General features: G+C 42.6%; 2 protein-coding genes across 3 annotated transcripts; one reads left to right on the plus strand and one right to left on the minus strand.

Annotated features, from left to right (window-relative positions):
• Positions 1-5,193: 5,193 nt before the first annotated feature.
• On the minus strand, positions 5,194-15,073 carry si:dkey-171c9.3. 2 transcript variants are annotated; one of them, XR_006001685.2, is made up of 3 exons: positions 15,011-15,073; positions 7,213-9,117; positions 5,194-6,805 (listed from the first exon to the last, which is right to left on the minus strand). XR_006001685.2 is itself a non-coding variant. In XM_041882607.2 (2 exons), the coding sequence occupies exons 1-2, from the start codon at positions 15,011-15,013 to the stop codon at positions 7,720-7,722; spliced, it is 1,401 nt and encodes a 466-aa protein (XP_041738541.1). In that variant the 5' UTR covers positions 15,014-15,073; the 3' UTR covers positions 5,194-7,719. The 2 variants fall into 2 exon arrangements, 1 of the variants encoding a protein (XP_041738541.1); XM_041882607.2 differs by having other exon boundaries at positions 5,194-9,117.
• A 1,601-nt stretch (positions 15,074-16,674) lies between these two features.
• Positions 16,675-35,475, plus strand: ccnb3 (cyclin B3). Its single transcript, XM_041884527.2, is given in 9 exon segments — positions 16,675-16,815; positions 17,188-17,338; positions 20,144-20,176; positions 20,179-20,229; positions 27,385-27,488; positions 29,850-29,958; positions 29,960-29,992; positions 33,283-33,474; positions 35,308-35,475. Coding segments are annotated over 8 exon segments (774 nt in total). The 5' UTR covers positions 16,675-16,815; positions 17,188-17,254.
• The last annotated feature ends 36,614 nt before the right edge of the window (positions 35,476-72,089 follow it).

A 72,089-nucleotide genomic window follows, 5' to 3' on the forward strand; every position in this document is an offset into this window, starting at 1 on the left:
AGTGATTCCTATGTTGTTGATGTAAAGAATATTTGTTGGTCCATGGTTTGTAATGAAGGGCAAACAGACGCTGCACTTGACATATTTATGAAATTGGTTATCCCAGTTACTAATAAGCATGCACCCATTAAAAAATGACTGTAAAAACTGTTAAATCCCTGTGGATTGAAGAGGAATTGAAAAATGGTATGGTTGAGAGGGATGAGGAAAAAGACTGGCAAATAAGTCTGGCTGCAAAACTGATTGGCAAATGTACTGCAAATTGAGAAATCAAGTGACTAAACTGAATAAAAAGAAGAAGAAACTACACTATGAAACAAAGATAAATTACATAAAGAATGATAGTAAAAAGCTTTGGAGCAACTTAATTGAAGTTTTGGAGAAAGAAAAAGGCAAACTCAGCTCCATCATTCATTGAATCACATGGCTCATTCATCACAAAACCCACCTATATTGCCAACTACTTTTCTTTCATGATTTTCTCATTGGCAAGATTAGCAAATTTAGGCATGACATGATGCTGCAACAAATGCTGACACTACACATCCAAGTATATCTGACCAAAATATGAAAGACAAGTACAGTTAGTTTCAGAATGGGTGGCAAGGAATAAGGTAGTCCTAAATATTAAAAAAACTAAAAGCATTGTATTTGGGACAAATAATTCACTAAACCCTAAACCTCAACTAAATCTTGTAATGAATAATGTGGAAATTGGGCGAGTTGAGGTGATTAAACTGCTTGGAGTAACCCTGGATTGTAAACTGTCATGGCCAAAACATATTGACACAACAGTAGCTAAGATGGGGAGAAGTCTGTCCATAATAAAGCGTTACTCTGCATTCTTAACAACACTATCAAGAAGGCAGGTCCTACAGGCCCTAGTTTTCTCTCAGCTGGACTACTGTTCAGTTGTGTGGTCAGGTGCCACAAAGAGGGACTTAGGAAAATTGCAATTGGCTCAGAACAGGGCGGCACAGGTGGCCCTTGGATGTACATAGAGAGCTAACATTAATGTAAATCTCTCCTGGCTCAAAGTGGAGAAGAGATTGACATTCACATCAAGTAACTCATGCAAGCAGTAAAATTAGATTTAATAGATAGATAAAAATACAACTTATGGAACAGCGGTACTGTGAAGCAACACAAACCATATATTATTTTCACTAACTTGTTACATATTACATCTGAAAGGGGGGAAAATAACAGCGTGATTATTAGAAACATACACTGATTTCACAAAAGAAATAGTAATTTTAGTGTGAAATCCAAACTATACTGTATAATACAAGACTTTTAAGCAAAGCCCTATTGGCGCTGGTCAAAAGTAGTGCACTAATAGGGAATAGGGTGCATTTTGGGACGTAACCAAGGAGTTTGGATTTCACACTAAAATCACTTGTTTTTCTAGTCTTATTGTGGTCTCAATATGCCTCCCTTTCTCCACCAAACACACACACACACCCTAACACAAGCTCAACAGAGAGAAACAAAAACACACACTGACCTCATCCTCACTCCCACTCTCTCCCAGGGCCGGGTTAAGAAATCTTAGGCCTGGGGGCTTCGTTTTTTTTAAATAGAAGTGGGTGCATTTTCCTGGCATGGTTTAGGTCCACTTGTAGAATCTATGCCAAGGCTCATTGAAGCTGTTCTGGTAGCTCGTGGTGGCACAACACCCTTTTAAGACACTTTATGTTGTTTCCTTAATTTTGGCAGATACTTGTATGTGCTTGTAATAAAACGTAATCCACAGTTATTTTTTATAAACTATTGATCTTCTGTGGCTAAGTTATGCTCTCTGGTGTATTTTGAATATTGAGAGCGGACTCCTGTGGTTGGATAAAACATTCTAATAATACATGTATTATAATACAGTACATTTGGGCCCAGTACGTGCTTGGGCCCAGCCACTGACTCACATAATTGACCAGTCACATATTTATTATGCATTTTGTATTTATTGTTATTAATCAGTTACCCAATCAAGGCAGGGTCCCCCAGTTACACACTTGGGCCACCTACCTCCTCTACTCCCCCCATTTGATGATTAGCAAAGCGGCAGCAGCAGACTCCTGAGACTTCCTGTGGTTGGCGATTTAAGTGAAAAAACATTAAAATATATACTACATATATAATATATACTGTACAGTATATATTTCCTTAATATTTTTTAGTTTAACTTTTTTCTTAATTTTTTTTTTGCTGTATTTTTGTTGCCTCTTGTGCCCACCACAGGCCTGGGCCCAGGGGCTTCATCCCCGGTAAGCCCCTGCATTATTCTGGCCCTGTTCACTCCGTGTCTGCTGTGGATAGTTTATGTGTGTGTGTGTGCATGTGTGCCCGTGTCTGCGCGCGAGTGTGTGCATTCGTGCACGTATGGGTGTTCGTGCACATATGAGCCTGTGTGTGTGTGTGTGTGTGTGTGTGTGTGTGTGTGTGTGTGTGTGTGTGTGTGTGTGTGTGTGTGTGTGTGTGTGTGTGTGTGTGTGTGTGTGTGTGTGTGTGTGTGTGTGTGTGTGTGTGTGTGTGTGTGTGTGTGTGTGTGTGTGTGTGTGTGTGTGTGGATAGACCGTCTGAGTCTGAGTGTGAATGAAAGATGGTCTGAGTCATCTTGACCCAGTTCGTTGTCCCAATAGTTTCCTCCTAGCTGGTCCAGCTGTGGTTAGTCCAAGAAGTTACAGAATAGATTAACCTCCTAACCACAAATCCCATTCTAAACCATTAATCACATGACAATATCGTCAGAAGTAAGCAAATATTGTCAATTTTCTCTTTCAGTTAAAGTTATGGTTCAGGCTGAAGTACATGACAACATTGTCCGACCACTAACTCTAACCTTGTGGCAGGGAATATCGTCAGTGAGCAATTATACATAAATAATGTATTCTTCATTTTGGGTTTAGGTTATAGCCCATGTAAATCAACCTCATCGGTTCTGACAATACTAGCATGTCATTTTGACCACTAACTCAAACCTTGTGGCAATATCATCAGAAGTTAGCAAATTTAAAGTCCATTTATTCTTAATTCGTTCTATAGCTCATGTAAACAAAGCTCATCATAATTGTGGTTTAAGGTTGTGCCATACATCAAGCTCATCAGTTTTGACATTACCAACTGTTGTCCAACTCCAACACTTTCTTCAGGAGCTGAATATTACTATAATGGCGCCCTCTTGGGGTCAGTTTGTTCTTGTTACCACCAGGCCCTCCACCACAGTCCAACCAGCCTGGACAACTACACATATTCCCTATACAGAGTACTACATTTGACCAGAGATCTGGTCAAAAGTAATGCACTATTCAGGGATTGGGTGTCATTTGGGATGTAACCCTGGAGAGCTACATACACTGCTTCCTGGAGGCTTCTATCACACAACACCTCACCACAGCTCGGGCCAGGTCTTCAGCTTAGGACTGACTGATTACAGAGGTTGGAGAGTGAGCTGGAGGGTGGAATGTGTTGGTGGTCAGATCCAGATCCATCTCATTGGGTTTGGGCGAACAGAGTTGGATGCTGGATGAATGGTTGGGAGTGGTTGGATATGGATAGGGATAGACAATTAGATGAGCCTCTTGGTCCGTTGGGTTTGGTTCCCCTCTCCCTATCTGTTCCTGTCGGAGAACCAGGGAGTCATGGAGAGAGGCTGCCTTCTGCTCTTCCCATCCAAGGGAGAGTGCATCCGAGACCAGCCTTCCAACGTACCTCCTCAGCCTCACCTCACTCATGGAGGATGTAATGATTTGATCAGCCATTTGATCAGACATCAGAGAGGTCGTCAATATTTGTCATGTTATTTGTCATCCAGGTGGTGATCTCATCAGAAAGTGCATCTACATATACCATCAACTTGGCTCTCCTTCCGTGGGGTCCTTGCTCTTCATGACTGACTTCGCCATTGCCGTCAGTCAAAATACCTGTTGGTATATCAAACTCTTCCTCTTCTTTCCAAACTTCCTCTCTCTCAGAACACTCTAGAGAGAGAGAGAGCGTAACAGACGCCCCATGAATTCCTCCCCCTCACGGGTGTCCTCGACCTCCCCCACGGTCTCCAACGCCAGCCCCCCCTCTCTGTGCTTTTCCTTGGGGGTAGGGGGAGGGGGCGAGGGGAGGAACTCTTTAGCCAGACCCCCCTTTAGTTTTCGGGTAAAGCTAGCCCTGCTCTGGACCATCTCTGGGAGAAGAGGGGTGGTTGGGGGGGCGTCCGGGTAGTCCAATGATCCCACTGTGGGGAGCCCCGACTGGGGTAAGAAGGAGCAGTATGAGTTGGTGTACTTGGAGGGTTGTGAAGTGGAGGTGGAGGATCCAGAGCTGTGGGACTTGATGGTCACATTGGGATTGGATTGAGGTGTCTCACTATTGCCACTCATCTCTGTGTGTGTATGAACCTCCCCATGTATTGTATTGTGTAGACCCTGCTCCCTTCTATCTGAGGATGGGGTTGGAATAGGACCAAGATCTTGTGTTAGACCAAAAGAGCTCACTTCCAATTGCTTCCTTCAAGGCAGCTGTGAAGGCCCATTAGTCTTTTTCAGTCTTTTAGCAAAGCCAGTGTATCTATGTATGCAGATGACTTATCACAATACACGTCAGCTACTACAGTGACTGAAATGACTGCAACACTTAACTAAGAGCTACAGTTAGTTTCAGAATGGGTGGCAAGGAATAAGGTAGTCCTAAATATAAAAAAAAAAACTAAAAGCATTGTATTTGGGACAAATAATTCACTAAACCCTAAACCTCAACTAAATCTTGTAATGAATAATGTGGAAATTGGGCGAGTTGAGGTGATTAAACTGCTTGGAGTAACCCTGGATTGTAAACTGTCATGGCCAAAACATATTGACACAACAGTAGCTAAGATGGGGAGAAGTCTGTCCATAATAAAGCGTTACTCTGCATTCTTAACAACACTATCAAGAAGGCAGGTCCTACAGGCCCTAGTTTTCTCTCAGCTGGACTACTGTTCAGTTGTGTGGTCAGGTGCCACAAAGAGGGACTTAGGAAAATTGCAATTGGCTCAGAACAGGGCGGCACAGGTGGCCCTTGGATGTACAGAGAGAGCTAACATTAATGTAAATCTCTCCTGGCTCAAAGTGGAGAAGAGATTGACATCCACGTCAAGTAACTCATGCAAGCAGTAAAATTAGATTTAATAGATAGATAAAAATACAACTTATGGAACAGCGGTACTGTGAAGCAACACAAACCATATATTATTTTCACTAACTTGTTACATATTACATCTGAAAGGGGGGAAAATAACAGCGTGATTATTAGAAACATACACTGATTTCACAAAAGAAATAGTAATTTTAGTGTGAAATCCAAACTATACTGTATAATACAAGACTTTTAAGCAAAGCCCTATGGGCGCTGGTCAAAAGTAGTGCACTAATAGGGAATAGGGTGCATTTTGGGACGTAACCAAGGAGTTTGGATTTCACACTAAAATCACTTGTTTTTCTAGTCTTATTGTGGTCTCAATATGCCTCCCTTTCTCCACCAAACACACACACACACCCTAACACAAGCTCAACAGAGAGAAACAAAAACACATACTGACCTCATCCTCACTCCCACTCTCTCCCAGGGCCGGGTTAAGAAATCTTAGGCCTGGGGGCTTCGTTTTTTTTAAATAGAAGTGGGTGCATTTTCCTGGCATGGTTTAGGTCCACTTGTAGAATCTATGCCAAGGCTCATTGAAGCTGTTCTGGTAGCTCGTGGTGGCACAACACCCGTTTAAGACACTTTATGTTGTTTCCTTAATTTTGGCAGATACTTGTATGTGCTTGTAATAAAACGTAATCCACAGTTATTTTTTATAAACTATTGATCTTCTGTGGCTAAGTTATGCTCTCTGGTGTATTTTGAACATTGAGAGCGGACTCCTGTGGTTGGATAAAACATTCTAATAATAAATGTATTATAATACAGTACATTTGGGCCCAGTACATGCTTGGGCCCAGCCACTGACTCACATAATTGACCAGTCACATATTTATTATGCATTTTGTATTTATTGTTATTAATCAGTTACCCAATCAAGGCAGGGCCCCCCAGTTACCCACTTGGGCCACCTACCTCCTCTACTCCCCCCATTTGATGATTAGCAAAGCGGCAGCAGCAGGCTCCTGAGATTTCCTGTGGTTGGCGATTGAAGTGAAAAAAACATAAAATATATACTACATATATAATATATACTTTACAGTATATATTTCCTTAATATTTTTGACTTTAACTTTTTTCTTAATTTTTTTTTAGCTGTATTTTTGTTGCCTCTTGGGCCCCCCACAGGCCTGGGCCCAGGGGCTTCAGCCCCGGTAAGCCCCTGCATTATTCTGGCCCTGCTCACTCCCTGTGTCTGCTGTGGAAAGTTTATGTGTGTGTGTGCCCGTGTCTGCGCGCGAGTGTGTGCATTCGTGCACGTATGGGTGTTCGTGCACGTATGAGCCTGTGTGTGTGTGTGTGTGTGTGTGTGTGTGTGTGTGTGTGTGTGTGTGTGTGTGTGTGTGTGTGTGTGTGTGTGTGTGTGTGTGTGTGTGTGTGTGTGTGGATGAAAGATGGTCTGAGTCATCTTGACCCAGTTGGTTGTCCCAATAGTTTCCTCCTAGCTGGTCCAGCTGTGGTTAGTCCAAGAAGTTACAGAATAGATAACCTCCTAACCACAAATCCCATTCTAAACCATTAATCACGTGACAATATCGTCAGAAGTAAGCAAATATTGTCAATTTTCTCTTTCAGTTAAAGTTATGGTTCAGGCTGAAGTACATGACAACATTGTCCGACCACTAACTCTAACCTTGTGGCAGGGAATATCGTCAGTGAGCAATTATACATAAATAATTTATTCTTCATTTTGGGTTTAGGTTATAGCCCATGTAAATCAACCTCATCGGTTCTGACAATACTAGCATGTCATTTTGACCACTAACTCCAACCTTGTGGCAATATCATCAGAAGTTAGCAAATTTAAAGTCAATTTATTCTTAATTCGTTCTATAGCTCACGTAAACAAAGCTCATCATAATTGTGGGTTAAGGTTGTGCCATATATCAAGCTCATCAGTTTTGACATTACCAATTGTTGTCCAACTCAAACACTTTCTTCAGGAGCTGAATATTACTATAATGGCGCCCTCTTGGGGTCAGTTTGTTTCTTGTTACCACCAGGCCCTCCACCACAGTCCAACCAGCCTGGACAACTAACCTTGTGGCAGGGAATATCGTCAGTGAGCAATTATACATAAATAATTTATTCTTCATTTTGGGTTTAGGTTATAGCCCATGTAAATCAACCTCATCGGTTCTGACAATACTAGTATGTCATTTTGACCACTAACTCCAACCTTGTGGCAATATCATCAGAAGTTAGCAAATTTAAAGTCCATTTATTCTTAATTCGGTCTATAGCTCACGTAAACAAAGCTCATCATAATTGTGGGTTAAGGTTGTGCCATATATCAAGCTCATCAGTTTTGACATTACCAATTTTTGTCCAACTCCAACACTTTCTTCAGGAGCTGAATATTACTATAATGGCGCCCTCTTGGGGTCAGTTTGTTTCTTGTTACCACCAGGCCCTCCACCACAGTCCAACCAGCCTGGACAACTACACATATTCCCTATACAGAGTACTACATTTGACCAGAGATCTGGTCAAAAGTAATACACTATACAGGGATTAGGGTGTCATTTGGGATGTAACCCTTGAGAGCTACATACACTGCTTCCTGGAGGCTTCTATCACACAACACCTCACCACAGCTCGGGCCAAGTCTTCAGCATAGGACTGACTGATTACAGAGGTTGGAGAGTGGGCTGGAGGGTGGGCTGTGTTGGTGGTCAGATCCAGATCCATCTCATTGGGTTTGGGCGAACAAAGTTGGATGCTGGATGACTGGTTGGGAGTGGTTGGATATGGATAAGGATAGACAATTAGATGAGCCTCTTGGTCCGTTGGGTTTGGTTCCCCTCTCCCTATCTGTTCCTGTCGGAGAACTAGGGAGTCATGGAGAGAGGCTGCCTTCTGCTCTTCCCAGCCAAGGGAGAGTGCATCCGAGACCAGCCTTCCAACGTACCTCCTCAGCCTCACCTCACTCATGGAGGATGTAATGATTTGATCAGCCATTTGATCAGACATCAGAGAGAGGTCGTCAATATTTGTCATGTTATTTGTCATCCAGGTGGTGATCTCATCAGAGAGTGCATCTACATATACCATCAACTTGGCTCTCCTTCCGTGGGGTCCTCGCTCTTCATGACTGACTTCGCCATTGCCGTCAGTCAAAATACCTGTTGGTATATCAAACTCTTCCTCTTCTTTCCAAACTTCCTCTCTCTCAGAACACTCTAGAGAAAGAGAGCGTAACAGACGCCCCATGAATTCCTCCCCCTCCCGGGTGTCCTCGACCTCCCCCACGGTCTCCAACGCCAGCCCCCCCTCTCTGTGCTTTTCCTTGGGGGTAGGGGGAGGGGGCGAGGGGAGGAACTCTTTAGCCAGACGCCCCTTTAGTTTTCGGGTAAAGCTAGCCCTGCTCTGGACCATCTCTGGGAGAAGAGGGGTGGTTGGTGGGGCGTCCGGGTAGTCCAGTGATCCCACTGTGGGAAGCCCCGACTGGGGTAAGAAGGAGCAGTAGGAGAGGGCGTACTTGGAAGGTTGTGAAGTGGAGGTGGAGGATCCAGAGCTGTGGGACTTGATGGTCACATTGGGATTGGATTGAGGTGTCTCACTATTGCCACTCATCTCTGTTTGCATATGAACCTCTCCATGTATTGTATTGTGTAGACCCTGCTCCCTTCTATCTGAGGATGGGCTGGGGTTGGAATAGGACCAAGATCTTGTGTTAGACCAAAAGAGCTCACTTCCAATTGCTTCCTTCAAGGCAGCTGTGATGGCCAGAGAGGCTAACTTCTCAGCCAATCTCTCCTGGACTGGAGGACATCCGGATGAGGACTCATATGTAGCTGAGTGTACTATGTCTTCAGCCAAGGTGTGGGCGAAACAGTGAATGGGGCTTTCATTGTCTGGGCTGGGATCTAGAACCTTCAGTTCCACACTTTCTGGACTAGGTTCTGGAACATTCTGGACCCCATTCGACACCTCCATTGGAACCTATTAACAAAGAACCAAATCCAAAAGACACATTTAGTTTGAGTTTATTTTACACATTTGGCAGCTAAGAAACTGAATGATGGTACACAGTTACATTAATTGATTTTATAATTCAGGGGTGTAAAGTACTTAAGTAAAATTACTTTAAAGTACTACTTAAGTCGTTTTTTGGGGTATCTGTAGTTTAGTTTACTATTTATATTTTTTGCCAACTTTTACTTTTTCTTCACAATATTCCTAAAGAAAATAGTGTACTTTTTACTCCATACATTTTTTCTGACACCCAAAAGTACTCGTAACATTTTGACAGGAAAATGGTCCAATTCACACACTTATCAAGAAAACATCCCTGGTCATCCCTACTGCCTCTGATCTGGCAGACTCACTAAACACAAATGCTTCATTTGTAAATGAAGAGTGTTGGAGTATGCCCCTGGCTATCTGTAGATTTAAAAAAAGAACATTGTGTCGTTTGGTTTGCTTAATATAAGCAATTTGAAATGATTTATACTTAAGTATATTTTTCCAGCTACATTTACTTTTGATATTTAAGTATATTTAAAACCAAATACTTTTAGACTTTTACTCAAGTAGTATTTTACCGGGTGACTTTCACTTTTACTTGAGTCATTTTCAATTAACGTATCTTTACTTTTACTCAAGTATGACAATTGGGTTCTTTTTCAACCACTGTTCAAGTTAAAGTTGAAGTTGTCTGTGTGTGTGTGTTTCTGTGTTTCTAACATCACAGACTACAGTAGGGTTGGGAAAATACAGTGGTAGGAAACTATAGCCAGTGTGTGTGTGTAGGTGCGTGTGCACGTCCATGCATCCATGTGTGTGTTGTGAGTGAAAAACCCACAGCGAGCCAGCCAATCACCACAGCTGTCAGGTTCCAGGAAGTCAGTGGGTCACATGACAGACTGACAGGAAGTGCAGTTTTATTTAGATCAGAGATAAAAGAGAAATCGTTTGGCTTTGTTCTTCAGTCTTATACTGTGGTTGAATGTCTGACTTTATAACAGCCTCTATGATACCTTGTAAAGCCAATACCTACTCTCTCTTTCTTTGCATGCTCTACAATATTAGGCTACTACAAGAAAGGGAGAAAAAAGATTTTCAAAGTTAGACTAGAAGACCTTTATTATCCCAAACTTGGGAAATTCGATTGTCATTTTAAGCTTCACAACATCACAAAGTATGTTTAGATAACTATGAGTCCTAGGAAAGATTTCACAACACTTACCTTAACTTACAACTTCAAAAAAACAATTACAACGCTCTTGGCTTTCTCACTGCCAGAGCATGTCTAATACAATTTAAATGAGAGAACACATAATTGAATTGACACAAAGTCAGGGCGTTAATTCCTGTTTGTGTTATTACAGAAAACTGACCTGAAACCCAGGACGTGTTTTGATAGATGATGGAAGTGTGTGTGTGTGAACGCATGCATGTGTGTAATAGACCTGTGTGTGTGTGTTGGATAATTTGACAGATGTAATACAGCTCAAGAAAGGATAGTTCACAGCGGCAACAGTGTGTCAGGGTGTTCCAAGGGATAACTGTATCCACGTGTGAAATGTATGTGGTTTGAGTGTGTGTGTGTTCTGTTTGTGTGTGTGTGTGTGTGTGTCTCTGTGTTTGTGTGTGTCTGTGTGTGTGTGATTGTAGTTTATTAACCAAGGCTAAAACACACGCCTCTGCCTACCAAACATAGATGATGCTATAAGAAAACAGGGGTATATTTTTACTAAACAATTACAGTCTCCAGATACAGCATGATGTTTTAGTAATAATAATCAGTTCTGTTCAGAAGGGTGAATGTGAGTCCCAAATGGCACCCTCTTCCGTATATAGTGCACTACTTTTGACCAGAGACTTATGCAGACAGAGCAGATGCAGAGCGAAATAATGTGGAACCAATCAGACAGACAGGGATATCTCTTTGGCTATTCAGACATGAGGAGGAAGACACAGGCAGTTCCCCAAATGGCACCCTATTTCCAATGTAGTGTATTACTTCTGACCAGAGCCCTATGGGCCCTGTTAAAAAGTAATGCACTATGTACAGAGTAGGGTGCCATTTGGGAGGCACACAGAGATAAAGACAACATTGAGAAATAGTGGGTCGTATTTCACTCAGACTCTTGATATCTATAAAATGTATTGGTGTGTGTGTGTGTGTGTGTAAGTAAGACATGTCATGCTTTAACAAGAGGCCTGTAAGCATAAGGACCAGACAGCCAAAATCCAATGATGTCATATTTACGTGTGTGAGTGTGTTCCGAGCTCAGCTGTGTAGCTAACTAATTTGTCCCCAAACATTTATTGGCCTATTATATTGAGCTTTGAGAGATTGAAACAGCATGAAAATATTTTCTCATGTAATTTGTTGACAAATTGGATACACATTCTGTCAATCTCATAATTTTGTTGTTCAGCTTGAAGTTAGGCTACATGTAAAATATGTTTTACGAGGAAGAGAAGAGTTGGGAAATAGATAGAGATTGTAGAGGAGACCATCTCACTGAACGAGAGCCTATTTTGGGGCCATAGATGCAGTAAAGGAATCAATGGAACGCAGACCGTTCCATTGACCAGATTGGCGCACATTCAACAAATCTGATCTAACAAAGTGGATATTCCTCAAATACGTCATGATTTATGTATTGTAACAGGCCCACAATGTGGTTACTTAAGACCGATTTTGATATATTTGGCTGTTTTCGCTGCACAACATTTATAAGTTATCCCTTTTCAGGTTTAGAAGAAGTGACTGCTAAATGCTAATTCCCGTTCGTATATGTTGGTTAGCATAGTAATAATAATAATATAATATGCCATTTAGCAGACGCTTTTATCCAAAGCGACTTACAGTTATGCGTGCATACATTTTTGTGTATGGGTGGTCCCGGGGATCGAACCCACTACCTTGGCGTTACAAGCGCCGTGCTCTACCAGCTGAGCTACAGAGGACCACGCATAGCTAGCATACAGAAATCAGTGTTGGAAGTCAAAGTTGTATTTAACTGTAATGCAGTTGATTGGTGAAGATGTTTTATTTTTATTTTTAATTTTTTTTTCGGGGGGATGGATCAGCTTAATATTGCAGATAGATTGTATCTTCTATCAATGTAATTGTCTGCATCACTTCCAATCCCCCATGTTTTTTTATTTTTTATATATATATATATTCCCCTTTATTACTTTTCAACCCCACCATCCTTTCCCTACTTGGAGTAAATTAGTGAACAACAACGCCCAGGCCTCTACTTCCGGTCTATACTTACTATCTACACCTTATGGACAGAGTTAATTTTACAATAATTCTATATCTATATATATATATATATATACATACATATATATATATATATATATATATATATATATATATATATATATATATATATATATTTATTTATTTTTTTTGCTCCTGAACTTCTTCTACTCTCAACCTCTCCGATCATTTTCATGATGTCCATCCGGTTTGCTTCTAAATGCCATATCTTTCTAACTGTGCTCTTTCCCAAAAGCTCCCAACATACAACCTATATACTTATTATGGACACAGTATGCTTACATTATTAGCTATCTTTGTTATTATTTGTTGTTATTTGTTATTAGTCCCATCCTTCAACTATTCAATACCTCCCATCTATCTCTTAACACCATCCATATAGGATTTCTATTTGCCATATATATTTCAACCATACTGTGATGTTTTACAAAAGTTCTGAACCTTTCTATTCTCATTGCTTCTACAGATTGTGAATTAAAAATAAACATTTTTGCTAAAAGTATTATTATATTATTGATTGATTGACTATGACTTTTCAGATCACCCAGTAATGCTATCTGCAAGGTTAGTTCCAGGTAAATATTGCAATCCTTTAGCCATTCCTGGACCTGTGTCCAAAAACAAGCTACAAATGGACAGAACCAAAACAAATGATCTAATGATTCTATCTCTTCACAGCAAAATCTGCAGAGCTGGGAAGATTGTATCCCCCATATAAATAACATTCTATTGGTAGCAAGAATTTTATATAATAATTTAAATTGAAAGATTCTAATTTTTGAATCCGGTGTCGTTTTGCGTGTCAGTTCATAAACACTATGCCATGGGATCGGTACGTCAAAGATCTCTTCCCAACTATTTTGCAATCTATATGGGACTGCTGTCAATCCTTTGGTCCTTAAGTGAAACTGATATACTTTTTTATTTATCACAGTTTTCCTTAACCAATTATGTTCTTTAATGCAAGGCCGACAGACAAGTTCCTTACTTTCTCCCCCTTCAACTTTCCTCTTGATTGGTGAAGATTACATGAACATGTGTTGGGGTGGAGATCCATACAAGCATTTTTACCTCAACATAGTGTGAAATACACAGATAAACAAAAGCCTAAATGTTGGCAAATTTTGCTGAGGGGCAATGAGGAGACTGTTCTGACTGCAAATGGGGGGATGTAACTCAATATTAGGAAGGTGTCCTTGTATTTTTGTACACTCAGTGTATTTTGAAGAGAGAAAGGGGTAGAGCAGTTACAGTCAGGTCCATAATTATTGGCACCCTTGATAAAGATGAGCAAAAAAGACTGTATAAAATAAATATCTTGCATGCTCCAAGAAATTCAAAAATTATATTATTTTATACTAATGCAATTGCTCCGAGATTTTGTTTAAAAAGTAAAGTTAACAACATCTCAAAAAAGTACTTGGTAAAGCTCAACAAGGACCACAGGATCAGTGGAAGCAAAATAGCCCAATAACATCAAAGATGCACCACCACATTTTACCGTAGGTATAAGTTCATTTTGTGCATTTGCTTCAATGTTTTTTTTCGTGGCCAAATAATTATATTTTCATGTCATCTGACCATAGCACCGTTTGATAAACAGCATTGGCACTTGGATTGGAACCGGTGCTATCGTCAAATGACATTAAAATATAGCTATTGTGCCACATACACCAGTGGTGGGTTTGGCATTGAAAAACAGAAGCATATGCAGAAAAAGTACCTTATACCTATGGTAAAATATGGTGGTTGATCTTTGATGTTATGGGGCTATTTTACTTCCACTGGTCCTGAGGCCCTTGTTAAGGTCAACAGCATCATGAACAGAACATTTTAGCCAAAAACCTGGTTACCTCTGCCAGGAGGCTGACACTTGGCCACAAGTAGATCTTCCAGCAAGACAATAACCGCAAGCACTAATCAAAATCCACAAATAAATTGTTATTTGACCACAAAATCAACATTTTGCAATGGCCAGGACTTGAACCCCATTTAAAACATGTGGTTTAATAATAATAATAATATGCCATTTAGCAGACGCTTTTATCCAAAGCGACTGTGTGCATACATTTTTACGTATGGGTGGTCCCGGGGATCGAACCCACTACCCTTGTGTTACAAGCGCCATGCTCTACCAATTAAGCTACAGAGGTTTGAATTGAAAAGGGCAGTCCATAAGAGCAGACAAGGGATATTAGGGATCTGGAAAGATTCTGTATGGAATAATGGTCTAAGATTCCTCCCAACGTGTTCCCAATCTCTTAAAACATTTTTAGAAAAAGGCTCAGTGTCGTTATCCTCGCAATGTCAAGGCTGATTTTGAAGATAGGGGTGCCAATAATTTGTATTACTTTTATTTTTATTTTGTATTACTTGTTAAGCAAAATCTCTTTCTCTGAGCAATTGTAGTAGTATAAAATAATATAATTTCCTTTTTCTGAGCATACATTATTAGCTCAGTGCCAATGATTGTATATGATTTCTATAAATAAAGGATAGACAAATTAAGAGATTGGAGAAGAGACTAGTTCTAGAGAAGAAACAGTAGAGCTAGTAAAGAAAACCTTTTTAGGCCTGTGGGCTACTCACCATTTTCTTTCTGTAAAAGAAGCGTCAGGCAAGAGAAGACAAGACAGGTTTGCTATAGCTGAGATGCAAATGACCATGATGAGGAAATAGATGTACTGTTATGAGCATATACTCACTTCCTGTGTGTGTAATATGAGAGGGAGATATGAGAGAGAGTGAGAGAGAGATATTAAAATGTCAAAGGGTTATAGAGAGTGGTGTAATTTGTTACCCTTTCTTTCTAATGCAATATAATTCTAGCACATGAAAATAGGACTAGGCCTGCCAATTTGTTAAAATAATCCTAGGGACTTTTTGTAACACAACCATATGAATTTGACTTTCAAATAGCAGTGTTTCAACAGTAAAAAAAAAGAAAAAAGATTGGGGTGAACTTTTTGCCCTTTGTAAAAAAGCTCAAACTAGCTTGCTAACCTCATGTAGAATGTACCTCCTGCAAATCGCACTCACATAAATGAAAACTGTTCAATGGTGAAACGGTTTCATAGGTTTCATAGGTTAAAACAAAGACAGTACAGTATGAAGATATGCAGAAACTGCTTTTCCAATAGAGCGGTGAGGAGGAGGAGCTTGTCCGAAGTAATTTCGAGTTTAACTCATGACATTCCTGGATTACTCATTACACTAATAAAGTCCGATTTAATCAACAAATATGACAGTCAGTTTAAAAAAGGTTAAGGGTACAAGACTGTGTAGGTAAATATCTGGCTGTGTTGGCAAAATCACCAGGTAATGCTTGTTGTTGGCGATGTCATGGTGACATTGGCTAGCTAAACTCCTGCACAGAAACACGTCATTGGGTCTAACTGTCGTCTCGCGCCGAACTGCGCATGTGTAGGCCGTCAAATCAAAGGAAGTCTTTCGATATAAAGTAGTTTTTGAAGAACATGGAAACGTGTCAGTTTGTCACTTTGACGAGGTTATGGTAATAACATGTTCAACTACTTAAGACATTGGCTCGAATCTAGGTTGTGCCTTTAGATTTTTATAAAATCTTGACTTCTCAAACCCCGGCCTAGTCTGCTTGATCTGTTTCGCAAGCCTTCCCGGAAGTCTCGCGATTTTGTCCCTCTGGGTTTAGAAACTCTGTGGTTAAAATCAGAGGGGAACTCTCGACAAAATAAGATCAATGCGTTTATTTTGGACCTAAGCTTGTGCTACCTTCCCACCTTTGGGACAACGACTCCGATTGTTAGGGCGGAGACATGAGCATCTTGTCATTATATACATATTTATGTTAATTAAAATAATATTTTTAGAAATATGCTATGTAGAACAAACATGCCTCTCCGACATTTAGAATACGGAATCACTTTGGCTCTATTCATGGTTTTCTATCTGCAACGTTCAAGAACGTTTTGCAACTGAACATGGCCCTGATCTTGTGAAAGAAAGCAAAACCAAAGACAGTACAGTCCTATGGCAAAACGTGTTGTGCAGAACTGTCACAAACGCTGCCTGCAGGAAACTGCAACAGGGTACGGTTTACTACTAGCTACCGAATTTCGTGTGAGAACTAAAAAACATCAACAAACACCAGCAAGCTCCCATTGGTTGCTAAGAAGTTTGAAAATTCTAAATGCTAACAAGAGCATGGTAGCCAAGCGCTGATAGGCTAACTAGCGACGAATTTAAACCAATCAGAGTCGTCCGCAAGTGTTTGGCTGCAGTCTGCTTGCACTTTTGTTTAGCTCGCCTTCTGAACAATTAAATGTTGTTGCTTTTTCATGAATTAACAGATTGCATGTTGTATTTTTCGCTCAGAAACGTTGCAACTTTGACATCACGGAAAGTCGATACGATAAGTAAGATCTAATTGCATTGATGTAGCTAGGCTAGAAGTTAGTTTGTTTGCTAGATATCGTGCTAGCCAGTCGAATTCACGTGTAGTTGACTTTTTTGTTGTTGACATTTTTAGTCATTTAGCAGACGCTCTTATCCAGAGCGACTTACAGTTAGTGAGTGCATACATTTTCATAGTTGGTGCATAACCTTTTGCAGTAACGTTTAGTTAGCAAGCAAGCTAACCAACGTTATTCAGCTTATAACAGTTAATACACTAATATAATTGCCAGTTTACAAGAGTTTATGAATGCTTTGAAGATAAAAATAAATAAAAAAACACGCCTTCACGTTATTTTTCTAAGCGCACGTCTATTTAATGTTATCTCTTGCAGGATACAACCACTTAACTAACTAACATTCCTGTCTACAACCATTTGGTGAAAACTCCAAGTTGCAGTCATGCGTTTTCCAAGGGGGAAGACACCTAGTGTCACTGTTGGCAGTAAAATACCCAAGCTACTTGGCAAAGGGACGGCAAATCAGGTAATTTGACTAACACCTGCTTTAAACGTTGTCCTTGGATTAGGGATGGTGTTTTACTAGGGCTGGAGCAAACGCGTGCAAACACCTAGTATCTGTCTAGGTGGCTCTCCAGGAGTAGGGGTGGTCACCTCGGTTTTGGCCATTTAACTACTTTTCATCGTGCTGGGCTAGCTATGTAGTTAGCTTTGTAACCAGTCCAGTCCTTAGTTACAGATTAACACCAGACAATGTGATTTCACTAAACATTTTTGGTATCATTATACTGGGAGTTACAGGTTAAGCACTGTTTGGTGTAGCAAATATGTTTTATGAGACTCCTGTTTCCACAAATCGAGGGCAAAGACTGTATTGTTAAGGTTGGTCAAATTCTGTGTAACACCAAACAGTACCAATCCTGTAACTCCCAGCATAATGGATACCAAAAATGTTTGGTTAATTCTCATTATCTGGTGTTACAATCTGTAGCCATCCAGTCCCAAGATTTCTCATCATGGCACAGTTACATTAATTTATTGTGTTTACCTAGGTAGCTACATTTTAGGTCTGTCCCTGACTAAAATAAATCTTGGCCGACCAACAGTCATCTGTTCTTTCAACCAATCGATTGGTGGAAATGTTAACACATGTATTTTCCCATATATAGAAACATCCTATGTGTTTTAATCAAATCAACTATATGCACTGCTCTTGTCTGATGCTTTAAGCGCACTGTTTGATGAAATAATGAAAACATACAAATGAGTAGAGGGAGTCCGACCGCAATTTATTTGATTGTGCCGGGCCGGAGACTTGCGGCGCTGTGTTTAAAAAAAAAAAAAGACCGCTAGTAACTGTTTGACTAGCACCTGTTCTCTCTCCTCCCTGCTGCAGCGACCACAGAACATCAACAGTGTTTATCGCGCTGTCAGTGTTGATGAAGCTGCAACATAATTACAGCCATTTCTGACAGAAAAGTTATGTTACCGAAATCCCTCATTCGTTTAGGAAAAACATTCCCTGTTCCCTTAACCCTTGCTCTCTTTACGTGACACATGTATGCATTGCATGCACGTGACCAATAGGTCCTGACCAATAGCATATCATAATCACATCAATAAATAGGTCATAAACTCTGAACACCGTAACAGCAAAATGGATACTGAAGACGTGACAAATGAACTCAAAATGGGGGAATGTTTACTGGTTGCTCATGAGGTAAAGGGGAAGTCAGATGTGTGAAATACATTTGACTAGTTGTGGAAAATACTGGAGATCAAGAAAAAGAAGGTAAGGAGCAAGCGCTGCGTGCATATTATGTGTGCCAAACAGGTGCTGTTAGATTACAATTGAATTCTTCTGACTGTTTCGAACAATGTAAAAAACACTAAATAAATTATACGTGTACCAGAGAGTCTGTTGTAAAAAATCTTTTATGCCTTTATTACAGCAAAGACTAAAAATAGCCGCATTCATTCGTGAATGCAATTTCCGAAATGGAAAGATGTATTTATTGTTTACGTGAATTATTCAAGGGTCGCTTTATTTTATTTTAAAACTAAAATGCTTGGTTGCATTTCAAATCATGAATGACTCATGCTGTGTGATGACATGAACAAATGATTGATTGATACACTAGCCTATATAAGTAATGAAATATAGGCCTAAGTAAGTTACGGGATTAAGACTAAAAAGGATGCGCTCTTTGTCCTACAGCTCGATGGTGGTTATACAAGGCAGCTATACTAAGCCTACTAATGATAAAGACATCACTTATTATAATGATTATCATAATAATAGTAATAATAACAATAAGGAGATCAAGGAAAAACGAGGGTTATTATGATATTAATTTTCGGACAATTTGGAACAGTGGAAACAAAAATAAATAAATGATATGTGTAAAGCCTTTACTACAGCATAGCAAAGATAATCAATATCACAAATGTGTCTGTTTTTAATCTGACATGTTGTGGTTGCGTGAGGCTTGGTGCTCACGGAATCAGCAGGCTATTAAACACTCACAGGCAACAGAAGCAGGATTGATCTTATTTCTGTAGATATAGATAGATTATTTAAAAAGCCAGGCACATTTAAGTTAGGCTATTGATTTTAGACCTAATTAAGTTGGGGTTTCCGCTCTTCACTTTTCTTAGACAATTAAGGCGCAAGGGCTGTTTTCTTGTCTCCTCACTCTGCTGCTGCCTCCGCCACATTGTTCTCAACACCAATATGGTGGTTAACGTTGCGATTATGCACAAAGCAACTTGGTCGAGGAAAAGGCGCCAATTCAACAGTGCACTGATGTGTTTCAGAACCGCGGACAGCCACCACTATCCAACGCAGAAGAAAGTGCATTTGTGATAAAACAATATCATTTTTATTTGTTTTGCACCATTGTTCTTACGTAATATAACCATATACAATTTCAGTAGCCCATCCCCACGGCCTCCACAATGGATTAGTCCACTCAGACAGGCACAGATCAGACAGGGGTCTTGTACACCATGATAGAAAAACTAAAAACATTTGCTACGACTCGACTAAAGAAATCTCGGGTCGACTAACAGCCTATCAACCAAACATTACCGACCAGTCGACTAAATGGGGTCAGCTTCTCTACATTTGTAGTCTGTGTTGCCGGGACATATTGCATGGACTCACTGTCATGAAATTGTGGGGTGTCTGATATTGGCATGTCAATTTACCCCTTCTCATCTCTCAATGAAACCACTAGTTCTGCACTAACTAACCTCAATGGTGTGTTGCTATCAGTCTCATTGCATAGTTTCATATCAAATAATGTATATTTTCTCATCTCTGTTTTAGGAGGAAGGTCCCCAGGTCAAGAGGTCATCCTCTTCTCTGGCCAGGGAGCCCCTAAGAAGAGGACTGCCTTTGTAGACATCACCAATGTAAGTCTGTCTATCCTCTCTTTCAATCTGTCTATCTGGGGTGTATTCACTAGGAAGCAAACAGAATGAAATGGGGGGGACCCACCTGAATTTGTCCAGAAACTAGTTTTCGGACCATAGAACAGGGTCTGAATGGCTTTCCTGGGGTGTGGCAGAGACTCTCTACAGATAGTTTAAAAGGTACTCACACTCAAACCATGAGAAGGAATAACCCAAGGAGTTAGAGATGCAAAAATAATGTACTTAATTGTGCAAAATAATACAAAGGGTGACCGGTGCAAAAATAAAAGAAAGAGCAAACGTTTCGGCCTCATGCCTTCATCAGTGCTATACAAATAAAAAAAGTAACGCACTTACAGTATGTAGACACACCTGCTGTGCGTGGCAAGCGTAGCAGGTGCGGACAACTAACTAATTAGATATTAGCGAATGGGGATTCAACAAGGTATATTAGCGGAGAATATGTAGTAGAGACATATACAAAAATTGACAATTCAAATGTCACATGATTGTAAGACACATCGGTATAGGCTACATAGCGATGTAAGACCGAATAGGTCCTGCTTTAAATTATGTTCAGCTTATAAAGGCTTCATAAGTCCTTCATAAGCACTACATAAATGTTAAACAATCTATAACCATATGTCATGCTTTATAAATGTGGCCTAATTGTTTGGTACATAATCACCAGTGTCAAATGTGACAACACACTCGAATATGATATAAACATGTGCTTTATAAAGGGTGACATGTTGTGCTGAAGGATGGCATACGCTCTAAAGGGATCTCATGTTAGTCACATTACACCTAATCTCGTTGCCAGACACTTGCACCCAAATGTGTGGAAGGTCTGGTGGACCAACACATCAAGCTTATCAAACTTGGCCTTCTTTAGTTAGGTTTAGGTTTAGGTTTAAAAGCACATTTTAAGAAGATCAATTGTGGAAATGTGCAGGGTTTAGCAATAATTATGACTTTTTGACTGTTAACATTTACATTTTAGTCATTTAGCAGACACTCTTCTCCAGAGCGACTTACAGGAGCAATTAGGGTTAAGTGCCTTGCTCAAGGGCACATCGACAGATTTTTTTCACCTAGTCGGCTCGGGGATTAGAACCAGCGACCTTTCGGTTACTGGCTCTACGCTCTTAACCACTAAGCTAGTTAAGTAATGATGATGACAAATACTTTACTCAGTAAGGTCACTCCTATAGAATTCTATGGTCACTCCCACTAAGGCCAATTTTGAATGGCTGATATCCCAGGCTTATATGTGCTGTGTGTGTAATAACCTGGAGACGATATAACACCAAGAAACACTTACCTTGATGAAAGCCCCCCCCCCACACCTAAAGAAATTGAAAGTGTCTTTCTTCAGCTAGGTCTTTGACACATTCACCCAATCCCCCGCTGAAAGATCAGCCACAATTTTAGCACCATTGTAACAGGTTGTAATCAAGCCCTTGTCTCCAGCATTAGAACAGAAGAGGAATACCTGGTGCAGTAGTCTCTGGTTGGACTACTACAAATCATCTTGGTTCTGACACACACAAACGCAAGCTTTGCAGGTCCATCAACCCATTTTAAATATCTCACACCCTACAGTAACCTGTGGATCATGAGAGAACCTTCATAAATCATCTGAATGTTTTAACCTATTGACACTTTATGTAGTGTCCTGTATTACTTAGTTTGATGTGAGACACCTTCAGTCATTCTTAACACATCCATAAAGACACTATCGCATGACGCTGTACTTCATTTAAAGTCAGACCCCTTTAGTCATGCATAACACATACAGTACCAGTCCCAACGTTTGGACACACCTACTCATTCCAGGATTTTTCTTTATTTTTTACTATTTTCTACATTGTAGAATAATAGTGAAGACATCAAAACTATGAAATAACACATGGAATGATGTAGTAACCAAAAAAGTGTTAAACAAATCAAAATATATTTGAGATTCTTCAAAGTAGCCACCCTTTGCCTTGATGACAGCTTTGCACACTCTTGGCATTCTCTCTACCAGCTTCATGAGGTAGACACCTGGAATGAATTTCAATTAACATGTGTGCCTTGTTAAAAGTTAATTTGTGGAATTTCTTTCCTTATTGCGTTTGAGCCAATCAGTTGTGTTGTGACAAGGTAGGGGTGGTATACAGAAGATGCCCTATTTGGTAAAAGACAAAGTCCATATTATGGCAAGAACAGCTCAAATAAGCAAAGAGAAATGACAGTCCATCATTACTTTAAGACATGAAGGTCAGTCAATCCAGAAAATGTCAAGAACTTTGAAAGCGCTATGATGATACTGGCTCTCAGGAGGACTGACACAGGAATGGAAGACCCAGAGTTACCTCTGCTGCAGAGGATAAGTTCATTAGAATTAACTGCACCTCAGATTGCAGCCCAAATAAATGCTTCAGAGTTCAAGTAGCAGACACATCTCAATTACTGTTCAGAGGAGACTGAATCAGGTCTTCATGGTCGAATTGCTGCAAAGAAACCACTACTAAAGGACACCAATAAGAAGAAGAGACTTGCTTGGGCCAAGAAAAACGAGCAATAGACATTAGACCGGTGGAAATCTGTCCTTTGGTCTGATGAGTCTAAATTTGAGATTTTTGGTTCTAACTGCCGTGTTTTTGTGAGACGCAGAGTAGGTGAAATGATCTCTGCATGTGTGGTTCCCACCATTAAGCATGGAGGAGGTGTGATGGTGTGGGGGTGCTTTGCTGGTGACACTGTCTGTGATTTATTTAGAATTCAAGGCACACTTAACCAGCATGGTTACCACAGCATTCTGCAGCGATACGCCATCCCATCTGGTTTGGGCTTAGTGGGACTATCATTTGTTTTTCAACAGGACGATGACTCAAAACACACCTCCAGGCTGTGTAAGGGCTATTTGACCAAGATGGAGAGTGATTGAGTGCTGCATCAGAACACCTGGCCTCCACAATCACCCGACCTCAACCCAATTGAGATGAATCACCTTTGGTCATTCATAACACATACATAAAGGCTTAATGATTTAAACACAAATGTTTTAACACTTAGGGAAGTATCACTAACAAATAAACATTACAGACATGTTTAAATCATACATTTCCTTTTATTTTAACATTTTTACATGACGTTTCAAAAAAGTCTAGCAATGCAATTACGTTGAACATTACACAGGACTGTGAATAGTGTAGCTTGTCCCTGAGCTGGCAGACGAATGGTTCTTGCCTCTTCCTGCTGGAGTTACTGCATGTTGGTTCCAACCTTATAAGTGACAACAAAGAAAGTTAGCAGGTCTGTTAGGAGATGCCTTTATTACACCGTCTGGATAAGGGCATTTCTGTGCTGCACCAGAAACTCAAAATGGTAGGATGGGGAACTCCATTCAATTCATATTATTATATTCCTCTTTCATTTACAAATCTCATGACGTGACTATGGGACGTGGCTGTATCTAGGGGGGTTTGTATTTTCGGCTATCTATCAATTGCTGTGAAGTCATCGAAAGTATTTTAAATATTGATTGAGGTAGCTACGGTATGAAATCTAGCTCAACACTTAACCCCCTAGAGTCGATGTCCGTGCTCCTGCGGAAATATAATTTGCTTAATAAAAAATTCCCCATATAAATCTGTCAGTTTAAACTAGAGATGTTTTTTTGTTGTTGCATTGGCTGCATCTCAATCCACCACATCTGCCGATTTCGCACTTCCGCTTCTGAGGTGAAAGGTGAAAAAATAAAAACGTATAAAAAATCGGTCTTCTCACAAAATTGTCTGTAGTGTCCAAATGGTTTGGCCTACAAACTATTATGACTCCTCTATGGAAAGTTGAGACTCTCACAAACACATCTGTTTTGGTCTAGGATGCCCACAGGCCTCACAAGACTTGTCTGAAGGTCCCCCGGTACCAGTTGAAAAAATGAATGTTTAGTGCCAAAAATAAGGGGTTAAATACATGTAACAAAAATGAACAAATGTTTCCTGATCTTTCTTATATCTCTCGGATATAGGACAGACACTTCAGGACAAACTTCCTTTAGATTTTTTTTTGGGGGGACTGTTCCATGTAGTGAATCTGTTGTTCAATGCGTTTTGTATGGGCTAATAGCGCTAATGACAAATAAATACAACTGGGTATTTGATTTGCGAACTCATCACATGATCAGCAACTCTAAAAAAAGTACTTCTGGGTCACGTAATATAAAAAATAAATAGGCCCAAGAAATAGTAGAAAAGTGTGAACCATTCATCATATATGAAAAATTGTCTAAACATTAACAATTATTCATATTTCATTGACATTTGCATCAAATGTGGATTTTAAAACATGTTCCAAGGTCAAATAAATGCCCACCAATGTGAATCAATGTATATGGAATACATATTGGCTTAGAGCAAGAACTATTCTGGGTGCCACTGTAAAAGTATTGTAGGGAATACTCAGAATGGTCTGTAGATGTGTCTATATGGTGTAATTTCATGGGGCTCTGAATAATACGGAGTTTTGCTGGCCTTTTACTCCACCCATTCCATTTGAGGCCGAATCACATCACGTGCGCTTACTGCACTACAGAAAACCTGCTAACCAAACAATAGTGCAAGCCGTGCTCACTGAATTAAAGGGCTACACTCAAAAATCTATGTTTTCTTAGATTTTTCCCAGACCTCAAAAGTCATCCCCTGATGTGGTTTAAGCATTGTTGTGAACACAGAAAATAACATTTTGTTTTTCTATAACAAAACGGATAAACCATTTTGGGGGAAGTTGAGATCTGTTCCAATATTGACCATGCACCCAAGAGTGTTTTAAGGGCTTGTAAGCAAGCATTTCACGGTAATGTTGTATTTGGCGCATGTCACAAATACAATTTGAGATATATACTGCTCAAAAAAATTAAGGGAACACTTAAACAACACAATGTAACTCCCAAGTCAATCACACTTCTGTGAAATCAAACTGTCCACTTAGGAAGCAACACTGATTGACAATACATTTCACATGCTGTTTTGCAAATGGAATAGACAACAGGTGGAATTTATAGGCAATTAGCAAGACACCCCCAATAAAGGACTGGTTTTGCAGGTGGTGACCACAGACCACTTCTCAGTTCCTATGCTTCCTGGCTGATGTTTTGGTCACTTTTGAATGCTGGCGGTGCTTTCACTCTAGTGGTAGCATGAGATGGGAGTCTACAACCCACACAAGTTTCTCAGGTAGTGCAGCTCATCCAGGATGGCACATCAATGCGAGCTGTGGCAAGAATGTTTGCTGTGTCTGTCAGCGTAGTGTCCAGAGCATGGAGGCGCTACCAGGAGACAGGCCAGTACGTCAGGAGACGTGGAGGAGGCCGTAGGAGGGCCACAACCCAGCAGCAGAACTGCTACCTCCGCCTTTGTGCAAGGAGGAGCAGGAGGAGCACTGCCAGAGCCCTGCAAAATGACCTCCAGCAGGCCACAAATGTGCATGTCTCTGCTCAAACGGTCAGAAACAGACTCCATGAGGGTGGTATGAGGGCCTGACGTCCACAGGTGGGGATTGTGCTTACAGCCCAACACCGTGCAGGACGTTTGGCATTTGCCAGAGAACACCAAGATGTGCCCTGTGCTCTTCACAGATGAAAGCTGGTTCACACTGAGCACATGTGACAGACGTGACAGAGTCTGGAGACGCCGTGGAGAATGTTCTGCTGCCTGCAACATCCTCCAGCATGACCGGTTTGGCGGTGGGTCAGTCATGGTGTGGGGTGGCATTTCTTTGGGGGGCCGCACAGCCCTCCATGTGCTCGCCAGAGGTAGCCTGACTGCCATTAGGTACCGAGATGAGATCCTCAGACCCCTTGTGAGACCATATGCTGGTGCGGTTGGCCCTGGGTTCCTCCTAATGCAAGACAATGCGAGACCTCATGTGGCTGGAGTGTCAGCAGTTCCTGCAAGAGGAAGGCATTGATGCTATGGACTGGCCCGCCCGTTCCCCAGACCTGAATCCAATTGAGCACATCTGGGACATCATGTCTCGCTCCATCCACCAATGCCACGTTGCACCACAGACTGTCCAGGAGTTGGCGGATGCTTTAGTCCAGGTCTGGGAGGAGATCCCTCAGGAGACCATCCGCCACCTCAACAGGAGCATGCCAAGGCATTGTAGGGAGGTCATACAGGCACGTAGAGGCCACACACACTACTGAGCCTCATTTTGACTTGTTTTAAGGACATTACATCAAAGTTGGATCAGCCTGTAGTGTGGTTTTCCACTTTAATTTTGAGGGTGACTCCAAATCCAGACCTCCATGGGTTGATACATTTGATTTCCATCGATAATTTTTGTGTGATTTTGTTGTCAGCACATTCAACTATGTAAAGAAAAAAGTATTTAATAATATTATTTCATTCATTCAGATCTAGGATGTGTTATTTTAGTGTTCCCTTTAAATATATAAATTGTGTGTGTGTGTATATATCAGACTCTTTTATCCAAAATGTCTTAGTCATGCGTGAATACATTTTTACATATGGGTGGTCCTGGGAATTGAACCCAATATCTTCGCATTGCGATGCACTACCAAGATGTATGCCAGGGTTATAAATGCATTGTGACGCCTCATTTTAATTTATAAGGCCTTTATTAAGCGGTGCTTATGCCACCCTTTATAAAGCACAGGTTTGTCATATTTGACGTAGTGAGTTATGTCACATTTGACATTGGCGCTTATGTCACACAGTTATCCCACATGTATGAACCCTTTATAAAGCATGACATAGTAATAGATTATTTGTAACACATTTAGGTAATGTTCATGAAGCCTTTATGAAGCCTTCATAAAGCTTCATATCATTTAAAGCGGGACCAAAAAAATTATGGGTACAGTACTCAAGTGTAAAGTTCAGAGGGCAGACGGGGGACTTCTACCAGGTTTGGAGGTGTTTACTAGGGACGGGCACTGATACCGCCTTTCAGTCTTGTTTGGCAGTTGGGTGTTTTGTGATGGGTGTATATAGAGTGCTATTACTCACTGTAATAGGGGATTGGCATCAGATGTATGAGTTGTGCAAGGCACATGCCCATCTCAAGTTAATATTCTGCCCTATCTGCACAGTATGTGAAATGACTCTTGTTGAGTCTCTAGTCTCTTCCACACACTTACAGGCACACAAGGTCCACATCAGCCTTCCGGGAACCAAGAAGAAAGACTCCCTTAAGAAGACACAGAAGAAGACCACCACCACCAAGAACGAGGCTAACCTGAAAAAGTAGGTTAACACACTTGTTTTTCTCTCTCCATCGATCTGTTCTGCCTTTTTATGGTGTTGGCTGTATTTAAATGCACCATGGCTCGTTGTGGTGTATTTTATTCGGTAGTAGAATAGTCTTGTACCTTGCCCTTTAGTTTGATGGGCTGTGGAGAATGGTCTAGTCCAGGGTTGCCCAACCCTGTTCCTGGAGAGCTACCCTCCTGTAGGTTTTCGCTCCAACCCCAGGTGTTACTAACCTGATCCATCTTATCAACCTGCTAATTATTAGAATCAGGTGTGCTAGATTAGGGTTGGAGCAAAAACCTACAGGACGGTAGCTCTCCAGGAACAGGGTTGGGCAGTCCTGGTCTAGTAAAAAATGAGTGGTGTATAGAGTGAAAGAGCCAAATACAAAATGGAGGGATTCATTGTGTGTGTTTTAAGGGGAAATTAAATAAAAATATTATAATAATATGCCATTTAGCAGACGCTTTTATCCAAAGCGACTTAGTCATGTGCGCATACATTTTTACGTATGGGTGGTCCCGGGGTTCGAACCCACTACCCTGGCGTTACAAGTGCCATGCTCTACCAATTAAGCTACAGAGGACTACAACTACTCACCACATTTTCTGCTCTGCAGTGCCAATTGAGCTACAGAGGACCATGCTGATACTGAATTCCTTGACCACTCACTCGTATCTTATTACAATACGATATACTTTATCGTCCATTTAATGGAAATTAGTTTTGTGAGAGGTCGTAATATACAGTGCCTTTGGAAAGTATTCAGACCCCTTCACATTTTCCACTTTTTGTTACATTACAGCCTTATTCAAAAAATGATTTTTAGTTGTTGTTTTTTTTCAGCAATCTACACACAATACCCCATAATGACAAAGCGGAAACAGGTTTTTAGAACGTTTTGCAAATGTATTCAAAATAAAACTGTAATACCTTATTTACGTAAGTATTCAGACCCTTTGCTACGAGACTCAAAATTGAGCTCAAGTGCATCCTGTTTCCATTGATCATCCTTGATGTTTCTACAACTTGATTGGAGTCCAACTGTGGTAAATTCAATTGATTGGACATGATTTGGAAAGGCACACACCTGTCTATATAAGGTCCACAGTTGGCCACAGTTGACAGTACATGTCAGAGCAAAAACCAAGCCATGAGGTCGAAGGAAATGGTCCGTAGAGCTCAGAGACAGGATTGTGTCAAGGCACAGATCTGGGTAAGGGTACCAAAACATTTCTGCAGCATTGAAGATCCCCAAGGACACAGTGGCCTCCATCATTCTTAAATGGAAGAAGTTTGGAACCACCAAGACTCTTCCTAGAGTTGGCTGCCTGGCCAAACTGAGCAATCGGGGGAGAAGGGCCTTGGTCAGGGAGGTGACCAAGAACCCGGTGGTCACTCTGACAGAGCTCTGGAGTTCCTCTGTGGAGATGGGAGAACCTTCCAGAAGGACAACCATCTCTGCAGCACTCCACCAATCAGGCCTTTATGGTAGAGTGGCCAGACGGAAGCCACTTCTCAGTAAAAGCATATGACAGCCCGTTTGGAGTTTGCCAAAAGGCACTTAAAAACTCTCAGACCATGAGAAACAAGATTCTCTGACTGATAATACCAAGATTTAACTCTTTGGCCTGAATGCCAAGCGTCACGTCTGGAGGAAATCTGGCACCATCCCTAAGGTGAAGCTTGGTGGTGGCAGCATCATGCTGTGGGGATGTTTTTCAGGGGCAGAGATTGGGAGACTAGTCAGGATCGAGGCAAAGATGAACGGAGCAAATTACAGAGAGATCCTTGATGAAACCCTGCTCCAGAGCGCTCAGGACCTCAGACTGGGTTGAAGGTTCACCTTCCAACAGGACAACGACCCTAAGCACACAGCCAAGACAACGCAGGAGTGGCTTCGGGACAAGTCTCTGAATGTCCTTGAGTGGCCCAGCCAGAGCCCGGACTTTGAACTCGATCGAACATCTATGGGGAGACCTGAAAATAGCTGTGCAGCTTGAGAGGATCTGCAGAGAAGTGTCATACCCAAGAAGACTCGATGCTGTAATCGCTGCCAAAGGTGCTTCAACAAAGTACTGAGTCTGAATATTTATGTAAATGTGATATTTCAGTATTTTATTGTAAATAAATTAGCAACAATAAAAACTTTTTTAAAACTATTTGCAACCATTTCTAAACCTATTTTGGCTTTGTCATTATGGGTTTTTGTTTGTAGAGGAGGATTTTTTTTAAATGTAACAAAATGTGGAAAAAGTCAAGGGGTCTGAATACTTTCCGAAGGCACTGTACATCATGTTTCAGCAATACTTTATTATAAAACACTACTAACCCTTCCCTACCTCTCCCTACCAGGTCTGAATCGGTGAGCTCAGAAAGCCAGGAGGAGGACAAACATGGGGGGGAGGATGAGACCCCAGTGGAAGAGCTGGTGGCTGTGGAGGCTGTTCCACCTAGAGAGTTGCCCCCACACCCCACCCCACCTACAGAGACCACAGGTATGGCTTATGGCTGACTTTATCATCATTCATCAGCCTTTACAGGGCAAGGTTCTGTCATTGACACTTTGGAAGTTGATTGAAGAGCGATTCCATTCCAGCATGGCCCCACAATATTTTTGGTATATCAGATTGTTCTGGCAATTCTCACATTAACTTCCTTCGGAAGAAGGATGTTTGATATGCTTTTTACATTTTTAACACAAACCATTTTTTGTTGTTGAAAATCATGATTAAAATTGCAATTTTAGGCCCTTTTTTAGACCTACAGTTGAAGTCGGAAGTTTACATACCTTTGTTTGCAATTACAGAGATCATACGTTTCCTGTAGGTCTTGACCAGGTTTGCACACACTGCAGCAGGGATTTTGGCCCACTCCTCCATACAGACCTTCTCCAGATCCTTCAGGTTTTGGGGCTGTCGCTGGGCAATACGGACTTTCAGCTCCCTCCAAAGATTTTCTATTGGGTTCAGGTCTGGAGACTGGCTAGGCCACTCCAGGATCTTGAGATACTTCTTACGTAGCCACTCCTTAGTTGCCCTGGCTGTGTGTTTCGGGTCGTTGTCATGCTGGAAGACCCATCTTCAATGCTCTTACTGAGGGAAGGAGGTTGTTGGCCAAGATCTCGCAATACATGGCCCCATCCATCCTCCCCTCAATACGGTGCAGTCGTCCTGTCCCCTTTGCAGAAAAGCATCCCCAAAGAATGATATTTCCACCTTGATGCTTCACGGTTGGGATGGTGTTCTTGGGGTTGTACTCATCCTTCTTCCTCCAAACACGGCGAGTGGAGTTTAGACCAAAAAGCTCTATTTTTGTCTCATCAGACCACATGACCTTCTCCCATTCCTCCTCTGGATCATCCAGATGGTCATTGGCAAACTTCAGACGGGCCTGGACATGCGCTGGCTTGAGCAGGGGGACCTTGCATGCGCTGCAGGATTTTAATACATGACAGCGTAGTGTGTTACTAATGGTTTTCTTTGAGACTGTGGTCCCAGCTCTCTTCAGGTCATTGACCAGGTCCTGCCGTGTAGTTCTGGGCTGATCCCCCACGAGGTGAGATCTTGCATGAAGCCCCAGACTGAGGTTGATTGATCGTCATCTTGAACTTCTTCCATTTTCTAATATTTGCGCCAACAGTTGTTGCCTTCTCACCAAGCTGCTTGCCTATTGTCCTGTAGCCCATCCCAGCCTTGTGCAGGTCTACAATTTTATCCCTGATGTCCTTACACAGCTCTCTGGTCTTGGCCATTGTGGAGAGGTTGGAGTCTGTTTGAGTGTGTGGACAGGTGTCTTTTATACAGGTAACGAGTTCAAACGGGTGCAGTTAATACAGGTAATGAGTGGAGAACAGGAGGCTTCTTAAAGAAAAACGAACAGGTCTGTGAGAGCCGGAATTCTTACTGGTTGGTAGGTGATCAAATACTTATGTCATGCAATAAAATGCAAATTAATTACTTAAAAATCATACAATGTGATTTTCTGGATTTTTTTTAAGATTCCATCTCTCACAGTTGAAGTGTACCTATGATAAAAATGACAGACCTCTACATGCTTTGTAAGTAGGAAAACCTGCAAAATCGGCAGTGTATCAAATACTTGTTCTCCCCACTGTATATCCACAGTAAAACGAGTCGTATATCGACAACCTGAAAGGCCGCTCAGTAAGGAAGAAGCCACTGCTCCAAAACTGCCATAAAAAAGCTAGACTACAGTTTGCAATTGCACATGGGGACAAAGATCATACTTTTTGGAGAAATGTCCTTTGGTCTAATGAAACAAAAATAGAACTGTTTGGCCATAATGACCATTGTTATGTTTAGAGGAAAAAGGGGAAGGCTTGCAAGCCGAAGAACACCATGCCAAACGTGAAGCACGGGGGTGGCAGCATCATGCTGTGGGGGTGCTTTGCTGCAGGAGGGACTGGTGCACTTCACAAAATAGATGGCATCATGAGGATGGAAAATGATGTGGGATATATTGAAGCAACATCTCAAGACATCAGTCAGGAAGTTAAAGCTTGGTCACAAATGGGTCTTCCAAATGGACAATGACCCCAAGCATACTTACAAAGTTGTGGCAAAATGGCTTAAGGACAACAAAGTCAAGGTATTGGAGTGGCCATCACAAAGCCCTGACCTCAATCCTAAAGAAAATGTGTGGGCAGAACTGAAAAAGCGTGTGCGAGCAAGGAGGCCTACAAACCTGACTCAGTTACACCTGCTCTGTCAGGAGGAATGGGCCAAAATTCACTAGACTTATTGTGGGAAACTTGTGGAAGGCTACCCGAAACGTTTGATCCAAGTTAAACAATTTAAAGGCAATGCTACCAAATACTAATTGAGTGTATGTAAAGTTCTGACCCACTGGGAATGTGATGAAAGAAATAAAAGCTGAAATAAGTCATTCTCTCTACTATTATTCTGACATTTCACATTCTTAAAATAAAGTGGTGATCCTAACTGACCTAAGAGAGGGAATTTTTACTAGGATTAAATGTCAGGAATTGTGAAAAACTGAGTTGAAATGTATTTGGCTAAGGTGTATGTAAACTTCCGACTTCAACTGTATACTTGCCCGCTGGAAGACCCAATGATCCGTGAACCGTACATTGTATAGACAGCATCTTTGTGTCATTATACTCCTTATAGTGTGCTATACAATATGAAGTAGCGCTTCATTCTTAAATAACATTTTACACATTAATTGATTTACCATTAAAACTATTAATCTCCCAAAAGTACCCTTTTTGATGTAGTTATTGTTTTAAGCAAGATCTAAAAATTGTCAAATTTCCAGTGGTCTCTACCATTATTAAAAGTTATGATCAATTTTGAGAAAGAGGCGAGGAGTATGCAATTGATATTCTCCCTTTTGAACATTTATTCAAAGGGATCTCCCTCTGCTGGTGATTTGCTGAATGTGCAATCCTACAGGAGAGCTATGATTGGTTAATAACCTTTTAATGTCAATTTTATAATTTATTCAAAAGTAGCAATGAGTCCACTCTGGAAATGTGATGTGTTTGAAGAGTATATTGTGCCAAACAATATGTCTAAAAATAAGCTAAATCAAAAAGGGTACTTGCCAGTGTGGAATCACTTCTTAAATATGTCGCTAACCTTAAACAAAATCATTTTGGTCACACACATAAAGATCTGTCATTTACTTGATCAGAAATGCTCTAATGTTACAATTGCCAAAACAGGCTTGCTACACCTGGTTAGGTTTGAAGAGGTTTGTCAATAGCGCTATTACTCACTGTGGCCCTGTGTTTCTCTGTCAGATCCCTGAGGAGTTTGACATAGAGCGGGGTCATCCTGGTGCTGGGTGTCTGACTGCTGAGTACGTCAAGGAGATCTTTAACTACCTCAAGGCCAAAGAGGTTAAGTTCATCCTGGCTTACTACATGCCCATCTAGCCGGGTCTGAACCCTGGGATGAGGGCCATCCTGGTAGACTGGCTGGTTGAGGTGCAGGTGAGGAAATCGGTATACTTGCTACTACATTAATACAGTTTACATACACCATAGCCAAATACATTTAAACTCAATTTATCACAATTCCTGACATTTAATCCTAGTAAAAATTCCCTGTCTTAGGTCAGTTAGGATCACCACTTTATTTAAGAATGTGAAATGTCAATAATCGTAGAGATAATTATTCATTTCAGCTTTAATTTCTTTAATCACATTCCCAGTGGGTCAGAAGTTTACATACACTCAATTAGTATTTGGTAGCATTGCTTTTAAATTGTTTAACTTGGGTCAAACGTTTCGGGTAGCCTTACACAAGCTTCCCACAATAAGTTGGGTGGATTTTGGCCCATTCCTCCTGACAGAGCAGGTGTAACTGAGTCAGGTTTGTAGGCCTCCTTGCTTGCACACGCTTTTTCAGTTCTGCCCACAAATTTTCTTTAGGATTGAGGTCAGGGCTTTGTGATGGCCACTCCAATACCTTGACTTTGTTGTTCTTAAGCCATTTTGCCACAACTTTGGAAGTATGCTTGGGGTCATTGTCCATTTGGAAGACCCATTTGCGACCAAGCTTTAACTTCCTGACTGATGTCTTGAGATGTTGCTTCAATATTTCAACATAATTTTCCTTTCTCATGATGCCATCTATTTTGTGAAGTGCACCAGTCCCTCCTTCAGCAAAGCACCCACACAGCATGATGCTGCTACCCCCGTGCGTCACGGTTGGGATAGTGTTCTTCGGCTTGCAAGCCTTCCCCTTTTTCCTCCAAACATAACGATGCGCATTATGGCCAAACAGTTCTATTTTTGTTTCATCAGACCAGAGGTTATTTCTCCAAAAAGTATGATCTTTGTCCCCATGTGCAGTTGCAAACCGTAGTCTGGCTTTTTTATGGCGGTTTTGGAGCAGTGGCTACTTCCTTGCTGAGCGGCCTTTCAGGTTATGTTGATATAGGACTTGTTATACTGTGGTTATAGATATTTTTGCACCTGTTTCCTCCAGCATCTTCACAAGGTCCTTTGCTGTTGTTCTGGGATTGATTTGCACTTTTCGCACCAAAGTACGTTCATCTTTAGGAGACAAAATGCGTCTCCTTCCTGAGCGGTATGATGGCTGTGTGGTCCCTAGTTTATACTTGCGTACTATTGTTTGTACAGATGAACTTGGTACCTTCAGGCGTTTGGAAATTGCTCCCAAGGATGAACTAGACTTGTGGAGGTCTACAATATTTTTTCTGAGGTCTTGGCTGATTTCTTTTGATTTTCCCATGATGTCAAGCAAAGAGGCACTCACTGAGTTTGAAGGCAGGCCTTGAGATACATCCACAGGTACACCTCCAATTGACTCAAATTATGTCAATTAGCCTGTCAGAAGCCATGACATCATTTTCTGGAATTTTCCAAGCTGTTTAAAGGCACAGTCAACTTAGTGTATGTAAACTTCTGACCCACTGGAATTGTGATACAGTGAATTATAAGTGAAATAATCTGTCTGTAAACAATTGTTGGAAAAATTACTTGTGTCATGCACAAGTAGATGTCCTAACCGACTTGCCAAAACGATTGTTTGTTAACAAGACATTTGTGGAGTGGTTGAAAAACTAGTTTTAATGACTCCAACCTAAGTGTATGTAAACTTCCGACTTCAACTGTACTATACAATGCAGTATGCCTATAATACTGAAAATGTAAATGAAGTGTTACAGCGAAATCAACCTTTTTGAAGGTAGTTCAAATAAGAGTGAGTGTTGGGATGAAAGTGAGAAGTCCGTTTGACACTGGTTCTGTGCATGCTGGAGAACTTGAGAAGTGTGTCTTGACACTATGATTCTGCAGGAGAACTTTGAGCTGAACCATGAGACCCTCTATCTGGCTGTGAAGGTGACCGATCCCGACCTGTCCACTGCTCCTGTCAATAGGGAGAGCCTACAGCTCATATGATCCACAGCCATGCTCTTAGCAATCTTGTTTGAGGTGAGCACCAAGGTTATTATAGTAAACTAAAACTGGAACTAAAATGAAAAAAATATTTAGTAAACTGAAATAAAATAATTTACAAACCTGTCTGCCTGTCCCTGTTTCGCTGTCGGCTGCTGTGTGAGCGGAGGAGGGAGAGATGCATTCTGCAATTGCAGGAAAAAGACTGATTACTCACAGCTTTCTGTGAGTATATAATTGATTTATCACCTCTCAATATTGAGTTCATGGCATCACTTTATAACCAGAGTAAACTATGTAGTAGGGATTAATATTTTCCCGAATATCTAAAACATTTCTATACCGGGAATAATTCATTTAAGTGCCCATTTTAAGACCTATATATATTCACTATGCCAGGTTTCTCCCTAAATAAGAGGGGCGCTGCGCCACAATATAAAGATTTCAGAGTGTTATGATGAGTTTCTCGGGTATCAAAGAATCAAGGATGCAAGGATATACTTAGACACTTTGTAGACAGTTAATGCAAATGTTTAATGATCGGTACCGGGTTCGTTACATCAATGACCAGAGCTTTGCCCTTGGTGTTACGAACTAACTTGAACAAAGGAGAGACACTACCTTATATACCTTCTGTTACCCTCTTCTTGGCATACATCTGGTGAGTCTCCATGGGCACTCCCTGTCTTTGATGTTCATCACCCTTACCCCAAGTTATATCCTGTCAAATCAATTATTCTAATATCAACCTCAGTAATCTCCTTTGACATAAGGAATGCAGACTTAGTGGAACCAAATCACTTATCTAGTAACTCTTCCCTGGTCCACACAATACTATAACATGACATCATTACACTATAAAAACCTCATATCACAGAGCAAAATAAACTGATACTCAGTAATGATGGCATAACCATTTTTGATCGCCAATGACATCGTTGTGTATTGCGAAACAGGCCGTTCAATTAATTAAGCGCATTTCATCAGTATGGCTCTCTCGACACTGAGCGAGTTCAGGGCGCACAGAGCGCACCCCGAGTATAGCGTTGTCGAATCGTACAAACTTTGTAACTGCAGTCAAAAGTCAAATGACCAAAGTTGCTAAGCTTGCTAGATAACCTCCTTCAACTAAAGACAGAATATCTCCCATTTTTGGCAGATCCGCTCATGAATAACGGGGAGATCAAGAGTGGAAATAGTTTTAAATATGAAGGTATCTTAACAGAGACCAACTCTGTTTAAAAAATAACCATATCTACTCTCGTACCGTTTGTTGATAACACATTTTCTACCAAAGTTCTCATATGGGCAGCAAGTACGACACAGCGGGGAAAATGTTATAGCAGTATTTTGACGTGCTTAGGCGAGAGACGTGTGCTTTGATAATGCAACCTAAGGATTATAGATTCAAGTCAGGATTTTGAGTTTCATTGGGATTTGGACTGGATAGGAAAATAGCCTAGGCTCTAGGACAGGAGAAGGTAGAATTTTCCCTCATGCCTCTCTAAATTGTTAACGGACATCATGTCTGTGACAGAGATGCCTATGTAGTGAATTTTGCATAGGCCTATCAAATTTGTGACTGTCTGAAGAGTCACAATGACAGCTCAAAGAGGCACACGTTATTTTATAGGCTATACTGTAGGGGTTTCCTGTATGGTTTATTAACTGCATTCGGGTTGCGTGTGCACTCTGGCAGTGGCAATTATGTGTGTGCTTTGAATTTATGTGACGTAAATACGCTATGCTAAAGGCTTCCATGCAACAACCTGTTAGAATAACGTGCTATAAATGTTTTTGCTAATCTGCTGCTGCGCATGTTGTGTATTTTGTGGAATTGCATTAGTGCGACATTGGGGGGAATGTTGCAATTTCCCGGGTCTTGTCATTTTGTATTTATTTCGGGAAATTAAAGTATATATTTTTTAAATAATTGGTCGATATGGTTGCAAAGCTACCAGTAATTTACCAAAGTTACTGGAATCTTTGGTCATTTTGGTAATTAACAGGTAATCTATGGGAACTTTGGTAATTTATACTTCAGGGATGCTAACTTGTCACTTTTGGTGATATTCATAGTTTTGATCTCAAAACAGATCATCCACGTGAATCTTGTAGATCTGTAAAAGTGTATGTGTGTGTGGGGGGGGTCTGACAATGTATGCAGAGTGTATCACCCATTGAGCTGTAAAAGAGAGGCGCAAACAGCTCTTCTCCCTGTGTAATCATTACCTTCTCTCTCGAAATGAATGACTGAGTATATAATGCATCCCTACACGTCCTACAAATAGAATATCAAACAGAGTTCAGAGCATGATGTCAGATATATCATATCAGAATGAGTGCTTCATCCAGTATCACGTGTGACTGCTGTGATCAGCCAGCCGCATCCCCTAACCAGCAGCTGCTTCTCTCTGTTCTTTCTGCACATCTATCAGATTTAAAATGTTATTTAGCTGGGATGGCAAGCTGTGTTGTGCAGACAGTGATGGACTTTCTGTTACATTTGTTTAATTATTGGAGTGTCTCACAGCATGAGCGATGTGGATATGTATCATTTCATTTCGCCTGTAAGAACAAGCAGGCCAGTCTGACTAGGCTTCGCTATCACGCAGCCTCGCAGTGCCACTGCCACAGTTTGTCCGGGTGGCCAGCTCTAGGAAGAGTCTTGGTGTTTACAAACTTCTTCCATTTAAGAATGATGGAGGCCACTGTGTTCTTGGGGACATTCAATGCTGCAGAAATGTTTTGGTACACTTCCCCAGATCTGTGCCTCGACACAATCCTGTCTCGGAGCTCTACGGACAATTCCCTCGACCTCATGGCTTGGTTTTTGCTCTGTCATGCAATGTCTACTGTGGGACCTTATATAGACAGGCGTGTGCCTTTCCAAATCATGTCCAATCAAGTTGTAGAAACATCTCAAGGATGATCAATGGAAACAAGATGCACCTTAGCTCAATTTCGAGTCTAATAGCAAAGGGTCTGAATACTTATGTAAATGTGATATTTCAGTTTTAGTTTTTTTATAAATTTGCAAAAACTTAAAAAAAGAAACTGTTTTTGCTTTGTCCTTATGGGGTATTGTGTGTAGATTCATGAAACAAATAAAATAATTAATCAATTTTAGAGTAAGGCTGTAACGTAACAAAATGTGGAAGAAGTCAAGGGCTCTGAATACTTTCCGAATGCACTGTATAGCCCAACAGAGCTAAAACACAAAGGCACTTTTTAATGAAACGAACCCAGTGCATACTGTAGGCCATAGGCCTTTTATCCATCCCTTTAAATGCCCATAGAGAAAGAGGATGTCACTCACAGAGGAGGGCTTTAGCGTGGAGCGTCTCTCCAAAAAAATATGGCCACACACACTGAGCGCCCACTGGGAGGGGGCACTGGAAGTCGGGATGCTGAGGACCTGGCGGGCAAGCTTGCTGAGCGCAGAGAACTGAAATCTCTGTGCCTGCCACCACAACAGAACAGCGCTGGGTCTGCTTGTTAAACTGGGGTCCAAGTTTTGACTTGGGCGTAATGATATCTGCTCCATCCTCCAAGCCGGAGAACTCATGGTATGTGACTTTTGAGCTATTTGGATGTGAGGATCTTGGCTCTTCATCAGTGGGGGGACCTACGGCTCCGGCTCTGCTCTCAAGGCCCAAAGTCATAATGAGCTCTTTGGTTGCCTGAATAACCTCATGTGCAGTTTCCTCCAGCATCTTCAACTTGGGGATCAAAAACTTTGCTATCAAAAAAAGCATGTGGAGTGGCCGTAGTAGACTACGGGTGTTTGTAGCCTGCATGCGACTTTAGGCTAGGCTATATGTTGTTTGAGATCAATTGTTTTGTACTGTTTTAAGGAACAAAGTTTTACAATATCATGGAAAGTAGCCGGCGTGTGGCGAAAATCACCTGTCGTTCATTTCTGTAGGCTATAGGTTGCTTGCGTGAGATTAGCCTAACTGTTTTGCTCTGTCTGTTTTAACAAGAGAAAAAACGATTGAATAAGTTATTACATTTTCATCTCAATTAAACCGATCTGGTTGAATAAACGTGAAATACTGTACCTGGTTAAATAAAAAATAATTTACCTGGTTAAATACAAATAATTGGTCTTTGCATGCAGCAAACCTATAGGCATATGCGCTTTCACTATCAAAAAATATGTATTTGCTTTTGTAAAGCCAAGTTAAACCTGCTGCCAATGACTGGAACAAATTGCAAAAATCTCTGAAGCTGGAGACACTTATCTCCCTCACTAACTTTAAGCATCAGTTGTCAGAGCACCTTACCGATCACTGCACCTGTACACAGCCCATCTGAAATTAGCCCGCCCAACTACCTCATCCCTATATTGTTATTTATTTTGCTCATTTGTACCCCAGTATCTCTATTTGCACATCATCTCTTGCACATCTATCATTCCAGTGTTAATACTAATTGTAATTATTTTGCACTATAGCCTATTTTATTGCCTTACCTCCATAACTTGCTAAATTTGCACACTGTATATTATATGTATTTCTGTTGTATTTTTGACTTTGTTTTGTTTTACCCCATATCTAACTCTGTGTTGTTTTTATCGCACTGCTTTGCTTTATCTTGGTCAGGTCGCAGTTGTAAATGAGAACTTGTTCTCAACTGGTTTACCTGGTTAAATAAAGGTGAAATAAAAAAATTAAATAAACCAATTAAATTAAACCAGGTTTAAATGCCTTTATAAAATATATATATATATATATAATGAAATTAATTATTATTACTCAGCTTGCCTCGTCCTCACACTCGTGCGCAGCCTCCATTCGGCACACTACGCACACACCCATGGCCCAAACTGAGGAGAGGAATGAATGAACTATGAAGTTGAGAAAGCAAGACTTACGTGTGAATAATGCGACAAAGGTGATTTAATAGCCTAGAATATAATGACGAAAAAATTTAAATACCCCATTTTAAAAATCAGCAGGGCTCTAAATAATCTTCATCTCGAAGTTATGTCTGACTGCTCTCTCCCACCCGCAGCATGAAAAATGCCCTCTACTACTCCCTAATAACTTGGCCATGAAAAACACAAGGCAGAGGAAATTCTAGCAGAAATATGTTTTCATTTATTCACTCTGTGATGTCACGAGAGGCTACACAGCTTTTAGCGGGATTGCTCAAGTAGTGCAAGGAGACCAGGTTCAACCAAAACAAGGATTTTATTAAAGGTCTTGGGAAACTAACGAAAGTATAACACAATTCTGTTCTCTGGTGGCTCTTTAAGGGTTAACAGTTCAGGGATGTCTCTTCCACATCCAAAATCATAACTCTCCCTCGCTCAAATAACTTTTCCCCAGTCTTACTGTATTCCACGTTGCAGCTAGTGGCCAACCCAGCAAAACGTCCTTCCAAATGTCCCACACGTATTTCCACAGGTGCATATATCCAAAGGTGAGTATTTCCCCAAAGGTAAGTATCTCCAAATCCTTATATTCCTCATGGAAGTGGACGTGCAGCACTCTTGTCCTCCAGAGAGCCCAGCTTGGAGACTGTGTTACTTCACAACCCACACACCCCCTCAGTGTGTCTCTTCCCTTCCCAAACCTTCAGCTCATCAGCTCCTCATTTGTTTCAGCTGCGTGGGAAGATTGGCCATAGAGGGGTGGAGTTCCCGACCATACCAGCAGATGGAGCCATAGCTGTCTGGGTTTGCAGCCACCTCAGGGGATGTAACGTCCCTCCAGGACACAGCCTCTCGTGACATCACACATCCCCCCTCCTCGGGACCGACGTCCTCGTCGGGTAAAGGCAGCGAAGAAGGCATCACGCCGGGAGAGGGCGTCCGCATTGCCGTGGTGCTTGCCAGCCTGCTCTCTCTTCAACTCCTCCACCTCTAGGACCAGGGACTCAGCCTCCTGTTGTCTCTCCTTGAGTTTCTTACTGAACGCATCAGCCTTGGTTTTAGCAGAGTTTAGCTTCTGTTGAGCAGCTTTCAGTTCCTTCTCTCTCTCTGCCTCCGCATTCTTCATCTTGTTCTCCAACACCTTGTACTTCTCCTCTGCCTTCTTCTGGACCTCCTTACTACTGCGCAGGGTCTCCTCACACTCCTCTGATGGTCCTGCGCAGCCTCTCCAGCTCCTCCTGTTGCTTATGGAAGGAGCTCTGTTGGAGTTTAGCCTGGAGGATATCTAACTCTTCTGTCTTCATGTCTAACTGTTGCTTTAACAAACGATACCTCTCAGCGGTCCCCTTCCAGACCAGACAGTTCTTTGTCCAGATTCTGTAGCTCCGTCTCTGTGTCGGTCTGGGCACCTGCCATCCCTATCAGAGCCGGGCGGGAGTGAGTAACTCGGAGGATTGCACGGAGCCTTCCCAGGATGAGTCTTGCCTCTCCGTTTCCGAGGTACTCGGGTTATCCTCTCCTGAGACTCTCTCCAGAGTGGGTAAAAGGCTGGGCAGTCTCGTCCAATTAGGACAGGGACGGGGAGGAATCAACCACCCCGCCGTCGTGTGTATGGTTCCCCGTGTGCTGGTCATTGTAAGTTCAGTAATGGGGTATTCTCTGGTGTCCCCATGGACACAGGAAACTGGGAGGACTTTCCCGGGGGTCAGACACGTTGGGCCCACCAAATCCTTACGCACCAGGGTGGCCGGCTACCAGAATCCAGTAAGGCCTCCACATCATGGTGATTCACAGTTACCGGGCAGGTGGGGGGGTCGATCTGGGCCGCCATCTACGACTCCCAAGAGCGAGGCAAAACGGTGTGTGGGTGCTGAGCTGGAGGACTCCGCAGTGGGCATAGGTTCATCGGCTGGTTTCCCACACTGCCAGGGAGATATGTCCCATCTCCCCACACCGGTAACACTGTCGAGTTTCCCCCCTCCTGGTGTACTCTTCTTGGACCCGCCTGGTTTCTGGCTCCCCCTGGAGCCGGGATAAGTCCTGGCGTGGCTGGGTTCGAGACCTTGGGGTCCCTTTGGACGGGTTCTTCCCATTTGTGGTGGGGCCGCACTCCTGGGGTCTTTTCGGGAAGCATTCAGCATCTCCGCTGTGGCCTGGTACTTTTTCCACAGCTTCCACGGTCAGATCAGCCGTGGTCAAGGCCTGTTGACTGATGACCGTTTTGCCTCATAAGGCAGGGGCGGCGTGAGTACCGATCCACCACAACGGCCTCCACCACCGCCGCTGCTGTATTCCTCTGCGGATCCAGCCATTTCCTTGCGATCGGACAAGTTCATGCATCTGCGCCCGAGGAGGTTGGTCTGGTTGGAAGGTCCAACTGTGAAAGCGCTGGGCCATACCAAACTTTGTGAGTCCATTCTGCTGAGGATCTCAGACTTCAGGGCATCATAGTCAGTAACCTGGTCCGGGCCCAGGTCCCGGACAGCATTCAGCGCTTCCCGGTTAGAAAGGGGGGCTAACAGACCAACCCACTGTTGCTTGGGCCAGGCTTCCCTAGTGGCCGTGGCCTCAAATGCATGCAGGTATGCCTCAATGTCATCGGTAGCTCCCATCTTAGATATAAAGTCACTTGCCTTTATTGGGCGGGTATTTTGGACCACCCTCTGTCTCTGCAACTGCAATTCCTCTGCCTTCAGAAGGTTGGCGTTCTTTTGCTCCTCCAAGAGAGCCACGTTTGCTTGCATCTGGGCTTGCTGGCCAGCAACAAGGGCTTTCAATATGTCCTCCATTTCAGTCGGCGGGGAGCCTACGGCCAACTTGGAAAACTGGGTGATCAAACCTTCGGTATCCTCCTCTGACATGCACTATTAACGCTTGAGCGTGCCTGTTTTCTCCACCATCTGTGATGTCACGAGAGGCTACACAGCTTTTAGCGGGATTGCTCAAGTAGTGCAAGGAGACCAGGTTCAACCAAAACAAGGATTTTATTAAAGGTCTTGGGAAACTAACGAAAGTATAACACAATTCTGTTCTCTGGTGGCTCTTTAAGGGTTAACAGTTCAGGGATGTCTCTTCCACATCCAAAATCATAACTCTCCCTCGCTCAAATAACTTTTCCCCAGTCTTACTGTATTCCACGTTGCAGCTAGTGGCCAACCCAGCAAAACGTCCTTCCAAATGTCCCACACGTATTTCCACAGGTGCATATATCCAAAGGTGAGTATTTCCCCAAAGGTAAGTATCTCCAAATCCTTATATTCCTCATGGAAGTGGACGTGCAGCACTCTTGTCCTCCAGAGAGCCCAGCTTGGAGACTGTGTTACTTCACAACCCACACACCCCCTCAGTGTGTCTCTTCCCTTCCCAAACCTTCAGCTCATCAGCTCCTCATTTGTTTCAGCTGCGTGGGAAGATTGGCCATAGAGGGGTGGAGTTCCCGACCATACCAGCAGATGGAGCCATAGCTGTCTGGGTTTGCAGCCACCTCAGGGGGATGTAACGTCCCTCCAGGACACAGCCTCTCGTGACATCACAACACGTGCACACTTGTGTTCACAAACGCGTTCACATGTTGACTCGTTCAACAACGCATGTGAAGGTGTCAACACAAGTGTGAACGCACATGTGACCGTTTGAACGTGTGTGTGAACGCCTAAGAAAAGAATTGACAGTGCATGTTAATTCAAGACAGTTTCTTAGGCTCTCAGTTACACGTTAGGTGACTTGGTGAGACGTATCAGTTTTGTCCCCATATTACTCCTCATACAATTCAGTTCAGTACTAGCGGCACACCAACCTTTACACACACACACACAGCTTAACCTTACACACACACTTTTCACTCAGAGTACTAATGTACTGTTAGTAGACTTCCACTGTTACCTCTAACCCTCAATATGAGTGCTGATGCTTCCATTGTTTTTCCTCTCCTCTCTTCCCGATTCCTCCTCTCCGTAGATCAATTAAAGTGATTGATAGCCCAGTTACTTCAAACACACACACAGTCTCTGGCTGATTACAATCTATGGGTGAGAACTGATATTGTGGCAGGGTAGACACAGAGATATTGATGGGAAACAATGGGACAATATTTCTCACGTCCTAGACAATTTGAAGTTGGTTCTGAGTTCTAAGTACTTATCTTTTCACAAGTTATTATAAAGAATTGATGAGAAAAACAAACTGGCTTTCTTTCTTTCTTTCCTTTCTTTCCTTTCTTTTCTTTCTTTCTTTCTTTCTTTCTTTCTTTCTTTCTTTCTTTCTTTCTTTCTTTCTTTCTTTCTTTCTTTCTTTCTTTCTTTCTTTCTTTCTTTCTTTCTTTCTTTCTTTCTTTCTTTCTTTCTTTCTTTCTTTCTTTCTTTCTTTCTTTCTTTCTTTCTTCTTTCTTTCTTTCTTTCTTTCTTTCTTTCTTTCTTTCTTTCTTTCTTTCTTTCTTTCTTTCTTTCTTTCTTTCTTTCTTTCTTCTTTCTTTCTTTCTTTCTTTCTTTCTTTCTTTCTTTCTTTCTTTCTTTCTTTCTTTCTTTCTTTCTTTCTTTCTTTCTTTCTTTCTTTCTTTCTTTCTTTCTTTCTTTCTTTCTTTCTTTCTTTCTTTCTTTCTTTCTTTCTTTCTTTCTTTCTTTCTTTCTTTCTTTCTTTCTTTCTTTCTTTCTTTCTTTCTTTCTTTCTTTCTTTCTTTCTTTCTTTCTTTCTTTCTTTCTTTCTTTCTTTCTTTCTTTCTTTCTTTCTTTCTTTCTTTCTTTCTTTCTTTCTTTCTTTCTTTCTTTCTTTCTTTCTTTCTTTCTTTCTTTCTTTCTTTCTTTCTTTCTTTCTTTCTTTCTTTCTTTCTTTCTTTCTTTCTTTCTTTCTTTCTTTCTTTCTTTCTTTCTTTCTTTCTTTCTTTCTTTCTTTCTTTCTTTCTTTCTTTCTTTCTTTCTTTCTTTCTTTCTTTCTTTCTTTCTTTCTTTCTTTCTTTCTTTCTTTCTTTCTTTCTTTCTTTCTTTCTTTCTTTCTTTCTTTCTTTCTTTCTTTCTTTCTTTCTTTCTTTCTTTCTTTCTTTCTTTCTTTCTTTCTTTCTTTCTTTCTTTCTTTCTTTCTTTCTTTCTTTCTTTCTTTCTTTCTTTCTTTCTTTCTTTCTTTCTTTCTTTCTTTCTTTCTTTCTTTCTTTCTTTCTTTCTTTCTTTCTACAGTATCTGAGGATTGCAGAAAAATGGAACTTGACTGGGTGAAACAAGGTGTAGTGTTTATATTACGTTGAAATGTTTTGTTGCATGTTCAACTAGTCGGAATTCAGGCGAAACGCTGTATACAACATGGACCGTGTTAGGATATGAAAATTGATTTTATCAAACAAAACAACGTTACATTTTTATCCAGTTTTATCCAGTTGCCTTTAAGTGTTTTGTTGTGCTTCCACTGCTTCCGATCACGCATAAGTTCAAATAAACACTGATTATGCACGCACACACACACACACTGGGTAGAGATAATGTAAGAGTAAGATACAGTGTGTTCCCACTGTAAACCTCCCCCCCACAAAAAAATATTACTCTTAGTCTGTTTTCTGAGGTGAGGCGCATGGGACTGCTCCATATCCCCAATAAATGTGATTTTGCACAGATTTGTGTAACTATGAAGGATACAGCATGTTCTGGCTGTAAATTCTAAACAAAAATAAACAAAATATTGTGAGTGGTTAACACTTGCTCCAGATGTACAGTGGAGAGAGCAGTCTGTACACAGAATTTACATAAAGTTGCTTGTTCCTGCATACGCTTAAGGTAAAGTGTTACCGAAATATGTAGTTAGGTTGTTATAAGGTATTATATAAGCCAATGTTCATCTCCAGTGCCTTCAGAAAGTATTCACACCCCTGGACTTTTTCCACATTTGTTTGTGTTACAAAGTGGGATTAAAAAGGATTTAATAGAAGAAGAAAAAATGAAACGATCTACACAAAATATTCTGTAATGTCAAAATATAAGACAAATTCTAAAATTTGTAAAAATATATATATAATTTAGAAAAACATAATTCCACTTTGACATTATGGGGTATGTGTGTAGGCCAGCGACAAAACACAACAAAATGTGGAAAAAGTCAAGTGGTGTGAAACCTTTCTGAAGGCGGTAGCACTTTATTTTAAGGGTCAGTAATAAACCATTTATAAGGCACTTATAAATTGTGTGTTCACCATGTATTAATCATTACTCCCACATTAACAAACCATTTACTAATCATTAGTAAAGTATTTTTGCAGTCCCTAATCTAAAGTGAGTGCTATCTATATAAATACTTTAGAAATGTTTTGAGTGATCATTGTAATTTTTCACAAAAAAGATTGGTAGACATTCTAGCAGTACCTGGTAAAAGAACAAGCACACAACACAGGATGTTTAAGGAAATATACAGTGGGGAGAACAAGTATTTGATACATTGCCGATTTTGCAGGTTTTCCTACTTACAAAGCATGTAGAGGTCTGTAATTTTCATCATAGGTACAATTCAACTGTGAGAGATGGAATCTAAAACAAAAATCCAGAAAATCACATTGTATGATTTTTAAGTAATTAATTTGCATTTTATTGCATGACATAAGTATTTGATACATCAGAAAAGCAGAACTTAATATTTGGTACAGTAACCTTTGTTTGCAATTACAGAGATCATACGTTTCCTGTAGGTCTTGACCAGGTTTGCACACACTGCAGCAGGGATTTTGGCCCACTCCTCCATACAGACCTTCTCCAGATCCTTCAGGTTTCGGGGCTGTCACTGGGCAATACGGACTTTCAGCTCCCTCCAAAGATTTTCTATTGGGTTCAGGTCTGGAGACTGGCTAGGCCACTCCAGGACCTTGAGATGCTTCTTACGGAGGCACTCCTTAGTTGCCCTGGCTGTGTGTTTTGGGTCGTTGTCATGCTGGAAGACCCAACCACGACAAATCTTCAATGCTCTTACTGAGGGAAGAAGGTTGTTGGCCAAGATCTCGCGATACATGGCCCCATCCATCCTCCCCTCAATATGGTGCAGTCGTCCTGTCCCCTTTGCAGAAAAGCATCCCCAAAGAATGATGTTTCCACCTCCCATGCTTCACGGTTGGGATGGTGTTCTTGGGGTTGTACTCATCCTTCTTCCTCCAAACACGGTGAGTGGAGTTTAGACCAAAAAGCTCTATTTTTGTCTCATCAGACCACATGACCTTCTCCCATTCCTCCTCTGGATCATCCAGATGGTCATTGGCAAACTTCAGACGGGCCTGGACATGCGCTGGCTTGAGCAGGGAGACCTTGCGTGCGCTGCAGGATTTTAATCCTTGACGGCGTAGTGTGTTACTAATGGTTTTCTTTGAGACTGTGGTCCCAGCTCTCTTCAGGTCATTGACCAGGTCCTGCCGTGTAGTTCTGGGCTGATCACTTACCTTCCTCATGATCATTGATGCCCCACGAGGTGAGATCTTGCATGGAGCCCCAGACCGAGGGTGATTGACCGTCATCTTGAACTTCTTCCCTTTTCTAATAATTGTGCCAACAGTTGTTGCCTTCTCACCAAGCTGCTTGCCTATTGTCCTGTAGCCCATCCCAGCCTTGTGCAGGTCTACAATTTTATCCCTGATGTCCTTACACAGCTCTCTGGTCTTGGCCATTGTGGAGAGGTTGGAGTCTGTTTGATTGAGTGTGTGGACAGGTGTCTTTTAGAGGTAACGAGTTCAAACAGGTGCAGTTAATACAGGTAATGAGTGGAGAAAAGGAGGGCTTCTTAAAGAAAAAATAACAGGTCTGTGAGAGCCGGAATTATTTTTAATGGTAGGTTTATTTGAACAGTGAGAGACAGAATAACATTTTAAAAAATCCAGAAAAACGCATGTCAAAAATGTTATAAATTGATTTGCATTTTAATGAGGGAAATAATTATTTGACCCCCTCTCAATCAGAAAGATTTCTGGCTCCCAGGTGTCTTTTATACAGGTAATGAACTGAGATTAGGAGCACGCTCTTAGTGCTCCTAATCTCAACTTGTTACCTGTATAAAAGACACCTGTCCACAGAAGCAATCAATCAATCAGATTCCAAACTCTCCACCATGGCCAAGACCAAAGAGCTCTCCAAGGATGTCAGGGACAAGATTGTAGACCTACACAAGGCTGGAATGGGCTACAAGACCATCGCCAAGCAGCTTGGTGAGATGGTGACAACAGTTGGTGCGATTATTTGCAAATGGAAGAAACACAAAAGAACTGTCAATCTCCCTCGGCTTGGGGCTCCATGCAAGATCTCACCTCGTGGAGCTGGGACCATAGTCACCTAGAAAACAATTGGTAACACATTACGCCGTGAAGGACTGAAATCCTGCAGCGCCCGCAAGGTCCCCCTGCTCAAGAAAGCACATATACAGGCCCGTCTGAAGTTTGCCAATTAACATCTGAATGATTCAGAGGAGAACTGGATGAAAGTGTTGTGGTCAGATGAGACCAAAATCGAGCTCTTTGGCATCAACTCAACTCGCCGTGTTTGGAGGAGGAGGAATGCTGCCTATGACCCCAAGAACACCATCCCCACCGTCAAACATGGAGGTGGAAACATTATGGTTTGGGGGTGTTTTTCTGCTAAGGGGACAGGACAACTTCACTGGATCAAAGGGACGATGGACGGGGCCATGTTCCGTCAAATCTTGGGTGAGAACCTCCTCCCCTCAGCCAGGGCATTGAAAATGGGTCGTGGATGGGTATTCCAGCATGACAATGACCCAAAACACACGGCCAAGGCAACAGTGGAGTGGCTCAAGAAGAAGCACATTAAGGTCCTGGAGTGGCCTAGCCAGTCTCCAGACCTTAATCCCATGGAAAATCTGTGGAGCGAGCTGAAGGTTCGAGTTTCCAAACGTCAGCCTCGAAACCTTAATGACTTGGAGAAGATCTGCAAAGAGGAGTAGAACAAAATCCCTCCTGAGATGTGTGCAAACCTGGTGGCCAACTACAAGAAACGTCTGACCTCTGTGATTGCCAACAAGGGTTTTGCCACCAAGTCATGTTTTGCAGAGGGGTCAAATACTTATTTCCGTCATTAAAATGTAAATCAATTTATAACATTTTTGACATGCGTTTTTCTGGATTTTTTTTGTTGTTATTCTGTTTCTCACTGTTCAAATAAACCTACCATTAAAATTATAGACTCGATCATGTCTTTGTTAGTGGGCAAACGTACAAAATCAGCAGGGGATCAAATACTTTTTTCCCTCACTGTATGTTTGACAGCCAGTTACTTACATTTGCAATATAGGTATGTAATTAGGCTTTCATAAGGTATTATGAGCCAATGGTCATCTATTAGGCATTTATTCAGTAATCTTTATCTAATAAATGTGTTTATTCATTCATAACTAGGATGTTGCTGGGCCCTGCACAGGCAGTGTGGTCCCCTGGTCTTCTGGTACCAGTGCTGTGGGAAAGGATGCTAGGTTTAGCAGTGACAACTTAGAGGTGAGTGCAGTGGAGGTAAGAAGAAAACAGAGAGCCAGAGATGTACTGCCAGTTCCTTTATATGTTGGCTCTATATGTAATTGCAATTAACACTTACGAGTGACAGACAGACAGTGACAACAGAGGGGCACAAGGAGAAGCAAAGACATACAGAGTGACAGACAGGCAGAGACAGAGTAACAGCAGAGAAGATGCAGAGACAGACTGCACAACAGGGAGGCAACAGAGGCACAGATATATTGGAGAGGTATATCTCCAGTGGTTATTTTACATGTTGTATTTATCTTAAACATGAGCGGGTGAAGAAGAGCTCGCTAAAAAAGGAGGAGGACTATGTTTCACTGGTCACTGGTACAGTAAAACTTGAGAAACAATTTACTGTAGTTGCCTATTTATGTCTAAGTAGCATTACTGCCTGTGTGTATAAGTAGCGGGGTCATGGGGCTGGTGTGACTGAAATGCCAGGCCTGAATTTTTGTCCCAGTCCACCCTTGCCCCTCCATATTGCACACAACAAGCTTCCATTACCCCTGTCAGAAGAGGATTTATGGCTGAATTAATATGAAATCGTCAACCCTGTTACCGTCAACCCTGTTACGGTTAACCCTGTTATTTTATTTGGTACTTACTATAGTCATTTTGTTTATTTAACCTCATGAGATGAGAAAACATGTTTTTAATTTAGTTGAACATGTGATCGTTATGATAGAATGTTACAATTCTGTCCCACCAAGTTACACTACTCAAAAGGTACTCAACTGGTGAAATGACCCAGCTATCAAAGGAGCTTGGCTGATGCAGTAAGAACAAGGACTGAGGCAATTTGCTGCTTTATCAGAATCAGTAAATAAAGGTCTAAAGATTAATCTGTTGGCAGCAGTTTGTGTATCTCTTTCTCTACTCTCTTTCATCTCTCTTGGGTAAACACTGATAAAATGAACGAGGGAGGGAAGGAAGGATAGAAAATGATAAATTAACTCCTCTCAGAGGGCATCTTAAAGCTCAGACAACAGATCCCATAATTACATATTTCCCGCAGGACTCAAAAACAAAAACCCAACAAGCGCAACGACCCCACAGTACATCAAGATATTAAAAAACGACTCTAAACTCCCAGTGAGAGAGAGAGAGGGAGAGAGATGGAATGAAGTAAAGAAGAAAAACAGTGTTACAAACAGAAAGAGAGAGAGAAAAGAGAGGTATAACAAGCGTTCTCACACTCAGCTAGAGATTTCAGGCTCAATTGACTCTATGGGTCCGTCCCAAATGGCACCCTATTCCTTATGTAGTGCACTACTTTTGACCAGGGCCCATAGGAAATAGGATGCCATTTGGCACACATCCTGTGTGTCGGGGGAAGACAGGAAGCGTTGGTATCTGGTGTGTCTCCGCCAGGTGTGCTCACCATCTGTGTTTATAACACACACACACACCTTGGGACGTCATGTCTAACAGACACTCATTGAGACGCTATAGCTCACTCACACACACATTGTTGATGGTTGAAATGCAACGTGATCGACAGGGTTTCTTTGGACAATGACAATGTGTGTGTGCATCTGTTTCTCTCAGTGTATATATTATTAATGAGCAAAACGGTAGGCTTGCTGTATTGCAGAGCAAACATTTCCTATCACTTTATTTTGTGTGTGTGTGTCTGTTTATGGTTTTACTATCCTTGTGGGGACCAGAAGCATGTTGATTTCCTCACAAGAATAGTAAAACAAGGAACATTTGGACCACAAGGAAAAAGGCTATTTTAGGCTTAGGGGTTCGGTTTACAATTAGGGTTAGGGGTTAGGTTTAGGGTTTGAATGGGAATACATGTTTTTGTCCACACAAGGATAGTGAAACAAATATGTGTTTGTGAGTTGGTTGGTTCTAATATCCTTGTGGGGACTTAAAACCCCCCAAAGTCCCCACAAGGATAGTAAAACATTCTAACTTTGTTTAGCATGATCTATTCCATTATGGCATGATTCCTCTATTTGTATTCATCTGCATCACTTTCAATGAGGGACTTTCATTTTGAAGGCGAACCGCAATTGTGGCTAATCCTTATTGTAGCTAGCTTCACATAGGTGGGTCCGACCATCATTAATCAAATACGAACTGTCTTATACATTAGGGGTATTTTAGATGATGACACCTAGCTAGATAGTTAGCTAGCTAACTATAGCTACTGAAACAGATGATGTTGTTTTTCTAGGTTTTTGGGGGAGAACATTGTTTACATCCATCAGCTAGCTAGCTTATTTTCTGACCAGCACTGTCCCAGAGCTTGAGGAAGTGTTTCTGCGCTCGTGCAGCAACAGCAGGTGCGCAAGACAGAACTTTACCAGCATCGTGGCATACGTATCCGTGAATCTCTGTGAGATATGAAATACGAGTGATAGTGTAATCAATCTGTAATAACGACATAAAAAAGTAATGAAGGTGTTAAATTATTATGTGACGTGCAGTCATATCCAGGTCCTGATTGGTCAACAAGCTTATTTGACTTGTCAAATAGTGTTATTTGACATGTATCTTTTTTGACATGCAAAAACCCAAACGGCGTTCCATACCTGAACTTGTTAGGAACTCGCCTTTCATCTCATATTAATTTTGTCCGTCTATGACAAACAGAAAGTGTTTTTCATTTAAAATCTATGAATTATTTTAGATTACTGGCTATAAATCGATCTCTGAGTATGCTAGAGCGACGAAACCACACTCTTCTGCTGCGCTACAATGTAAGGATTGGCTGTGATGTAGGGTCAAGAGTTGATGGACAGTCAGAAGAGCGAAGGAAATGGTAGGACGGACATCACAGCTTCAAATGGTGTCAGAACCAGGGCTATCGCTCAATGCAAGCCATTTCGATCTACGGTTTCCACAGATCAATTTATAAGCAAAAATGGCAGTCATAACCGGTACCAGAACCACGCAGGTCCCCTAAACAGAGCTTAAAATCAAATCAAATCAAAATGTATTTGCCACATGCGCCGAATACAACAGGTGTAGACATTACAGTGAAATGTTTACTTACAAGCCCTTTACCAACAATGCATTTTTTTAAAGAATAGTTTTTTTTTTTTAAGTGTTAAGTAAAAAAAAATTGAAGCAAATAACTAAAGAGCAGCAGTAAAATAAAATAACAGTAGGGAGGCTATATACAGGGGGGTACCGGTGCAGAGTCAATGTGCGGGGACACCGGCTAGTCGAGGTAATTGAGGTAATATGTACATGTGGGTAGAGATAAAGTGACTATGCATAAATAATAAACAGAGTAGCAGCAGCGTAAAAGAGGGGGGTGGGGGTTGGGGGGCAGTGCAAATAGTCCGGGTGGCAATGATTAGCTGTTCAGGAGTCTTATGGCTTGGGGGTAGAAGCTGTTGAGAAGCCTTTTGGACATAGACTTGGCGCTCCGGTACCGCTTACCGTGCGGTAGTAGAGAGAACAGTCTATGACGAGGTTGGCTGGAGTCTTTGACAATTTTGAGGGCCTTCCTCTGACACTGCCTGGTATATTTGTCCTGGATGGCAGGAAGCTTGGCCCCAGTGATGTACTGGGCCATACGCACCACCCTCTGTAGTGCCTTGCGGTCAGAGGCCGAGCAGTTGCCATACCAGGCGGTGATGCAACCAGTCAGGATGCTCTCGATGGTGCAGCTGTAGAACTTTTTGAGGATCTGAGGACCCAAATGTTTTCAGTCTCCTGAGGGTGAATAGGCTTTGTCGTGCCCTCTACACGACTGTCTTGGTGTGTTTGGACCATGATAGTTCGTTGGTGATGTGGACACCAAGGAACTTGAAGCTCTCAATCTGTTCCACTACAGCCCCGTCGATGAGAATGGGGGCGTGCTCAGTCCTCTTTTTTTTCCTGTAGTCCACAATCATCTCCTTTGTCTTGGTCACGTTGAGGGAGAGGTTGTTGTCCTGGCACCACACGGCCAGGTCTCTGACCTCCTCCCTATAGGCTGTCTCATCGTTGTCGGTGATCAGGCCTACCACTGTTGTGTCGTCAGCAAACTTAATGATGGAGTTGGAGTCGTGCCTGGCCATGCAGTCATGGGTGAACAGGGAGTACAGAAGGGGACTGAGCATGCACCCCTGAGGGGCCCCCGTGTTGTTACCTACCCTTACCACCTGGGGGCGGCCCGTCATGAAGTCCAGGATTCAGTTGCAGAGGGAGGTGTTTAGTCCCAGGATTCTTAGCTTAGTGATGAGCTTTGAGGGCACTATGCTGTTGAATGCTGAGCTGTAGTCAAGTCAATGAACAGCATTCTCCCATAGGTGTTCCTCTTGTCCAGGTGGGAAAGGGCAGTGTGGAGTGCAATAGAGATTGCATCATCTGTGGATCTGTTGGGGCGGTATACAAATTGGAGTGGGTCTAGGGTTTCTGGGATAATGCTGTTGATGTGAGCCATGACCAGCCTTTCAAAGCACTTCATGGCTACAGACGTCAGTGCTACGGGTCGGTAGTCATTTAGGCAGGTTATCTGAGAGTCCTTGGGCACGGGGACTATGGTGGTCTGCTTGAAACATGTTGGTATTACAGATTCAGTCAGGGACATGTTTTTAAAATGTCAGTGAAGACACTTGCCAGTTGGTCAGCACATGCTCGGAGTACACGTCCTGGTAATCCGTCTGGCCCTGCGGCCTTGTGAATGTTGAACTGCTTAAAAGTCTTACTCACATCGGCTACGGAGAGCGTGATCAAATAGTCATCCGGAACAGCTGGTGTTCTCATGCATGCTTCAGTGTTGCTTGCCTAGAAGTGATTTAGCTCGTCTGGTAGGCTTGTGTCACTGGGCAGCTTGTGGCTGTGCATCCCTTTGTAGTCTGTAAAAGTTTTCAAGCCCTGCCACATCCGACGAGCGTCAGAGCCGTTGTAGTACGATTCAATCTTAGTCCGATATTGACGCTTTGCCTGTTTGATGGTTCGTCGGAGGGCATAGCGGGATTTCTTATAAGCGTCCGGGTTAGAGTCCCGCTCCTTGAAAGTGGCAGCTCTACCCTTTAGCTCAGTGCGGATGTTGCCTGTAATCCATGGCTTCTGGTTGGGGTATGTACGTACGGTCACTGTGGTGACGACGTCATCAATGCACTTATTGATGAAGCCAGTGACTGATGTGGTGTACTCCTCAATGCTATCTGAAGAATCCCGGAACATATTCCAGTCTGTGCTAGCAAAACAGTCCTGTAGCTTAGCATCTGCGTCATCTGACCACTTTTTTATTTACAGAGTCACTGATGCTTCCTGCTTTAGTTTTTGCTTACAAGCAGATAATCAGGAGGATAGAGTTATGGTCAGATTTGCCAAATGCAGGGTAGAAATTAGGTAGAATGGATTTAAGTTTCCCTGCATTAAAGTCCCTGACCACTAGGAGCGCTGCCTCTGGATGAGCGTTTTCCTGTTTACCAATGGCCTTATACAGCTCATTGAGTGCAACTTAATGCCAGCCTCAGTTTGTGGTGGTAAATAGACAGCTACGAAAAATATAGATTAAAAGTCTCTTGGTAAATAGTGTGGTCTACAGCTTATCATGAGATACTCTACCTCAGGCGAGCAAAACCTTGAGACTTCCTTAGTATTAGAATTTTAATGGACATTTTGCTAGCAAGCTGTTGCTAACTAGTTTGTCCTGGGAGATCATTGGGATGTTATTTTACCTGCATATGGTCCTCTTTTTAACTGGTTCTTTGTAGAATTTTGGCCCAGAATCATACAAAATCGTGTGTTTCTCTACTCTTATGATTAATCTACAGATAACAAGGAAAACCTAGTTAGTTTTTAGTTAGTAACATATCTCTCCCTGTTTGTCTTTCAAGCATCCACTTGGGTTTGTATATGGAGGCCCTGAAAGGGATGAGGGTGGAGAAGGAGAGTGTAGCCGATAAAGGACTCTGGGCGAAGGAAGAAGCCCAGGTAGGAGAGGATCAACGGCAAAGCCGAAGGTCCCGGTCACGAGGAGAGCCTGAGAGGCAGCCCCAAGAAAATGTTTGGGGGGGCTAAAGGGGTGGTTGGGGATCGAGAGAGAAGAGCCCCGACCATTGCACCCGTGGGGGTTCCAGGTGGAGTCCCTACGACCATGGGAGCAGGAGTGGGAGCAGTTTTACATAGAGGAGTCGGAGGAAGACGACGATGAATTTCTGTTCCCTCACTCGTGGGGGCTCCCGGAGGAGTCCTCACTGGAGGGGGATTGGCGGTGGAGAGAGAAGGACTGGAACAGTCGTACATCTCCAATGTCAGTTCCCAGCCCGGTAAGCCCCGTACCTGCTTCTCGCACCAAACCAGTGGTGCGCGTATCCAGTCCAGTATGGCCCGTACCTGCTCCCCGCACCAAACCAGTGGTGCGTGTCGCCAGCCCGGTACGCCCCGTACCTGCTCCCCGCACCAAACCAGTGGTGCGTGTATCCAGTCCGGTACGGCCCGTACCTGCTCCCCGCACCAAACCAGTGGTGCGTGTCACCAACCCAGTACGCCCCGTACCTGCTCCCCGCACCAAACCAGTGGTGCGCGTATCCAGTCCAGTACGGCCCGTACCTTCTCCCCGCACCAAACCAGTGGTGCGTGTCGCCAGCCCGGTACGCCCCGTACCTGCTCCCCGCACCAAACCAGTGGTGTGCGTATCCAGTCCAGTACGGCCCGTACCTGCTCCCTGCACCAAACCAGTGGTGCTTATCGCCAGCCCGGTACGGCCAGTACCTGCTCCCCACACCAAACCAGTGGTGCGCGTATCCAGTCCAGTATGGCCCGTACCTGCTCCCCGCACCAAACCAGTGGTGCGTGTCGCCAGCCCGGTACGCCCCGTACCTGCTCCCCGCACCAAACCAGTGGTGCGTGTCGCCAGCCCGGTACGCCCCGTACCTGCTCCCTGCACCAAACCAGTGGTGCTTATCGCCAGCCCGGTACGGCCAGTACCTGCTCCCCACACCAAACCAGTGGTGCGCGTATCCAGTCCAGTACGGCCGTACCTACTCCCCGCACCAAACCAGTGGTGCGTGTAGCCAGCCCGGTACGCCCCGTACCTGCTCCCCGCACCAAACCAGCGGTGTGCGTATCCAGTCCGGTACGGCCCGTACCTGCTCCCCGCACCAAACCAGTGGTGCGTGTCTCCAGTCCGGCACGACCCGTGCCTGCTCCTCGCACCAGACCAGTGGTGCGTGTTCCTAGTCCAGCTCCGGTCAGCGGCTCCACTCCGGAGCTAGAGCAGTCCGCTCCACCGGTGCCCAGTCCTCCGGAGCTAGGGCAGTCCATTCCACCGGTGATCAGTCCAGCTCCGGTCAGCGGCTCCACTCCGGAGCCAGAGCAGTCTGCTCCACCGGTGCCTAGTCCAGCTCCGGTCAGCGGCTCCACGCCGGAGCTAGAGCAGTCCGCTCCACCGGGGTCCAGTTCAGCTCCGGTCAGTGGCTCCACTCCGGAACCAGAGCATTCCGCTCCACCGATGCCCAGTCCAGCTCCGGTCAGAGGTTCCACTCCGGAGCCAGGGCAGTCCGCTCCACTGGTGCCTAGTCCAGCTCTGGTCAGCGGCTCCACTCCGGAGCCAGAGCAGTCTGCTCCACCGGTGCCTAGTCCAGCTCCGGTCAGCAGATCCACTTCGGAGCCAGAGTAGTCCGCTCCACCGGGTTCCACTTCAGCTCCGGTCAGCGGCTCCACTCCAGGCCCAGACGTCAGCCCCTCTCCAGGGTCGGGGCCTCTCACACCAGGGTCCAGACAGGGCATGGTGCATCGCGGGAGGATTGCCGATCCAGGCCCAGACCCACTGGGGAGCCAGGCCCAGCCAATCAGAATTAGTTTTTCCCCACTAAAGGGCTTTATTACAGACAGAAACACTCCTCAGTTTCATCAGCTGTCCGGGTGGCTGGTCTTAGACGATCCTACAGGTGAAGAAGCCGGATGTGGAGGTCCTGGGCTGGCATGGTTACATGTGGTCTACGGTTGTGAGGCTGGTTGGACGTGTTGCCAAATTTTCTAAAACGACATTGCAGGCAGATTATGGTAGAGAAATTAACATTAAAGTCTCTGACAAAAGTTCTGGTGGACATTCCTGCAGTCAGCATGCCAATTGCACTCTCAATCAAAAGTTGAGACATCTGTGGCATTGTGTTGTGTGACAAAACTGCACATTTTAGAGTGGCCTTTTATTATCCCCAGCACAAGATGCATCTGTGTAATGACCATGCTGTTTAATCAGCTTCTTGATATGCCACACCTGTCAGGTGGATGGATTATCTTGGCAAAGGAGAAATGCTCACTAACAGGGATGTAAACCAATTTGTGCACAGGATTTGATAGAAACAAGCTTTTTGTGCGTATGTAACATTTCGGGGATATTTTTGTCACGTTGTATAATGATTTGAAGACAGGCGCAGGAATACATATTAGGGGTTTTATTTACTCCGCCCAACACAAATGGTGTGGGTGTGCTTTGCTGGTGACACTGTCTGTGATTTATTTAAATTTCAGGGCACACTTAACCAGCATGGCTACCACAGCATTCTGTAGCAATACACCATCCCATCTGGTTTGGGCTCAGTGGGACTATCATTTGTTTTTCAACAGGACAATGACCCAAAACACACCTCCAGGCTGTGTAAGGGCTATTTGACCAAGGAGGGTGATGGAGTGCTGCATCAGATGACCTGGCCTCCACAATCACCCGACCTCAACCCAATTGAGATATTTGGGATGAGTTGGACCGCAGAGTGAAGGAAAAGCAGCTAACAAGTGCTCAACATATGTGGGAACTCCTTCAAGACTGTTGGAAAAGCATTCCTCATGAAGCTGGTTGAGAGAATGCCAAGAGTGTGCAAAGCTGTCATCAAAGCAACGGCTGGCTACTTTGAAGAATCTAAAAAAATAAAATATATTTTGATTTGTTTAACACTTTTTTGGTTACTACATGATTCCATATGTGTTATTTCATAGCTTTGATGTCTCACTATTATTCTATAATGTAGACATTTTTTTTAAAAATAAAGAAAAACATATGGAAACGGTGTAGGTGTGTCCAAACTTTAAGGTATTCAGACCTTTTGACTTTTGCCTAATTTTGTTACGTTACAGCCTTATTCTAAAATGGATTAAAACGTTTATTTCCCCTAATTAATCCACACACAGTACCCCATAATGACAAAGCAAAATTGGTTTTTAGAAATGTTAGCAAATGTATTAAAAATAAAAAACCTGAAATATCACATTTATATAACTTCTCTCTAGAGATTTTAGATCGGTTTCAAGTCCGGGCTCTGGCTGGGCCACTCAAGGACATTCAGAGACTTGTCCCGAAGCTACTCCTGCATTGTCTTGGCTGTGTGCTTAGGGTCGTTGTCTTGTTGGAAGGTGAACCTTCGGCCCAGTCTGAGGTCCTGAGCGCTCTGAAGCGTTTCGCTGTACTTTGCTCTGTTCATCTATCCCTTGATCCTGAGAAGTCTCCCAGTCCCTGCCGCTGAAAAACATCCCCACAGCATGATGCTGCCACCACCATGCTTCACCGTTGGTATGGTGCCAGGTTTCCTCCAGACGTGACACTTGGCATTCAGGCCAAAGAGTTCAATCTTGGTTTCATCAGACCAGAGAATCTTGTTTCCCATGGTCTGAATCCTTTAGGTGCCTTTTGGAAAACTCCAAGTGGGCTCTCATGTGCCTTTCACTGAGTAGTGGTTTCCGTCTATCTACTCTACCATAAAGGCCTGATTGGTGGAGTGCTGCAAAGATGGATGCCTTTCTGTAAGGTTTTCCCATCTCCACAGAGGAACTCTGGAACTATGTCAGAGTGACCATCAGGTTCTTGGTCAGCTCCCTGACCAAGGCCCTTCTCCCCCGATTGCTCAGTTTGGCTGGGCGGCCAACTCTTGGAAGAGTCTTGGTGGTTCCTAACTTCTTCCATTTAAGAATGATGGAGGCCACTGTGTTCTTGGGGACCTTCAATGCTGCAAAAATGTTTTGGTACCCTTCCCCAGATCTGTTCCTCTACAAAGTCCTGTCTTAGAGCTCTACGGACAATTCCTTCGACATCATGGCTTGGTTTTTTCTCTTACATGCACTGTCAACTGTGGAACATTATATACAGTGAGGGAAAAAATAATATTATCCCCTGCTGATTTTGTACGTTTGTCCACTGACAAAGAAATGATCAGTCTATAATTTTAATGGTAGGTTTATTTGAACAGTGAGAGACCGAATAACATCAAAAAAATCCAGAAAAACACATGTCAAAAATGTTATAAATTGATTTGCATTTTAATGAGGGAAATAAGTATTTGACCCCCTCTCAATCAGAAAGATTTCTGGCTCCCAGGTGTCTTTTATACAGGTAACGAGCTGAGATTAGGAGCACACTCTTATTGGGAGTGCTCCTAATCTCAGTTTATTACCTGTATAAAAGACACCTGTCCACAGAAGCAATCAATCAATCAGATTCTAAACTCTCCACCATGGCCAAGACCAAAGAGCTCTCTAAGGATGTCAGGGACAAGATTGTAGACCTACACAAGGCTGGAATGTTCTACAAGACCATCGCCAAGCAGCTTGGTGAGAAGGTGACAACAGTTGGTGAGATTTTTCGCAAATGGAAGAAACACAAAATAACTGTCAATCTCCCTCGGCCTGGGGCTCCATGCAAGACATACCTCGTGGAGTTGCAATGATCATGAGAACGGTGAGGAATCAGCCCAGAACTACACGGGAGGATCTTGTCAATGATCTCAAGGCAGCTGGGACCATAGTCACCAATAAAACAATTGGTAACACACTACGCTGTGAAGGACTGAAATCCTGCAGCGCCCGCAAGGTCCCCCTGCTCAAGAAAGCACACATACAGGCCCGTCTGAAGTTTGCCAATGAACATCTGAATGATTCAGAGGAGAACTTGGTGAAAGTGTTTTGGTCAGATGAGACCAAAATCGAGCTCTTTGCCATCAACTCAACTCGTTGTGTTTGGAGGAGGAGGAATGCTGCCTATGACCCCAAGAACACCATCCCCACCGTCAAACATGGAGGTGGAAACATTATGCTTTGGGGGTGTTCTTCTGCTAAGGGGACAGGACAACTTCAATGCATCAAAGGGACAATGGACGGGGCCATGTACCGTCAAATCTTGGGTGAGAACCTCCTTCCCTCAGCCAGGGCATTGAAAATGGGTCGTGGATGGGGATTCCAGCATGACAATGACCCAAAACACACGGCCAAGGCAACAAAGGAGTGGCTCAAGAAGAAGCACATTAAGGTGCTAGGGTGGCCTAGCCAATCTCCAGACCTTAATCCCATAGAAAATCTGTGGAGGGAGCTGAAGGTTCGAGTTGCCAAACGTCAGCCTCAAAACCTTAATGACTTGGAGAAGATCTGCAAAGAGGAGTGGGACAAAACCCTCCTGAGATGTGTGCAGACCTGGTGGCCAACTACAAGAAACGTCTGACCTCTGTGATTTCCAACAAGGGTTTTGTCACCAAGTACTAAGTCATGTTTTGCAGAGGGGTCAAATACTTATTTCCCTCATTAAAATGCAAATCAATTTATAACATTTTTGACATGCGTTTTTCTGGATTTTTTTGTTGTTATTCTGTCTCTCACTGTTCAAATAAACCTACCATTAAAATTATAGACTGATCATGTCTTTGTCAGTGGGCAAAAGTACAAAATCAACAGGGGATCAAATACTTTTTCCCTCACTGTAGACAGGTGTGTGCCTTTTCAAATCATGTCCAATCAATTGAATTTACCACAGGTGGACTCCAATCAAGTTGTAGAAACCTCTCAAGCATGATCAATGGAAACAGGATGCAACTGAGCTCAATTTCGAGTCTCATAGCAAATGGTCTGAATGCTTATGTTACTAAGGTATTTCTGTTGTTTTTTTTATATACATTTGCAGAAATTCCTAAAAACAGTTTTTGCTTTGTCATTATGGGGTATTGTGTGTAGATAGATGAGAAAAAGTTATAATTTAATAAATTTTTGAATAAATCTGTAACGTAAGAAAATGTGGAAAAAGGGAAGGAATACTTTCCGAAAGCATTGTATGTTTGATGTAGAAAAAAAATATTACCATAAAGGCCTGATTGGTGGAGTGCTGCAAAGATGGAACAAAACAGGGAGGGTGTCACGCCCTGGCCTATAGAACTCTAGCTAGTTTGGTCAGGGTGTGAATGTCTAGGTTTGTATTTCTATGTTTGGCCGGGTGTGGTTCCCAATCAGAGGCAGCGGTCGCTCGTTGTCTCTGATTGGGGATCATACATAGGCAGCCAGTTTTCCTGCCTGTGTTGTGGGTTTTTGTTGTGTTCCTGTTTTAGGCTTGTGTGTTAGCCTTTGGACCGTCACAGTTAAGTTTTGTTATTTTGGTTACTGTGTTGTGTGTTTATTCTTTAATAAACATGTACGCCTTTCACGCTGCACCTTGGTCCGTCCCGTTCCTTAACGTACGTGACAGAGGGACCTACCTGAATTTGTCCAATAGAAACTCTCATTTGCATTTTCCATTTGAAGTAAATGGTTTCTGTTGTGAAACGTTTTGCAACAGACGAAACAGTGTAATGATTACACTTCTGGACTCTTGGCATGATGACTTGCTGGAAGTGAACATATTGTCAGTGGGAGATTGTGCTACAGACCTGCAGATTTTTGTCTTGTTGGTATTGTAGGTACTGACAGCAGAAATGTAAGTGTTTTTTCCCAATGCATATTTGTGGACAGTTCATAAACCATAATATAATATATGCAATTAAAAAGACGTCCTAATTTGGAACAATGTCACATACCTTCTTTTTCGGCAGTCATCTCACTCAGTTGTTCACTCAAGCCTGGAGGATGTCTGCATTATTCTTATTATTGAACCAATTCCTGCTGCAACAACATAAAGTGGCATTTTTCTAGTGGCATTTTTGTTCCTGTTAGGGAGAGCCATTCAGTAACCAAATGTGGTTATTGTTTTGTATGTTCGCATGTAAAAGACATAATATATATAATAATTATTAACTCGGAGCCAATGAGTGCCATAGTTGGTCCTACATATTTCGAATCTTAACATGACCCATTTTGATGCAGGAGGAAAATAATCCTGCAGCAGTGTGTGCCCTCAGGCCTGGAGGAAAGCAAAAGTTTATTCCCTAAGGATAGTAAAGCCCCCTTTACTGGCTCGAATAGCCGACCAATCAGCCTGTTACCAACCCTTTGTAAACTTTTGGAAAATATTGTGTTTGACCAGATACAATGCTATTTTACAGGAAACAAACTGACAACAGACTTTCAGCACGCTTATAGGGAAGGACATTCAACTAGCACATCACTTACACAAATGACTGAAGATTGGCTGAGAGAAATTGATTACCAAATGATTGTGGTGGCTGTTTTGTTAGACTTCAGTGCAGATTTTTGACATTATCAAAACGTATGTGTTATGGCTTTACACCCGCTGCTATATTGTGGATAAAGAGTTATCTGTCTAACAGAACACAGAGGGTGTTCTTTAATGGAAGCCTCTCCAACAAAATATCCAGGTAGGCTCAGGAATTCCCCAGGGCAGCTTTCTAGGCCCCTTACTTTTGAAGAAAAGCCAGTGTGTCTATGTATGCGGATGACTCAATACTATACACGTCAGCTACCACAGCGACTGAAATGACTGCAACACTTAACTAAGAGCTACAGTTAGTTTCAGAATGGGTGGCAAGGAATATGTTAGTCCTAAATATTTCAAAAACTAAAAGCATTGTATTTGGGACAAATCATTCACTAAACCCTAAACCTCAACTAAATCTTATAATGTGGTAATTGAGCAAGTTGAAGAGACTAAACTGCTTGGAGTAACCCTGGATTGTAAATTGTCATCATTAAAACATAATGATACAACAGTAGCTAGGACGGGGAGAAGTCTGTCCATAATAAAGCGCTACTCTGCTTTCTTAACAGCACTATCGACAAGGCAGGTCCTACAGGCCCTAGTTTTGTCGCACCTGGACTACTGTTCAGTCGTGTGGTCAAGTGCCACAAAGAGGGACTTAGGAAAATTGCAATTGGCTCAGAACAGGGCATCACAGCTGGCCCTTGGATGTACATAATATGCATGTCAATCTCTCCTGGCTCAAAGTGGAGGAGAGGTTGACTTTATCACTACTTGTATTTGTGAGAGGTATTGACATGTTGAATGCACCGAGCTGTCTGTTTGAACTACTGGCACACAGCTCGGACACCCATGCATACCCCACAAGACATGCCACCAGAGGTCTCTTCACAGTCCCCAAGTCCAGAACAAACTATGGGAGGCGCACAGTACTACATAGAGCCAGGACTACATGGAACTCTATTCCACATCAAGTAACTCATGCAAGCAGTAAAATTTGATTTTAAAAACTGTTACAAATATACCTTATGGAACAGCGGGACTGTGCAGCAACACAAACATAGGCACAGACACATGCATGCAAACACACAATAACATATGCACTATACACACACGTACACATGGATTTTGTGTTGTAGATATGTGGTAGTAGAGTAGGGGCCTGAGGGCACACAATTAATATGATGTGAAATCTGTTGTGAAAAAAAATGTATTGCTGCCTTAATTTTGCTGGACCCCAGGAAGAGTAGCTGCTGCCTTGGCAGCAGGTAATGGGGATCCATAATAAATACAAATACTCAATATAGCAAAAAAGAGACCATGTTTGTATGCAGCTTTATTAACTTTTTTTCATTGTTTGCAAACTGATATGTGACACTTATTAATGCCAGAATTGACGGGTGATGGGTCGCCACTGGTTATATAGCAGAAAATGAAGGTGAAGAGCAGCTGCAGCTAAACTTCCTTTCAGCCACAGTACACCTTATCACAATCAGCCCCATAATGTAGAGATGAGTACTGCATTATCACTGACAATCAGAAATGGCAGGTAAATGTGCATAAAGAAAATGGAAAATTGTATTTTTGTTTGACAGTAATACATGTTAAAAATGTTTTATTATACAATATATATACAAAAGTAGATGGACATCCCTTCAAATTAGTGGATTCGGCCACACCCGTTGCTGACAGGTGTATAAAATTGAGCACACCGCCATGCAATCTCCATAGACAAACATTGGCCTTACGGAAGAGCTCAGTGACTTTCAACGTGGCACCGTCATAGGATGGCACCTTTGCAATAAATCAGTTTGTCAAATTTCTGCCCTGCTAGAGCTGCCCAGGTCAATTGTAAGTGCTGTTATTGTGAAGTGGAAACGTCTAGGAGCAACAATAGCTCAGCTGCGAAGTGGTAGGCCACACAAGCTCACAGAAGGGACTGCTGAGTGCTGAAATGCGTAGTGCGTAAAAATAATCTGTCCTCGTTTGCAACACTCACTGCCGAGTTCCAAACTGCCCCTGGAAGCAACGTAAGCACAATAACTGTTTGTCAGGATCTTTTTCAACAGGACAATGACCCAACACACCTCCAGGCTGTGTAAGGGCTATTTTACCAAGAAGGAGAGTGATGGAATGCTGCATCAGATGACCTGGCCTCCACAATCCTCCGACCTCAACCCAATTGAGATGGTTTGGGATGAGTCGGAAGGCAGAGTGAAGGAAAAGTAAGTTTGGCGTCGGGTAAGTTTGGCTTTATACATAGCTTGGGCTTTGTCGAGTAAGGCTTAAACTATGTATTTAGATTGTAGTTAGGTATTGTAGGTAGGTATCGTGGGTTGTTGTAGGTAGTTGTAGGTAGTTATTGTATGTAATTATTGTAGGTTAGTATTGTATTTGGCGGTGCCGGGTGTAGCACGAAGCTAGCTAGCTAGCTAACTCACCACCTGGACTAGCTGGCGAGTAGCTATTAGCAACGATATAGTTGTTTCACGCCTGAGAGTGCCTGTAATTACGCCAGCTGGCTGCCTACAATAATTACATACAATAATTGCCTACGATTCAGCTGTTTTCTAACCTCATTGTCTGAACCGTTAACGTTAGGTAGCAAGTGGCTACTGTGCTTGAAAATTAGCAAGCTTGTTGCAACCTGGATAGCTACTTGTAAACAATAGCTGGAACGACCGAGCGAACAGACGCGAACTGGCTGAGTCAATTCAGTGGCTAGCTTTGCACTTGGCTAGCTAACAGTAGCTGCTAGGGGTAAGTCATAACCTACACTTGTGTTTAGTTTTTTACATATTGATAGCCCGAGTCGCTCAAGACATTCGAGACATGGGTGACTAGTTAACATTAGTTTGGCTCTCTGTGTGTTCGTGCCGTGAAAGGAGGGGTTCTTCTTTGTCTGAAAGCAATGGCTAGCTAGTTTGCTAACTAACTGGCTGAATAAGTTGACGACGGACTCGCTCAAGCTGTCGGGACTAACCCACAACGTTAGACACGGACACGAACGATCTGCTTGTGTGTTGATACACTGGTGGTTGTTGTGGCTGAGTATTGGCGCTAAACCCTGCTGTTGGAGACCGGCATGCTAGCTGGCTGTGGCGTCTTATGACGAGGTGCCCAGACGTTTTTCACGGAATAATACTGCACCTAGTTAGCTAGCTGAACAAACTAGGTTAGTCTATTCCTAGAAAACATTGAACCGCTGTAGTTTACAACAATTATAGTTTCTGAGGTGGAAGTTGGGAGAGTTATATTTGGGAGTTGTGGTGAGGGAGGCCCCGCTCTCTCCTTTCCCAGATGTTTAGTTCATTTTATTCCGATCTCCTCTGCATTATTGTAGCCATCTGCTGCAGCCTGTCAACTATGCCTCTGCCTATCCCTGTTCTCTCCTCTCCGCACAGGCTACACAAACGCCTCACACCGCGTAACTGCTGCCTCTCTAACCTGGTGGTCCCTGCACGCACGACCCACGTGGAGTTCCAGGTCTCAGGCAGCCTCTGGAACTGCCGTTCTGCTGCCAACAAGGCAGACTTCATCCCAGCCTATGCTACCCTCCAGTCCCTCGACTTCTTGGCGCTGACGGAAACATGGATTACCATTGAAAACACTGCTACTCCTGCTGCTCTCTCCTCGTCTGACCATGTGTTCTCGCATACCCCGAGAGCATCTGGTCAGCGGGGTGGTGGCACAGGAATCCTCATCTCTCCCAAGTGGACATTCTCAATTTTTCCCCTGACCCATCTGTCTGTCTCCTCATTTGAATTCCATGCTGTCACAGTCACTAGCCCATTTAAGCTTAATATCCTTGTCATCTATCGCCCTCCAGGTTCCCTTGGAGAGTTCATCAATGAGCTTGACGCCTTGATAAGTTCCTTTCCTGAGGATGGCTCACCCCTCACAGTTCTGGGGGATTTCAACCTCCCTACGTCTACATTTGACTAATTTCTCTCTGCCTCCTTCTTTCCACTCCTCTCCTCTTTTGACCTCACCCTCTCACCGTCCCCCCCTACTCACAAGGCAGGCAATACGCTTGACCTCATCTTTACTAGATGCTGTTCTTCTACTAATCTCACTGCAACTCCCCTCCAAGTCTCCAACCATTACTTTGTATCCTTTTCTCTCTCCCTCTCCTCCAACACTACTCACTCTGCCCCTACACAGATGGTAATGCGCCGTCGCAACCTTCCCTCTCTCTCCCGCTACTCTCTCCTCTTCCATCCTATCATCTCTTCCCTCTGCTCAATCCTTCTCCCTCCAATCTCCTGATTCTTCTCGGTCCTCCCCTCCAGCTCCGTGGCTTGATGACTCATTGCGAGCTCACAGAACAGAGCTCCGGGCAGCTGAGCGGAAATGGAAGAAAACTAGACTCCCTGCAGACCTGGCATCTTTTCACTCCCTCCTCTCTACATTTTCTTCATCTGTTTCTGCTGCTAAGGCCACTTTCTACCACTCTAAATTCCAAGCATCCGCCTCTAACCCTAGGAAGCTCTTTGCCACATTCTCCTCCCTACTGAATCACCCCCCCCACCTCCCTCTCTGTGGATGACTTCGTCAACCATTTTGAAAAGAAGGTTGACGACATCCGATCCTCGTTTGTTAAGTCAAATGACACTGCTGGTCCTGCTCACACTGCCCTACCCTATGCTTTGACTTCTTTCTCCCTCTCTCTCCAGATAAAATCTTGCGACTTGTGACGGCAGGCCGCCCAACAACCTGCCCGCTTGACCCTATCCCCTCCTCTCTTCTCCAGACCATCTCCGGTGACCTTCTCCCTTACCTCACCTCGCTGATCAACTCATCCTTGACCGCTGGCTATGTCCCTTCCGTCTTCAAGAGAGCGAGAGTTGCACCCCTTCTCAAAAAACCAACACTCGATCCCTCTGATGTCAACAACTACAGACCAGTATCCCTTCTTTCTTTTCTCTCCAAAACTATTGAGCGTGCCGTCTTTAGCCAACTCTCTTGCTATCTCTCTCAGAATGACCTTCTTGATCCAAACCAGTCAGGTTTCAAGACTGGTCATTCAACTGAGACTGCTCTTCTCTGTGTCACAGAGGCTCTCCGCACTGCTAAAGCTAACTCTCTCTCCACAACTAGAATCCCTCCACAGCCTCATAGAGGATCTAGATACATTTTCTAACCTCTCTGGATTAAAACCAAATTATGACAAATGTACTATATTACGTATTGGATCACTAAAAAATACAATTTTTACATTACCATGTAGTTTACCAATAAAATGGTCTGATGGTGATGTGGATATACTCGGAATACATATCCCAAAGGAAATAAATGATCTCACTTCAATAAATTTTTATACGAACGGCAAGCCAGACAAAATTAAAAGAGCATATTTATATAATGAATATGAATTCGGAGGACAGAAATTATTAAATATTAAAGCATTAGACCTATCACTAAAATCTTCAGTCATCCAAAAGTTATACTTAAATCCGAACTGGTTCTCAAGCAAATTAGTAAGATTGTCTCACCCACTGTTCAAGAAAGGCCTTTTTCCCTTTATTGAGATTACAACCTCTCACTTTCAGTTATTTGAAAAGGAAATAATCTCCCAAATGTCACTATTTCTAAAACAAGCCGTAGAAAGTTGGTTGCAATTTCAATTTAATCCTCCAGAAACGACAGAACAGATAATGCAACAAATATTGTGGTTAAATTCAAATATACTAATTGACAAAAAACCTTTATTTTTTGACAGAATGTTTAAAAAAGGTATAATCTTCGTAAATGATATCATCGGTAGGACTGGTGGAGTTATGTCGCACATGCAGCTAACAAAAACATATGGAAATGTCTGCTCTACCCAAAATTACAACCAAATAATTGCAGCCTTACCGCAAATGTGGAAGAGGAAAGTTGAAGGGGGAGAAAGTAAGGAACTTGTCTGTCGGCCTTGCATTAAAGAACATAATTGGTTAAGGAAAACTGTGATAAATAAAAAAGTATATCAGTTTCACTTAAGGACCAAAGGATTGACAGCCGTCCCATATAGATTGCAAAATAGTTGGGAAGAGATCTTTGACGTACCGATCCCATGGCATAGTGTTTATGAACTGACACGCAAAACGACACCGGATTCAAAAATTAGAATCTTTCAATTTAAATTATTATATAAAATTCTTGCTACCAATAGAATGTTATTTATATGGGGGATACAATCTTCCCAGCTCTGCAGATTTTGCTGTGAAGAGATAGAATCATTAGATCATTTGTTTTGGTTCTGTCCATTTGTAGCTTGTTTTTGGACACAGGTCCAGGAATGGCTAAAGGATTGCAATATTTACCTGGAACTAACCTTGCAGATAGCATTACTGGGTGATCTGAAAAGTCATAGTCAATCAATCAATAATATAATAATACTTTTAGCAAAAATGTTTATTTTTAATTCACAATCTGTAGAAGCAATGAGAATAGAAAGGTTCAGAACTTTTGTAAAACATCACAGTACGGTTGAAATATATATGGCAAATAGAAATCCTATATGGATGGTGTTAAGAGATAGATGGGAGGTATTGAATAGAGTTGAAGGATGGGACTAATAACAAATAACAACAAATAATAACAAAGATAGCTAATAATGTAAGCATACTGTGTCCATAATAAGTATATAGGTTGTATGTTGGGAGCTTTTGGGAAAGAGCACAGTTAGAAAGATATGGCATTTAGAAGCAAACCGGATGGACATCATGAAAATGATCGGAGAGGTTGAGAGTAGAAGTAGTTCAGGAGCAAAAAAATAAATAAATAAATATATATATATATATATATAGATATAGAATTATTGTAAAATTAACTCTGTCCATAAGGTGTAGATAGTAAGTATAGACCGGAAGTAGAGGCCTGGGCGTTGTTGTTCACTAATTTACTCCAAGTAGGGAAAGGATGGTGGGGTTGAAAAGTAATAAAGGGGAATATATATATTAAAAAAAAAAAAAAAACATGGGGGATTGGAAGTGATGCAGACAATTACATTGATAGAAGATACAATCTATCTGCAATATTAAGCTGATCCATCCCCCTAAAAAAAAAAAAAAAGAAAAAAAAAAAAAAGAAAAAAAAAAGAAAAAAACTCTCTCTCCTCTGCTCTTGTCCTTCTAGACCTGTCTGCTGCCTTTGATACTGTGAACCATCAGATCCTCCTCTCCACCCTCTCCGAGCTGGGCATCTCCGGCGCGGCTCACTCTTGGATTGCGTCCTACCTGACCGGTTGCTCCTACCAAGTGGCGTGGCGAGAAGCTGTCTCCGCACCACGTGCTCTCACCACTGGTGTCCCCCAGGGCTCAGTTCTAGGCCCTCTCCTATTCTCGCTATACACCAAGTCACTTGGCTCTGTCATATCCTCACATGGCCTCTCCTATCATTGCTACGCTGACGACACACAACTAATCTTCTCCTTTCCCCCTTCTGATAACCAGGTGGCGAATCGCATCTCTGCATGTCTGGCAGACATATCAGTATGGATGACGGATCACCACCTCAAGCTGAACCTCGGCAAGACAGAGCTGCTCTTCCTCCCGGGGAAGGACTGCCCGTTCCATGATCTCGCCATCACGGTTGACAACTCCGTTGTGTCCTCCTCCCAGAGTGCGAAGAGCCTTGGCGTGACCCTGGACAACACCCTGTCGTTCTCCGCTAACATCAAGGCGGTGACCCGATCCTGTAGGTTCATGCTCTACAACATTCGGAGAGTACGACCCTGCCTTACACAGGAAGCGGCACAGGTCCTAATCCAGGCACTTGTCATCTCCCGTCTGGATTACTGCAACTCGCTGTTGGCTGGGCTCCCTGCCTGTGCCATTAAACCCCTACAACTCATCCAGAATGCCGCAGCCCGTCTGGTGTTCAACCTTCCCAAGTTCTCTCACGTCACCCCGCTCCTCCGCACACTCCACTGGCTTCCAGTTGAAGCTCGCATCTGCTACAAGACCATGGTGCTTGCCTACGGAGCTGTGAGGGGAACGGCACCTCCGTACCTTAAGGCTCTGATCAGTCCCTACACCCAAACGAGGGCACTGCGTTCATCCCCCTCTGGCCTGCTGGCTCCCCTACCTCTGCGGAAGCATAGTTCCCGCTCAGCCCAGTCAAAACTGTTCGCTGCTCTGGCACCCCAATGGTGGAACAAGCTCCCTCACGACGCCAGGACAGCGGAGTCACTCACCACCTTCCGGAGACATTTGAAACCCCACCTCTTTAAGGAATACCTGGGATAGGATAAAGTAATCCTTACATTTTAGTCATTTAGTAGACGCTCTTATCCAGAGCGACTTACAGTTAGTGAGTGCATACCTTTTTCATACTAATGCCAATGATTTTGGAATGAGATGTTCGACGAGCAGGTGTCCACATACTTTTGGTCATGTAGTGTAGTGTACCTTGTTGTGTACCTTGTTACATTTGATAGTACCGGTACAAAAAAAAAAGTATATTGAAAATTTTATCAAATTATGGTATCGTGAGACTACTGACGTTTCGGTATATAGCAACCCTAATGTACACATGCCCCGAGAAGTGGGGCACATTTACAGTAGTGTTGCACGGTAGTACTGTGATACCACAATTTGACAAAATGTTCAACATGACATTTTTTGTTGCCCTTCTTTATCAGGTTCAGCAAGGTTGGAGCAGGTTTCAGTGACTGCACCCTGTGTTCTGTCCAAAATGTGTGTCCTTTTGTGTGTGCATCTCATGTGCAAATTATGGTATTGTGATACTACTGAAGTTTCGGCATACCATGCAATACTACTGTACACGTACCCCCGAAAAGGGTGTGGTGGAGACCCACAAACTTTTCAGGGCACATTTACAGTATTGTTGCACGGTATACTAAAACTGTGTGTTGGTTGAATTAAACTACCTTGGTATTTTAAAAAATATATATGTTTTATGATGGATCCCCATAATTACACTTCCTGGGGTCCAGCAAAATTTAGGCAGTTATACATTTAAAAAAACTTTACAATACATTCATAACAGCTGCAACGTCTCTCTCTGTCACTAAC

The sequence above is a fragment of the Coregonus clupeaformis genome, chromosome 8 (genome assembly GCF_020615455.1).
Source record: "Coregonus clupeaformis isolate EN_2021a chromosome 8, ASM2061545v1, whole genome shotgun sequence".
NCBI classification, from domain to species: Eukaryota; Metazoa; Chordata; class Actinopteri; order Salmoniformes; family Salmonidae; genus Coregonus; species Coregonus clupeaformis.